This window comes from Lepidochelys kempii, chromosome 4 (assembly GCF_965140285.1).
Source record: "Lepidochelys kempii isolate rLepKem1 chromosome 4, rLepKem1.hap1, whole genome shotgun sequence".
In the NCBI taxonomy this organism is placed as follows: domain Eukaryota; kingdom Metazoa; phylum Chordata; order Testudines; family Cheloniidae; genus Lepidochelys; species Lepidochelys kempii.
In genome coordinates this window covers 128,365,540-128,436,202 of record NC_136383.1, presented here as the reverse complement: position 1 = coordinate 128,436,202, position 70,663 = coordinate 128,365,540, and the positions used below count along the sequence as shown (strand labels likewise).

General features: G+C 41.6%; 1 protein-coding gene across 5 annotated transcripts; it reads left to right on the top strand.

Moving 5' to 3' along the window:
* The first annotated feature begins 15,901 nt into the window (after nucleotides 1-15,901).
* Nucleotides 15,902-58,944, top strand: KRCC1 (lysine rich coiled-coil 1). Of its 5 annotated transcripts, none has more exons than XR_012158772.1 (8): nucleotides 15,902-16,063; nucleotides 42,598-42,704; nucleotides 49,430-49,537; nucleotides 49,627-49,801; nucleotides 50,528-50,806; nucleotides 51,970-52,069; nucleotides 53,198-54,143; nucleotides 58,859-58,944. XR_012158772.1 is itself a non-coding variant. In XM_073342890.1 (7 exons), the coding sequence occupies exons 1-7, from the start codon at nucleotides 15,919-15,921 to the stop codon at nucleotides 54,000-54,002; spliced, it is 1,716 nt and encodes a 571-aa protein (XP_073198991.1). In that variant the 5' UTR covers nucleotides 15,902-15,918; the 3' UTR covers nucleotides 54,003-54,532. The 5 variants fall into 5 exon arrangements, 3 of the variants coding, with proteins under 3 accessions (XP_073198991.1, XP_073198990.1, XP_073198992.1); XR_012158773.1 differs by having other exon boundaries at nucleotides 53,198-54,240; nucleotides 58,859-58,940; XM_073342890.1 differs by lacking the exon at nucleotides 58,859-58,944 and having other exon boundaries at nucleotides 51,973-52,069; nucleotides 53,198-54,532.
* Nucleotides 58,945-70,663: the final 11,719 nt, after the last annotated feature.

Below are 70,663 nucleotides of genomic sequence, written 5' to 3'. Positions count from 1 at the left end.
GACCAGTTAGTTTTGTTTTTGTTTTAAATAATGCCACTAAAAATCCATTTGACTCTTTAATTCAAAGTTGCAAAACTGACAGACCTTTTTGCTAGACACAGGTAATTAGTGTTGTTTGGCTTTGGGATTTGGCATTTAACCCTTAAAAGGTAACTCAATGCTTTACAAAATTTAAAATGTTTTTAAGTTGTGGCTGCAGCAGGGCAGTCAAAATCAGGAGAATATAAAAAAAAATTTTTGGATTCTTTTTGTTTGTTTTTTGTTTGTTTGTTTTTGTAACAAAATAGCAGATGAGAGTTGTAGTAAAAAAAAAAATTAAAAAAAGACAGTGCCTCTCTGAAGCAACAGCAGGGGTGAGGTGCACAAAACAAAAAGAAGCAATGTTAGAAACACTGAGTCTTAAAATGGCTCTGAGTAATCAGACTGTCACTTTGATAAAGGTACATGAAAACTCTGTAAGCAAAAAAAAGAAATAGTGACACCTTATGTAAAAATGGATCTGGATAATGTTATAGAAGTTAAACTATGGAAGGAATGTGCATTTGCCCCAGAACATGTGCAGGGTATATTGTAGAAGGGGCAAAAGAAATGCAAACATACCATGTTACTTAATTAAAATGCTATTAGGGCTCCAAAGGGAGCCACAATAGGTTGGGTTTTCTTTTTCAGATTGCTGTGTGTTTTGGAAGCAGAAGTTAAAAGTAATCAAAACTCTGGTGAAAGTTGATTGTGTCCCTTTTAAGATAGACTCTCTGAGCTGCTGATGGCTTTAAATCCAAAAGCAGGAAGTTTCTGTGAAAATGCAAATTACCTAAATGATAAAGGAAGGAAAGAACTAGCAGCACAAAGGAGCTGCAGATAAAGGACATACCTGGTCAGCAAACAAATTGTCTAAATAAAAGGCATGGGATAACAAGATAATTTTAATAAATTTAATGATAATAAGTATCCCTGTAACAACGTATAGTGTGTATGATTTTTGGAAAAATCCTTTAAGGTCGTATGGTAATGATGCTTCTCAGTTATTACCTGTAAATAAAACTTAAAGCTTAACACAGCAGGAAAAACATTATAAACTTGGTCTGCTGTATAAGAAGGAAAACTCAGGGATTTAATGACTAAACAGTGGGATAATTTCCCCATAACCCTTAGAAGATAAAAGCCTTTGAAACCTGGCCTGCCTATAGAACAAAAACAGGAAAATATGGGGGCAATTTCTCTGTTTTGCCTGCAATCAGCAAGGGTATTTGTAAAAGAAATATTTTAAGCAATAATCTGCCACCCCAAAAGGGGTAGAAACATGTTCTTTTTGTCTTTCAGAAAATCAGGAAAAGCTGCCAGCTGAAAAGCAACCCAATACCACGAATCTACTGTCACAATAGAAATTGTGTTCTGTGTTCTATGTTTTGTCTTGTGTTTTGTGTTGTTGCTAGCACTGTTGTGTGTTTAAAAAAAAAAAATACTGAAGACCTGCAGGAACTTAAAAATAAATTAAGCTTTCTGTCCCAGCTACAGGACAGCCTGATACAAAAACAAGTACATGCCAAAGTAGACTTGGTCCAAATTGGTCTGGGTAACCTAAAAGGCCAATGGAATCTTTAGTAATGGCTTAATACTACCACATGGCTTATCCATAAGAAAAAAAAATATTAGAAATAGGAAACTACACAGGCATAGCTATGGGATGCACTGAAATGCAGATACTTGCACTAGCTACTTTGGAACACAAAATGTTCTGGGTCATATTGGGAAATATTAAGGGTTTGATGCATTTGTTAAAAAAGAAAGAGATAATTGTTTGACACTTATCAATATGAATGGATGCAATATGTTTCCAGTATGGTAAACCAGACTTGTTAATGGGAGAAATTGTTGTCAAAATTGCACACCAACAGTCCCTGGAGGCAAAGGTATTGAAGGTTAACCCACTCCCCATATTACACATGGGATCCTTTTGGCTACCCTGGACCTTGAGCCAGTGGGCTGGGGAGGGAGGGAAGCTATTGGACACTAGAGGTTGTACCGAATGGACTCCTCAAAAGTGGGTGTGCCTCACCTTGCCTGTTGCCCCAGAACCTTGTAGTAAAGATACATCACTAGGATCATGTATGTGGCATGAATTGGAATCACAAACTCAAATTGCCTCACAGTACTTTCTCTTGAATAGGCTACATAGAAAGTGACACTGACGATTATAAATCTTAGTGTCAAAAGGGGGATTATGTTGGATCATATTAAAGAAGTTCTGTATTAAAATCACAAATGAGTTTGATTCCCCAGAGTTTAAATTCCAGGGTATTACTAATTAAGAGGTCTCTTGGTTTTTGGTGCTGTTTCTCTCCCTCTATGTGTGAAACTTGCAAGCTGCTAATTGTGTTAGTACATTCTAAGACAGAGTCTGTTCTCAAAGCAATTCACAGAGAGAGAGACTCAAAGCAATACTCTAACAACAGAAACAGCACCCAGAGACTCCCCACCCTTTTGTTGTATTAACAATTGTGATTAAAATAGAGATAGAGGATGTATGTGGATGGATGCTTGGTGTGGATAATAACTGAATGATCAGGGAGGTGCCAGCCTAAGAATCCAGTGTCCATCGGCTGAAGAAGGCGTCAAGTGGAAATAATCAGAGGATCCCCCCCGGTGGGCAGACTGGAATCCACCCAACAGCCTCAAGGATGGGAGAACCAAAGAACAAGATAACATCTTGGAGCCGTCAGGAATGTGCTATCTGCTGATTGATTCAGCAACAGCATGATGAAGCAATTCCCATAGACTGGCATAGGAAGAAATTCCTATAAAAATAGACTCTAAAAAGTGAGAACTTTGGGGTCTGATTCTGCAAACCAACTTCCAGGAGCATCAGATGAGCATCTGACAAGGCCCTGCTCCCTCCTCATGTCCAGGCCACCTGGCCAGTGGCTTGGCATGAGCAACTCTGAGGCTGGTAACTATGATAACAACCTTGCAGAACCTCTGTGTGTGTGTGTTTGTATGAATGAATGTGTGAATAAATATGAGATTGAATGGAATGTTATAGCTATAACTAACTGCTTACTATGATTCTTTCTGTATTCACAATAAATGTGGTATTTTGCCTTTTTCCCTTTAATAAGATCCTGCTGGTTTTTATTTTATTGGTACAACAAGTGCTGCTGGAGAAGACAGGCCTGGAAAAGACGCTTTTCAAATGCCAGCCAAGTGGCTTGTAGAAGCATGGGGAATATGCTGGAAGGACTGCAGAAACTTGGCATCTCTTTCAGCGCAAGCTTGCCATGTCAGCTATTCCCTCTGGTGTTTAATAGGCTAAGCTCAATGAAGTAACATGTCAGAGGATTAAATTCACCCAAGTTCCTCTCCACTGAATTGGATGGATGAATTGGGGCCACAGAGCACAAGAGAAAGAGAATATTACCTGTGAGTTCAATTAAATTGCAAAAATGGGGACCAGTTTCTGCTCTCCCCTTACAGCAACTGTAGTAACACGGTCATCAAGGGGTTAATTGGGTTACTCAGAGTTTTAGGGGGTGGAGCCATGCTCAACCCCTACCCATCATTGGTTAGTTAGTAGGAGTTTCCCCCAGCTGTGTTAGGGGGCGTGCATTTAATAAAGCAGCAAGTTCCTAGCCTGCAGTCCTGAGAGTAGGCTTGTTTTTGCTGCATTGAGTGGTGCCTTTACAAACCCAGTCAGTGTAAATCCAGAACAACTTCACTGAGGTTGGTTGGGTTGCTCCACATTCACACTGCTGTAGCTGAGGTGAAGAATGTGGCCCTGGACTCTCAATCAACTAAATATTGCTATTTAGCATCTTATAGTTCTTCAATGAGACTTTGCACTTTTAAAGTTCATGGTAACCGCACATGCCCATCACACTGGTATCTGACCCCATTTCATCCCAGGGTCTCAAAGTGCTTTATAAACACTCATGAATTTAGCTTCCCCATTTCCCTCAGAGGCAAGTAAGGATTATACACTTTAACTGATGGGGAAACAAAGGCAACTTCATGAAAAAACTCGTACAGATACAGACAGACATCATCTTCCTTTCCAAATGCAAACAGATGGACATCGTACCAAAAGGACTGAAGGTAAAAAATCCATTACAATCTACATACCACAAGACTATGCTGACAGCTTGTGCCACACGCTCTCAGAGAAACTGTGGAACCACCTGATCAACCTCCTATACAGCAAACAGGGAAAGATTAGGAATGAGCTCTCAAAACTGGATACTCACATAAAAAACCAACCTTCCACACAAACTTCCTCGTGGCTGGACTTTACAAAAACTAGACAAGCCATTTACAACACACACTTTGCTTCTCTACAAAAGAAAAAGGACACTAAACTATCTAAACTACTACATGCCACAAAAGGCCATAGCAATGGTTCCCTTAACCCACCCAGCAATATTGTTAATCTATCCAACTATACTCTTAGCCCAGCAGAAGAATCTGTCCTATCTCGGGGCCTCTCCTTCTGCCCCTCCACCCCCACGAACATGATACTGTGCTGTGGTGACCTAGAATCCTATTTTCGACGTCTCCGACTCAAGGAATATTTCCAACACACCTCTGAACAACATACTAATCCACAGAGACCTTCCTACCAACGCTACAAAAAGAAGAATTCTAGGTGGACTCCTCCTGGAGGTCGAAACAACAGACTGGACTTCTACATAGAGTGCTTCCACTGACATGCACGGGCTGAAATTGTGGAAAAACAGCATCACTTGCCCATAACCTCAGCCGTGCAGAAGACAATGCCATCCACAGCCTCAGAAACAACTCTGACATCATAATCAAAAAGGCTGACAAAGGAGGTGCTGTCGTCATCATGAATAGGTCGGAATATGAACAAGAGGCTGCTAGGCAGCTCTCCAACACCACTTTCTACAAGCCATTACCCTCTGATCCCACTGAGGGTTACCAAAAGAAACTACAGCATTTGCTCAAGAAACTCCCTGAAAAAGCACAAGAACAAATCCGCACAGACACACCCCTGGAACCCCGACCTGGGATATTGTATCTACTACCCAAGATCCATAAACCTGGAAATCCTGGGCGCCCCATCATCTCAGGCATTGGCACCCTGACAGCAGGATTGTCTGGCTATGTAGACTCCCTCCTCAGGCCCTACGCTACCAGCACTCCCAGCTATCTTCGAGACACCACTGACTTCTTGAGGAAACTACAATCCATCGATGATCTTCCTGAAAACACCATCCTGGCCACTATGGATGTAGAAGCCCTCTACACCAACATTCCACACAAAGATGGACTACAAGCCATCAGGAACAATATCCCCGATAATGTAACGTGAAACCTGGTGGCTGAACTTTGTGACTTTGTCCTCACCCATAACTATTTCACATTTGGGGACAATGTATACCTTCAAATCAGTGGCACCTCTATGGGTACCCGCATGGCCCCACAGTATGTCAACATTTTTATGGCTGACTTAGAACAACGCTTCCTCAGCTCTTGTCCCCTAATGCCCCTACTCTACTTGCGCTACACTGATGACATCTTCATCATCTGGACCCGTGGAAAAGAAACCGTTGAGGAATTCCACCATGATTTCAACAATTTCCATCCCAATATCAACCTCAGCCTGGACCAGTCCACACAAGAGATCCACTTCCTGGACACTACAGTGCTAATAAGCGATGGTCACATAAACACCACCCTATACCGGAAACCTACTGACCATTATTCCTACCTACATGCCTCCAGCTTTCACCCAGACCACACCACACGATCCATCGTCTACAACCAAGCTCTACGATACAACCGCATTTGCTCCAACCCCTCAGACAGAGACAAACACCTACAAGATCTCTATCAAGCATTCTTACAACTACAATACCCACCTGCTGAAGTGAAGAAACAGATTGACAGAGCCAGGAGAGTACCCAGAAGTCACCTGCTACAGGACAGGCCCAACGAAGATAACAACAGAACGCCACTAGCCGTCACCTTCAGCCCCCAACTAAAACCTCTCCAACGCATCATCAAGGATCTACAACCTATCCTGAAGGACAACCCATCACTCTCACAAATCTTGGGAGACAGGCCAGTCCTTGCCTACAGAAGCAAATACTCACCAGCAACAACACACCACACAACAGAACCACTAACCCAGGAACCTATCCTTGCAACAAAGCCCATTGCCAACTATGCCCACATATCTATGCAGGGGACACCATCATAGGGCCTAATCACGTCAGCCACACTATCAGAGGCTCGTTTACCTGCACATCTACCAATGTGATATATGCCATCATGTGCCAGCAATGCCCCTCTGCCATGTACATTGGTCAAACTGGACAGTCTCTACGTAAAATAAATGGACACAAATCAGATGTCAAGAATTATAACATTCATAAACCAGTCGGAGAACACTTCAATCTCACTGGTCACTCGATTTCAGATCTAAAGGTTGCAATATTAGAACAAAAAGACTTCAAAAACAGACTCCAACGAGAGACTGCTGAATTGGAATTAATTTGCAGACTGGATACAATTAACTTAGGCTTGAATAGAGACTGGGAGTGGATGTGTCATTACACAAAGTAAAACTATTTCCCCATGTTTATTTCCCCCACCGCTCCTCGGACATTCCTGTTAACTGCTGGAAATGGCCCACCTTGATTATCACTACAAAAGGTTTTCTCTCCCACCTCGTCCCCGCTCTCCTGCTGGTAATAGCTCATCTTAAGTGATCACTCTCCTTACAGTGTGTACAATAACACCCATTTTTTCATGTTCTGTGTGTATATAAATCTCCTCACTGTATTTTCCACTGAATGCATTCGATGAAGTGAGCTGTAGCTCACGAAAGCTTATGCTCAAATAAATTGGTTAGTCTCTAAGGTGCCACTAGTACTCCTTTTCTTTCTGCAAATACAGACTAACACGGCTGCTACTCTGAAGAAAGGCACAGAGAGATGACGTGGTTAATTCCTTTGAGTAGAGTGACCAGATGTCCCGATTTTATAGGGACAGTCCCGATTTTTGGGTCTTTTTCTTATCTAGGCTCCTATTACCCCCACCCCCGTCCCGATTTTTCACATTTGCTGTCTGGTCACCCTACCGCTGAGTGACCCCCAGCCACTTGAGGATGAACTCTGTCTAACTAGGGTTGTATGAGCTAGGGAGAGAGAGCGTATGTACACACCCCTGCCATCTTCTGGACAATCCCAGAACTGCTCAGTTGTGCATCATAGGCTCAGGCCCAAGTCTAGAGACCTGCATGTGCCCAGTGCTCCTATTCCGCATTGACATGTGAGTGTATCCATCTCCAAGTAGTTCTTGGGGAGGTTCCTGTGGTGATCTGGATTTGTGTGAGGGACCTGCCAAAACCACTCAACTTCCCACCACACTCCTAACCTCTGCTTACAGTAGAAATCCTGCCCTTGGGAAGCAATGAATGGAAACAATTCTTTAATAGACAAAAATCACTTTATTTCTCATATTTTTTAATATGGTATCAACACATCAATAAAACTTGGGGTTTTATCAGTAACTATCTACCTGAGGCAGTAGGGCACACAAGAGCGTGGCTGGATTGAAAAATAAATAACTTCCCTTTGGAATGCAGACAGGAGCTGCTACATGAAGGACCCACTTATTAGCTAGGGAGTTATGAAGATCTCTGCTGGACAGTGCGGGGCACTTCTTGTGTCATCCCACCATCTTGTGCACCTATGAAAGGACCGGGCACAATATGACCCTTCTGTTTTGCAATTGCAATGCATAATATGGGGGCCTTTGTCTGCTAGTGCCCCCTTGTAGCAGGATAGAGACCTACTGTGACACTCTATTCCTTGGGGGACTGCTCTGTAACCCCCATATTCCTCATTTATATATAATTGTGATCTTGCATATAAAGCATGCCATGTAAAGTATCAGGAAAGATTAGGATCTGCTGAAAGTCACTGTTCTATCTAAATATGTATATCATTAGTGCATATGAAGTTATGAAATTGTGTTGTATGGTTGGGTGACTGGGCAACAAAATGGCAGATGAAATTCAATGTTGATAAATGCAAAGTAATGCACATTGGAAAACATAATCCCAACTATACATATAAAATGATGGGGTCTAAATTAGCTATTACCACTCAAGAAAGAGATCTTGGAGTCATTGTGGATAGTTCTCTGAAAACATCCACTCAATGTATAGCGGCAATCAAAAAAGCGAACAAAATGTTGGGAATCATTATGAAAGGGATAGACAATAACACAGAAAATATTATATTGCCTCTACATAAATCCATGGTACACCCACATCTTGAATACTGTGTGTAGTTCTGGTCGCCCCATCTCAAAAAAGATATATTGGAATTGGAAAAGATTGAGAAAAGGGCAACAAAAATGGTTAGGGATATGGAACGGCTTCCATATGAGGAGAGATTAATAAGCCTGGGACTTTTCAGCTTGGAAAAGAGACAACTAAGGGGGGATATGATCGAAGTCTATAAAAGCATGACTGGTGTGGAGAAAGTAAATAAGGAAGTGTTATTTACTCCTTCTCAGAACATAAGAACTAAGGATCACCAAATGAAATTAATGGGCAGCAGGTTTAAAACAAACAAAAGGAAGTATTTTTTCACATAACGCACAGTCAACCTGTGGAACTCTTTGCCAGAAGACATTGTGAAGGCTGTGTTGCGGAGGCTGGGGGGGATTTGGGGTCTAAAAGCCAGTCAGGCAGCTCAATCTGGAGCTGGTGAGCCAGGAAGCAGGACATACCTGGGAGCTCTCAGGAGGGACCAGAGTCGAGCCAGTATCGAGATGGTAAGCGAAGGGAGCCACAGCACCCATTGGAGGAGACAAGGACCAAAAGCCTGAAGGCGACATCCTCCAGAGTCTGGAAGCAGCCAGATGGGAGGTGAACTGGAGCACAAAGTGACCCAGGGAAGCTGACAGGAAGCTGCACATCACACGAACACAGGTGAGCAGCTGAGTCAGCCTCACAGGGCCATGGGTTGGAATCCGGTGGAGAAAGGCAGGCCTGGGTTCCCCTGCTCCCACCCAAACGGCAGCCACAAGGCGGGACTGCCACCACCTTGAACTAGTGCCACTAGGCGGGACTGACGCCTCCTTGGACTACCGCTACTAGGTATAACGGCCACTGTAGTGAACTGTGACCACTAGGCAGGAGAACCCTGCAGCACCCCCAATCACACTTCTATTCATGTTCTTATACCATGCCCATCACTGTGGTTTCAGAGGGCCTGGGAGAAACACAAGTTTGTAGTAACTGAGCCACATTTTGCTTTCACTTAAGACACATGCAACCCCTCTGACTCCATTTCAAAAGCATCCTCTACTTGGTCACTGCATGATTTATTATATCAATCAGTAATAAACTACAATATTCATTAACACATGAAAAAGAGTGACTCGGGAACCAAGCAAGGACTTGCCAGGATTTACAGAAAGCATAAGACCTGATCCTGTGTGAAACTGAACATCCTCCATTCCCATTGCAGTTAATGGAGATAAAGACAGAAAACCCCCTCACTTTAGGATTCCTTGAAAGTTTTTCTCTCTCTCTCTAGAAGTGCTGTAAAAGTTCTTTAGAAATTGTACTGGGTCATCTACTTCAGACATACTGATAAAAGCCCAAATGAGGTGGGAAGCCTACTGTGATTACTCAGGTTCACTAATAGCTTGTGTAAGAGCTACTGCCAAGTTACTATTATAACATACAAAAAGATACTGGAGATTTTTTAAGTAACAGTAAACAATTTACTTACCTAGTCAAACCATACAGCTACCTGCCTGGCTCCAAGTGCCTTAGCCACATGCTTCTGCTAATAATGCTCACTACGATTCCGCCCCCAACAACACTGTGGGTAACTTTGGTTCCTACTCCAAAGTTCCTAATATCGTTACATCTTCCTTTATTTTTAAATAAAAACATACAATTTAACTGAACTTCAACTTTTTTACTTAAATATATCAATTTAATTTAGCATCCATAACTCTACTCTGAATCCTTAAAGAGTCTAGAACAATTAGTCTCTTTATCTAGCAGGTTTTCCTACCACTCTGCATTTAGAGATAATAGTATCAGTGTGTTTCCTCCCCCCCTTTTTTTTCTTCTTCCTGAATTTGATCTGACCACTTGAGACTCAGAGATTCAGTAAACTGGTCTGGCATTGCTTGCATTTCTGAGTTGGATGTTGACACAGTTTCTATTTGTTCCATGTTTCTATTCCCTTTCTGCACGTTTCTTTTATTTCTTTTAGTGCTCATCAAATCCTTTCTGTTTTTCCTACAGAGATCTCCTTCCTTTGTCTCAACAAGATAAGATCTTGGAGCAGTGTGTTGGTCTGTCACCTTTGCTGGTTTCCATGCTCCTTTATGCCAAATACAAACAGTCTCTGGATTTTCCACTGGTGATAAAGGCTTTGCACCTTTATCAAAGAAATAGCTTTGCTTGTCTCAATTTTAGGCTAGTTTGTGTGTCTCCTTGAATCCGCTTAGGTTGCAACAACTATGATGAAGTCTGCAATCTGGCTTTTAGACATCTTCTCATGAGGAGTTGGGCAGATGATAGCATATCTCCCATCAGTGTATTCCGATAGTCCAACAGGCTAAAATAGGCATCTGTGTTATCCAAACTAGATTTTTTAAGACTCCTTTTAAAGAGAACCCAGTGTAGCTGTTATTGGGTTAAAGCTTTCGCAGAGCACAGATAATCTAGAGTTTTGTGATCAGTGAACACCTGAACTGGGTGGCTGGCTCCTTCAAGATAATGCCTCCAGGTCTCAAAAACCACTTTGATGGCAAGTAGCTCCTTGTCTGAAATTTCATAATTGTACTTGGCAGGAGTGAGCTTGCGGGAATATGCACAGGGATGAACTTCTTTGTTGAGGCCCTGATTTTGGGACCGCACTACCCTAATGGCGATGGTGGAAGTATTGGTTTCCAGGATAAACAGCTGACTTGGGTCAGGATGCGTGAGGATGGGCATGAAGGCGAACCCTGCCTTTAGATGAGTGAAGGCTTCTTGGGCTTCTTGTGTCCAAGAGACCTGGGCGGGTTTTCCCACAGAGAAGTTATAAGGGCCAGGATTTGGGGGTAGTCTCGTATACAGAGTTTATAGAAATTCGCAAACCCAATGAAGCGCTGAATTTCCCAACTGCTTCATGGTGTTGCCCACTTTCAAACCGCTTCTACCTTCTGCAGATTCATAAAGACTCCCTCGGCAGAGAGAATGTAACCTAAGAATTTCCACAGTGGGCTGACTGTAGATGCATTTCTCCAGCTTAGCACAGAGACTTTGTTGACAGAGCCTTTTTGGACCTCGTGCGCATGCTGGTTGTGCATAGGCTGGTCTTCAGAGTAAATTTGGATGTCACCTAAGCAGGCAACCAGATAGTGGTCTATCATATCTCAAAAGACATCTTTAATTACATGCTGAAAGGTCATGGGTGCATTAGTAAGTCCTAAGGCATCATAAGATATTTTAAGTGTCCCTATTGAGTGCAAAAAGCAGTTTTCTATTCATCCCCTGACCAGATTCTAATTAGGCTGAATGCCCTTCTGAGGTCTAACTTGGTAAATATCCAGGCTGCTCTTACCTGATCCAGGAACTCTGGGATCAGGGTAGAGAGTATGAGTTCCACACGGTGATCTTGTTTAGAACACAATAGTCCACACAGAGTCTTAGGGAGCCATCTTTCTTTTTTACAGGGGATGTAGCCTCATGGATGTAGTCCTTAAGGGTGGCTCATTTGGGTTCTGATATGGAATATATTCCACCAAACAGAATTGTTGCCCAGACTGTAAGTTGATCAGGCAGTCATATTCCCAGTGAGGGGACAGTGTGTCCATGTTTCACCTTTTGAATACATCTGAAAACTCTTGGTATTTTGTTGGGGGTGTGATAGCTGACCCTAGTAGCAAGGAGGCCTGCTGTGTTGCCCAGGCATTTCTCCCTATTTCCAAAGCCTGGGCAAGGCTACTGTAACTATATTTCCAAAAAGAAAAGGAGTACTTGTGGCACCTTAGAGACTAACCAATTTATTAGAGCATAAGCTTTCGTGAGCTACAGCTCACTTCATCAGATGCATATCGTGGAAACTGCAGCAGACTTTATATATACACAGAGAATATGAAACAATACCTCCTCCCACCCCACTGTCCTGCTGGTAATAGCTTATCTAAAGTGATCATCAGGTGGGCCATTTCCAGCACAAATCCAGGTTTTCTCACCCTCCACCCCCCCACACAAATTCACTCTCCTGCTGGTGATAGCCCATCCAAAGTGACAACTCTTTACACAATGTGCATGACAATCAAGTTGGGCTATTTCCTGCACAAATCCAGGTTTTCTCACATCCCCCCCACCCCCATACACACACAAACTTACTCTCCTGCTGGTAATAGCTCATCCAAACTGACCACTCTTCAAGTTTAAATCCAAGTTAAACCAGAACATCTGGGGGGGGGGGTAGGAAAAAACAAGAGGAAACAGGCTACCTTGCATAATGACTTAGCCACTCCCAGTCTCTATTTAAGCCTAAATTAATAGTATCCAATTTGCAAATGAATTCCAATTCAGCAGTTTCTCGCTGGAGTCTGGATTTGAAGTTTTTTTGTTTTAAGATAGCGACCTTCATGTCTCTGATTGCGTGACCAGAGAGATTGAAGTGTTCTCCGACTGGTTTATGAATGTTATAATTCTTGACATCTGATTTGTGTCCATTTATTCTTTTACGTAGAGACTGTCCAGTTTGACCAATGTACATGGCAGAGGGGCATTGCTGGCACATGATGGCATATATCACATTGGTGGATATGCAGGTGAACGAGCCTCTGATAGTGTGGCTGATGTTATTAGGCCCTGTGATGGTGTCCCCTGAATAGATATGTGGGCACAATTGGCAACGGGCTTTGTTGCAAGGATAAGTTCCTGGGTTAGTGGTTCTGTTGTGTGGTATGTGATTGTTGGTGAGTATTTGCTTCAGGTTGCGGGGCTGTCTGTAGGCAAGGACTGGCCTGTCTCCCAAGATTTGTGAGAGTGTTGGGTCATCCTTTAGGATAGGTTGTAGATCCTTAATAATGCGTTGGAGGGGTTTTAGTTGGGGGCTGAAGGTGACGGCTAGTGGCGTTCTGTTATTTTCTTTGTTAGGCCTGTCCTGTAGTAGGTAACTTCTGGGAACTCTTCTGGCTCTATCAATCTGTTTCTTTACTTCTGCAGGTGGGTATTGTAGTTGTAAGAAAGCTTGACAGAGATCTTGTAGGTGTTTGTCTCTGTCTGAGGGGTTGGAGCAAATGCGGTTGTATCGCAGAGCTTGGCTGTAGACGATGGATCGTGTGGTGTGGTCAGGGTGAAAGCTGGAGGCATGCAGGTAGGAATAATGGTCAGTAGGTTTCCGGTATAGGGTGGTGTTTATGTGACCATTGTTTATTAGCACTGTAGTGTCCAGGAAGTGGATCTCTTGTGTGGACTGGACCAGGCTGAGGTTGGTGGTGGGATGGAAATTGTTGAAATCATGGTGGAATTCCTCAAGGGCTTCTTTTCCATGGGTCCAGATGATGAAGATGTCATCAATATAGCGCAAGTAGAGTAGGGGCTTTAGGGGACGAGAGCTGAGGAAGCGTTGTTCTAAATCAGCCATAAAAATGTTGGCATACTGTGGGGCCATGCGGGTACCCATAGCAGTGCCGCTGATCTGAAGGTATACATTGTCCCCAAATGTGAAATAGTTATGGCTAAGGACAAAGTCACAAAGTTCAGCCACCAGGTTAGCCGTGACATTATCGGGGATAGTGTTCTTGACGGCTTGTAGTCCATCTTTGTGTGGAATGTTGGTGTAGAGGGCTTCTACATCCATATATTTCCAAGTTATACGCATAAAGCATATAAAATAGAAGAAAAGGGTAAAAGAGGAAGTGACTTCTAGAGTTGGAATTCCAGTTCTGTGGGAAATTCTAACATTTCGAAAATGATTTTGTTCCACTTCAAACTGATCTCCTCAAAACTGTGGTCTTTTTCCACTCCTGCCTCTGATGCTCGGGACCTCTCACCCTCAACACAGTGCGTACTAGTGTGTTTGTGCCACCACTTGTGGCACCATTTCCTTGGTCACGGAAAGTAAACAGCAGTCTGTTAGCCTTTTTGGGTCCTCAGATAGCAAGCATGAATTCTGAATAGCTTTAGAAAGATCTGCTCTTGAGTTTGTGGGAGCAGCGAGATTTCTCTGCTGCTCATCAGAGGTTGCACAAGTTTACCACTCAGTGAACTTGTAGGCCATGATACTGTAGTACCACAATATATAATTAAAATTCCGATATTAATAATAAGATACCTATGTAAGATTCAGCTTTTCTGAAGCTTCAGATAGCTCTGACCTTATACCTGGGAAATTGTTTCCCATTCCAAAATGAAATGAAAGCAAACATTTCATATTTCCAGTGGAAAACAAATAAAAAAAAAATCATTTCAGGTTGATTGAAACATTTTGCTTTGATAAAATCAAAATGTTTCATTCCAATTTCAACTTTTTCATTTTATATTACATACTATAATTTTTTTTACAAATTGACACAAAAAGTTATTTTGAAATGGAAAATCAGAAAACACTCCATTACAAAAAGGTTGAAATGGAAGATTTGAAATGCTTTATTTCAGTTTTTCTTTCTAAATGAACTTTTGGCAAAATCAACATGTTTCCATTGAAACATTTTGCTTTCAACTAACTGGCATGTTCTGATGGAAAATTTCCTCTCTCTCTCTTGCCCTTATCACAATAAAACAAATAGCACTATCTGCTGTCCATAATTTCATGAACTACATGCTAGTAGCTCACCAACACAACAGCTGAATCCTCAATGTTTAAGTGGCTCATAGAATTTATAATTAACTATGGAATTTGATTCTCTAATTATGAGCGAACAAATGGCAAAGAATAATCTCAGGGGCCTCATTACAACAGCCCTGAAACTCTTTGAATCTCACGGAGGCAACATGTCCTAGAGCAGGGGTTCTCAAAATGATGGTCGTGACTCTTATTCCGTCATCAGCCTCCACCCCCAACCCCCACTTTGCCTCCAGCTTTTATAATAGTGTTAAAAATTTTAAAATGTGTTTTTAATTTATAGGGAGGGTTTGCCCTTAGAGGTTTGCTGTCTGAAAGAGGCCACCAACGCAAAAGTTTGACAACCACTGTCCTAGAGGAAAAGCGGACAGGCTGGGAGCGAGGAATCCAAATCCAGATCCACATTTGAGGCTGATCACCTATCTCTGCCAGGAGCCCAGCCAAAACCCTTGACCTTTGTAGTGTTCAAAATCCAGACCCGAGCACAGGTCTCCATTTCGTAGGTCAGACCCATCTCTCGTACAGCCCTCACCTTAAATATAATTTAATCTGAAGCAATTTTTAATTTCCTTCATCTTCCAGAGTCCTCACTGCCGGACGAGCCGGACGGCCCGCTTCAGTCAGTGGCAGTGCAACCCGGCATGCCGGTGGCACTCATGATATTTGCGCACTTGGGGTTTGCAATACGGCAGCTCTGGCATGCACCCATCTATCAAGAGGCAAGTTGGATGGAGAGCCCTGGGGCCAGCGTGCAGCCGGAGACGGGCTATTACGGCAGGGCACCTGTAACTGCCATGTGCTCCAGGATTTAAGGAGGACTCGCCCTTTGAAGGGGACGGGGCGCTGGTTCAGGCGGCCCGGCCCCCCTTAAGGGGGCGGGGCGCTGGTGCAGGCGGCCCAGGCTCCCCTGGAGGGGCCCAGGCTCCGCTGAGGCGGGCGGATCCGGCTCCCGTTAAGCGGGCCGGGCGCGGGCGGAGGTTCGTTTTTTAAGGTGGCCTGGCGGGGAAGCCGCGCGAGCTCGAGGCCCCGCCCGCCGGCGGGTCTCTGGGCTTGGCGCAGGCGCGCTCGCTGTAAGATGGCCGGGCGGGGCGCCGCCATCCCTGCGCAGCTAGAGGGGAGCGCCCGCCCCACGGGCTCCCCCATGGCGGCGGCCCCCGTGGGGGGGGAGGCGGGGGGTAGGGACGGGGCCCCGCGCCCCGTGCCCAGTGTCCAGAGAGAAGGTGAGTGAGTGAGTGAGGGGCCGGGCGGGCGCCCCTCCCCCGCTCCCCACAGGGCGGGGCCGGAGCCTGGCGGGGAGCAGCCGGGCTAGGCAGAGCGGGGACGGGGAGCCGGGACCGGGGCTGAGGCGTGGTGGGGCCCGGACGTGAGAAAGGGAGAGGGGGCGGGGTGTGGGGTTGACGGGGGGGCTGCGCTGGGAGGGGGAAGAGGAGACGGGGAGGGGGCTCATTGGGGAGGGGGTGAGGAGGAAAGAGGGAGTGGGGGGCTGCAGGGGACCTGGGGGGGGCTGCACTGGGAGGGGGAAGAAGAGACGGGGAGGGGGCTCATTGGGGAGGGGGTGAGGAGGAAAGAGGGAGTGGGGGGCTGCAGGGGACCTGGGGGGGGCTGCACTGGGAGGGGGAAGAGGAGACGGGGAGGGGGCTCATTGGGGAGGGGGTGAGGAGGAAAGAGGGAGTGGGGGGCTGCAGGGGACCTGGGGGGGGCTGCACTGGGAGGGGGAAGAGGAGACGGGGCGGGGGCTCACTGGGAAGAGGGTGAGGAGGAAAGAGGGAGTGGGGGGCTGCAGGGGACCTGGGGGGGGCTGCACTGGGAGGGGGAAGAGGAGACGGGGAGGGGGCTCACTGGGGAGGGGGTGGAGGGGAGCTGGGGGGCTACACTTGGGGCAGTCTATGGGTCTGACGTTCCTGGATCCTGCCTAATACCAGGAATAAGAGGAGTAATAATGAAGTGGTGGGGGTGCTGGGCTAGGGAAGGAGCTGGCAGAGGGCAGGGGAAAGGAGGAGGGATCAACACCCCTGCCCCAGCCTCCCCTTGAACATAAGAACAGCCGGACAGGGTCCCACCAATGGTCTCTCTGGCCGTCTCCTGTCTTCTGACAGCGGCTGGTTCCAGAGGCTTCAGAGGGAGTGAACCGAACCTGGCAGTGTACAGTGATCTGTCGTCCCCTATTGTCCACCCGGAGGCTAGGGACACCCAGCGTATGGGGTTGTGTCCCTCGGACCATCTTAGCTAAAACCCATTCGTGGACCCATCTTCCATCAACTTATCTCAATCTTTTTTTTTTTTTTTTAATCCAGTTATAGTTCTGGCCTTCACAACATGCAGTGGTGATGAGTTCCACAGGTTCGCTGTGTGTTTTCTGAAGAAGTACTTCCTTATATTTGTTTTAAACGGGCTGCCTGTTAACTTGTGTTATGTGAAGGGGTAAATAACACTTCCCTATTCACTTTCTCCACACCGGTCATGATTTTTATAGACCGCTATCATGTCCTCCCTTTAGTAGTCTCTTTTCTAAGCTGAACAGTCCCAGTCTTTTTAGCCTCTCATATGGATGCTGTTCCATACCCCTCATCATTTTTGTTGCCCTCCTCTGTACTTCTTCCAATTCTAATATATCTCTTTTGAGATGGGATGACCAGAACGGCATGCAGTATTCAAGGTGTGGGCATAGCATGCATTTATTTAGTGGCATTATGATACATTGAACAGATGTTTTCAGACAACTATCTACAGTGACTCCAAGATCTCTTTTGTGAGTGGTAATAGCTAATTTACACCCATCATTTTGTAAGGATAGTTGCGGTTATGTTTTCTAATGTGCATTACTTTGCATTCATCAACATTGATTTTCATCTGCCATTTTGTTGTCCAGTCACCCAGTTTAGTGAGATCCTTTTGTAACTCTTCAGTCTGTTTTGGACTCACCATCTTGAATAATTTTGTATCATGTGCAGAGTTTGCCACATCACTGTTTACCCCTTTTGCTGGATCATTTATGGATACATTCAAGAGCACTGGTCCCAATACAGATTCTTGGAGGACCCCACTATTTACTCTCTCCACTGTGAAAACTGACTATTTATTGTTATCCTTTGTTTCCTATCTTTTAACCAGTTACTGATCCATGAGAGGAGCTTCCCTCTTATCCCACAACTATTTATTTTGCTTAAGAATCTTGTGAGCAGCCCTGTCAAAAGTTTTCTTAATGTCCAAGTATACTATATGCACTAGCTAACCCTTGTCCACTTGTTTGTTGACACCCATTATGAGAGGCATAATTTCCCTTTATAAAAGTTGTATTGACTCTTTCCCAACATATTGTGTTCATCTGTGTGTCTGATAATTCTGTTCTTTACTGTAGTTTCAACCAATTTGCCTGGTATTGAAATTAGGCTTACTGGCCTGTAATTGCCAGGATCACCTCTGCAGTCTTTTTTTTTTTTTTAAATCAACATCACATTTGTATCCATTAGTCATCTAATACAGAGGCTGATTTAAGCAATGTTACGTGCTGCAGTTAGTGGTTCTGCAGTTTCATATTTGAGTTCCTTCAGAACTCTTGAGTGAATCCCATCTGATTCTGGTGACTTATTACTGTTTAATTTACCAGTTTGTTCCAACACCTACTCTATTGATCTCTCAATCTGGGACAATTAATCAGATTTGTCACCTAAAATGAATGGCTCAGGTGTGGGAATCTCCCTCACATCCTCTGCAGTGAAGACCCATGCAAAGAACTCATTTGACTTGTCTTGTCCACAACAGCCTTGTCTTCCTGGAGGGCTCCTTCAGCACCTTGATTGTCCAGTGACCCCACTGATTGACAGGCTTCCTGCTTCTGATGTACTTTTTGATGTACCCAAAAAAAAAAAAAAAGTTGCTGTTAGTTTTTGGGGTGGGAGAGGGGCGGGGTGGAAAGGGAGAGGGAAGGTAGGGAGTGTTGTGGGAAGGAAGAGGTGGCTGGGGGTAGGAGGTGTTGGGAGCGGTAGTGGGAGAGGCTGGTGGGCAGTATTAAAGGGAAGGTGTAGGGGTTGGAGGGAGGAAGAGGCTGGTTGGGGATGGGTGTTAGAGGGGACACAGGGGACAGCCATGGGAGTAGTAGCTGGAACTACTAAGCAGAGGCTGAAGGGCTGGGGCTCTCAGACTCTCCTGTGGGGAGACAGTAACTACACCTAACAATGGTATACCAGGCCTCTTGGGCTGCGAGAATTTAAATGAGGGAGATTTCAGAAAATAATGCGTGAGATTTTAAATCTCAGTGAAACATGCACAGCAAAACCCTGTGTCACAGGAGAGAGAAATTTCAAACACCGCCTTGAAATCCATTCCTTTTAACCTGGGTGTCTCCCTCCCTCCCACGTGCGCAAGTCTTGGCAACGGGTGTGCTTTTTGGCTCTGGAGCATAGCGAACCTGTAGTGCAGCTAGTGTGTATGTAAATATATACCCTGTCAGGTCTGCCAAGTCTCATTCATTGGGGTAAGGGTGACTCTCTTCTCTGTGATGCATTTTAAGCCAGAGTTTGAAGTCTCCCTTTTGTGAGGCTGGATTTTGCTGTATGTTTCAGTGAGACATTTAAAATCTCACTCATTCAAATTCTCACAGTTCGAGACTCATATCTATATTTTATATACTTTTTGGTGATGCCTAATCTGTCTTGCAGTGAGATCTACATACTGATCCTGATGCACCCTGTGCATTTGCCTCCCTGTAGACAATTTTCCCATACATGCTATGATATCCATTGCCACACATGGGGGTGAAAAAAAAATCTTACTAAGATTAAGAAAATGGCAGGAATGTGGCAGTGCAGTTCCCCCTGTGAAATAAAATGTTTTCCACCCTGACAGTGTCTAAAAGCAAGTAGCATTAAAAACCTAAGGGAGAAACTAATAACAAACAAGATGTGAACAGGAGGCTGACTTGCATATGTTTTGCTGTAAGTGGAAAGATGCTGTCCTTTCTTGAAGCAGCACTGAAGAACAGGTATGCTATGGAAAGAGATCCAAATTACTTGACCTTGAGTTCTTAAAAATGACAGAAGGGAGACTACCTGCCAGGTGTAGAGAGTTCGTCAAGCAGTGCATGTCACTGTCCTAAATCTTCTGGAATTTTCTTTAAATCTCAACAACAAACATGAACCAAATTTTATACATCAGACCTGTGAAATAGTCCTGAACTTAATCTTGAGGTTGTGGCTCAGGGTGAAAACAGTAAGTGTGTTTAAAAAAAAAAAAAAAAAAATCTTCACCTCCTCTTATCATATGATCGTGGAGAGAGTCTCCTGTAGAGAGCATCATGTGTGGTAAAATGTAGCTAATCACACATAACTTACTACCTCATCTTGCCAGAAGTTCAGTAGCAGAGATAGTAAATAAGCCTGCCATCTTAGAATTCATTTATGTATTTATCTACAAAATACTTGGTAGGACACTGAGTACTACAGATTAAAATGGAATTAAGTTAGTGGTCTATAATTGTTTTATTGTTATTTCTGAAACTTGTATTTGTGATTAAATTAACAATGGATCACCCCATTGCTAGTGCAAATTAGTACAGGTCTGCTGCAATGATGAACAGAAATAATAGTGACAAAATGATTCCTTATGAGTAACAGAACTGCTTAAAGTATGGGTGGTAAACTGACACTAAGCCTTTTTTAACCATCAAATTCTTGAAGATGAAGTAAGTTTGGGAAAAGTGGTACAAAGTCTTGTTTTCTCACATTTTTAGATTTTTTGGTAACCACACAACTTCAGTTGAAACTTGGCATTTTATAAACTCATTAACACCAAAGCTCTCAGGGTGAAACTGTGTATTGAAGGTAGTCCTCATTTGCAATAGCCGCCTGCTCCAGCTACTATAAGAAGTATTTTTAAATTGCTAGTGGTTACTTCTCTGGTGAAAGAGAACTCATTCATATGAACTAGGGAGTAGAGTGTTTAAGGGCCCTCAATTCACTAATGTCCCTTTAAGATGTTAATTTTGCAAACAATACATTCTCACACCATTAAAATATCTCCGTTAGCTGGTAACAATAAGAACTAGATTCATGACATACATAACTATCTGTTCTTGTCAGCATATATAGTAGGGGCTGCTAGTTATGTGTTTGGACATGAACTAGCCTGAAGGGCGAATGTTAATAGTAGAGCTGTGAAGCAATGAAAAAAATCATACAGTTAAACAATAATAGAATACCATTTATTTCAATATTTTTGGATGTTTTCTACATGTTCAAATATATTTTAATTAACACAATACAAAGTGTACAGTGTTCACTTTATATTTTTGATTACAAATATTTGCACTGTAAAAAAACAAAAGAAATAGTGTATTTCAATTCACCTAATGCAAGTACTGTAGTGCAGTCTCTTTACCATGAAAGTTGAACTTACAAATATAGAATTATATACAAAAAACTGCATTCAAAAATAAAACAGTGTAAAATTTTACAGCCTGCAAGTCCACTCTGTCCTACTTCTTCAGCCAATCACTCAGACAAACAAGTTTGTCTACTTTTGCAGGAGATAATGCTGCTTGCTTCTTGTTTACAATGTCCCCTGAAAGTGAGAACAGGTGTTCGCATGGCACCATTGTAGCCGGCATCGCAAGAGATTTACATGCCACATGCACTAAAAGAGTCATATGTCCCTTCATGCTTCAACCACCATTCCAGGGGACATGTGTCCATGCTGATGACGGGATCTGCTCAATAACAATCGAAAGCAATGTGGACCAACGCATGTTCATTTTAATTATCTGAGTCAGATACCACCAGCATAAGGTTAATTTTCTTTTTTGGTGGTTTGGGTTCTGTAGTTTCCACATCAGAGTGTTGCTCTTTTAAGACTTCTGAAAGCATGCTCCACACCTTGTCCCTCTCAGATTTTGGAAGACACTTAGGATTCTTAAACCTTGGATCAAAAGCTGTAGCTATCTTTAGAAATCTCACATTGGTACCTTCTTTGTGTTTTATCAAATCTGCAGTGAAATTGTTCTTAAAATGAACAACATGTGCCAAGACTGCTATAACATAAAATATATGGCAGAATGCAGGTAAAACAGAGCAGAGCACATACAATTCTCCCCCAAGGAGTTCAATCACAAATTTAATAAACACATTATTTTTTTAACAAGCATCATCAACATGGAAGCATGTCCTCTGGAATGGTGGCTGAAGCATGAAGGGGCATACAAATGTTTAGCATATCTGGCACATAAATACCTTGCAATGCCGGCTACAAAAGTGCCATGCAAATGCCTGTTATCACTTTCTAGTGACATTGTAAATAAGAAGAGGGCAGCATTATCGCCTGTAAATGTAAACAAACTTGTTTCTTAGCGATTGGCTGAACAAGAAGTAGGACTGAGTGGACTTGTAGGCTCTGAAGTTTTACACTGTATTGGTTTTTTTGAGTGCAGTTATGTAACAAAAATCTACATTTCTAAATTGCACTTTCACGACAAAGAGATTGCACTACAGTACTTGTGTGAGGTGAATTGAAAAATACTAATTTTTTGTTTTCACAGTGCAAATATTTAGAATAAAAAATAATATACGCTTTGATTTCAATTACAACACAATACATTATATATGAAAATGTAGAAAAATCCAAAATATTTAATAAATTTCAATTGGTATTCTATTGCTTATCAGTGCAATTAAAACTGAGATTAATCGTGATTAATTTTTTTAATCACAATTTTTTTGAGTTAATTGCATGAGTTAACTGTGATTAATCGACAGCCCTAATTAATAGCTATGTCAAAGTAAATGTATACAACTGTATGTATGAGTGTCACTTGTGATGACACAATTTATTTGTATAGGAAAAGGGTTCTTCATGTGTATTTTATTTATTTATTTTTAAATTAACAGCAGTTGTTAGCTTTGGGGACCTATTCTGGCATCTGTCCTTGCACAGCCTAAGCCTGAGGTCTTTCATGGCATTTTAAGGTTCCAGACCATACTTTTAGTTGCTAATTAAACAAAACATAATGAACTCTAAACAGCTTACCTTTTCTGAGATCACAACCATGACCCCTGTACAGAGGAGAATGTGTGACTTACATCAGTATATTAATGTCTTTTCTCGGAACAATTCATCTCCCCTCCTTCCACCAAAACATGTAATGGGCATAAAATGAGAGCTATTACGCAGTGTTTTACAAGCCAGTCTTCAAGGAGCACTGAGTATAATGCTAGTGAATACAATATCAATCATCTTACAGGAATTCTTACATGCCAGAAGAGCAGAAAACTATCTAACAACATGCACATTGACTTTCATCTTTGTTAAATGTTTGATATGAACAGGAGATACTCCATGTTTGTTTTTCTAGTATTGTCATACCTTCTTAGGATATGAGAACCACAAAGCAAAATGGTTCTGCCATCCAAAGAAAATAAAGTGACACTTTCAGCAAGAGAAGTAACATGGTCTATTATCCTGCAATTTTTTAAACACTGATCTGTGCTGTTGATTCTTTAAACCTGTTTTGGGCAGCCTCATGTGCAATGCTAGGATATAACATTTAGAGTTCATTGTTCCTTTAAGAAGTTAATTTTTGCTGGGATGAACCATGCTATATGTCCCATTTACCAGAAACTGCATAACTACTTGCTAGGCAGATGTCCAAGAGACTTTGTATGATTCCTGTGATCCTGAGCAGTGTGTTACAGTGGAAGTGGCTAGAAGCTGACAAGACCTAGAAATTTCATTGCTGTGCCAACTTCAAAAAAAAAAAAAAATCTTGTTCATTTCAATTTGCTTCAGCTGTAATGCACTGATCAAGATGTCATTGGTTTGATAGAATATAATGAGCAGAGCTCACTGTGACTTGGAACAGTGTGCACAAGAGCTAGAGAAATGGAAACAAAAGAACATGGATTGAAATGATGAGACTAAGGAAAATAGAGGAAGAGAAATGGAAACTGCAGCGTCAATCAGAATAACTTTATGGGTAAGAGTAGACTACTTCATTTTGTGGGCTTTCATCTTAATTTTCTTTAAAATCCAATATTGAACTTTTTGTGTCTAAGTTGTACATCACTTACAAACATTTCAAAGGTGGGTATGGAGGAGAAGAGGCTTATTGATGCACACCCTGTCTAGGACAAGTCTTGCCAAAAGCCTGTCCTTTTATATGTTAAGTCAAGTATAATACCTTTTCACTGCTCTGTATATTAAGTGAACAGGTCTTAGGCCCACCTTCAGCCACGAGTTATAACAGGGTTTGTGCAGTCAAGACCAAACCATGTTATCATCTAGCTTGGCTGGCACCAATTCTAACAATCCCCACTGAACTCTTGTTTTATCAGTATATAGCGGATTTTAGGCCCTTAACCTGCAAATGCTTATACTTAACTTGTACATATAGTCCCATTAAAGTCAACGAAACTATGCCTAGGAGTCAAGTTAAGCACGTGCAAAAGTGTTTGCAGGATTGGGCCTAATTTTGTGCAGCATCCTATCTACACAACTACCACAAAAGATTTCTCTGTGGTTCACTTTGAAAATATAGAATGGGGGGGATTTTTCAGAAGCACTCTGCATTGGCCTAATTCTGCTCCTATTGAAGTCAACTGAATCTTTACCATTGACTTCAGTGGAAGCAGACAGGCCAGTGCTGAGGTCTGTTGAAACTCTCAGCCGAATTATCTCATAGCTTCGAAAATGAAGACAACTTACTGAAATTTCAAGTATAGCCATTTCAGTTTTATACTATGCTTTTCCAAGCAACAAAGTACAGTTGTAACATTCCACTTTGTCAAAACCCAAGAGATTATAAAAAACTTCCACTGACTACATTATTTAAGAAAACTGAAATATATTAACAGTTACAGATTTTTCCTCATGGGGGCACATCCTTTCATCAGCCAGCTGCTGAAGCCCACATCTGTCTAGTTCTGATTTGTCTTGTCTGTGAGGTACACAGTTTTCTCTTTGACTCCACACTTGAGCTTGCAGCCATCTTTCAAATTGGTCACCAGAATGAGACCTTAAAAATTGAGGTCCTCTCTGCTCTCCATGGTTTACAAATAAATAAAATAAACCTTTGGCATTTTTCACATGAATAGGGCATTTGTCCTGATGTGCCTTTAAGAGTTCCCTTTTAACCAGCTGTGCTGTGGCTTGTGTGTATGTTTGGCTGCTCCATTGCATCCCAGCGGTGGCGGTATTTCTGTAGTGTTGTATGCCTGTAGTTTGGAATGAAAGGTGTTAAGAAAACATAATTTGATTTTTCTAGCACTTCTAGTGAATGTGTTTTTATGTATGGCTGTGATTGCTTTCCCTTCTGCCTCCCCAAAAACAATTAGCAAGAAAGAGACTGCTTGCCAAAGAGTTTGTTTTCCGGTATTTTCTACAATAGCACCTCTGCCTTTCGTTCTTGCAGTTACTATGAGGCTGCAAACAGAAAATCCTTTAAAAATGCTTGTGAAATAAGAAAATCACTTTTGGGGTCAACATCTGCTCTATATATTTGTTGAAGTCAATGTGTATATATGTTAATGTTGTGTTCCTGACTTTTAATGCTATACCTGTCTCTGTGGTATTTGAGGGAAGAATTTGATGGTATCGTGTTTTATTGGTGCCTTCAAACTGAAACCCCATTGCCCCGTCCTGCCCAAGGGCTGTATTTGGCCCAGGATTTTTCTTTGCACTCTTCTAGATTTCTGTACTCTTGCAAGTTATCCTTGAGAATCGGGGAAGAAGAGTTGTTAGAAATAGTGAGGTTGAGCACACTTCCTTTTCCTTAAAAAGAAAAGGAGTACTTGTGGCACCTTAGAGACTAACCAATTTATTTGAGCATAAGCTTTCGTGAGCTACAGCTCACTTCATCAGATGCATGCAGTAGAAAATAACAGTAGGGGGATTTTATAATACACAGAGAACATGAAACAATGGGTGTTACCATACACACTGTAACGAGAGGGATCAGGTAAGGTGAGCTATTGCCAGCAGGACTGAAAAAAAACCTTTTGTAGTGATAATCAAGGTGGGCCTTTTCCTTGACCCTCTGATCAAAAAGCATCTGCATAAAACTATAGCATGTCTACAATGTCACTTTTCTAATGTTTTAACAACATACTCTCCTACCACCTTTAATCTTACACTTCTTAGAGGTTGAAGACTGAGGGCAGGTCTACACTACCGCGGGGATCAATGCTCAGATCGATCCACTGGCGGTCGATTTAGCGGGTCTAGTAAAGACCTGCCAAATTGACCCCTGTATTCTACCCTTGACGAGAAGAATAAGGTAAGTCGATGGGAGATTTTTCTCCCTTCGACCCCCCCACAGTGTAGACTCTGTGGTAACTTGACCTAAGGTAAGACGACTCCCGCTATGTTATTCACATAGCTGGAGTTGTGTAGCGTAGGTCAGCTTACCGCAGTAGTGTAGACATAGCCTGAAGGGAGTGGAAATAGACTGTGTGCAAAGAGAAATTTTAAAATCATCTTGAAGATGCTTATTAAATGACACAATCAGAACTTTCATGGGGATCACCAAAAGTTTTCTCTAAATTTTAACCTACAGTATCTGTCCCTACACTTTTGTAAGGACAAAGTTAAGAGAAAATGTCTGAGAACTTTTAGCATGTAGCAAAAATAAATTAGTGCAGTAATATTTCATAAAGTGCTTTAATTGCTGTATCAAAGCACTGTGCCAAAGGAGGAACAGACAAATAGTTACAAGGCTAAAACAAATGTAGCAAAGCATGCTCCTACAGTGGGGTAGCTAAGAACAGAGTGTCAGGAATTGAATCCTTGTCTCTTAATTCTGCTGCAGACTTAGTGTGCAGCAATAGACTACTCAACTGGGCCCAAACTTTCAAAACTGTCCATTTGTTTTTTTTGGGGGGAAGTGCCCAATTTAAGCTTCCCTGGTCCTGATTTTAGAAGATGGTGAGGACCTCCAGCTTCCATTGTTTTCTGAAATGTCTAAATTTGGACAATGGAAAATGGAGGCACCTAAAATTACTCTGCTCATGAAAATGTGGGCCTTAACATCTCCTCACCTCTTACCCTCCCTGTATGATAGGGGTGGTGATAAAGCTAAATCAAAAAGCATTGGGAGTTCTGTAGATGAAAAGCAGTATATAAATGCTGAGTCTATGAGTACATTAGTGTGAATTCCTCTTCTTTTGGATGTTGCATTCCCACCCTCATTGAGTGTCTCCATTCTGGTACTAATTGATGTTCTCCATTATGATTCCACGACGTCTCATCACTAGTAGTTGTCAGATTACTTTTTAATCCACTTCATATTAACCTTTAGAGTCTTCTGCGCTGTTTCTAAATGCTCTCAAAGAGCTACAGTCAAGTGGCTTAAGCTGCCTTTAAATTGTTATAATTCACTAGGTTCTACACCAAAGCTGCTTTGTATTGCCAGTTTTGGCTGTTGAGCAGTTAACGTACAGGACTCCTGCACTGCTCATGTTGAATCTACTGGGTGCAGTTTAAGAACGTGAATAAAAATAGAACAAGGAAGTAAATTAAATGGTTATTTCAAGCAGTCATAACAGGATATTTGCTTAGTTGGACAAAGACGTTTATTTTAAAACTTAAGAATGCTATTTTCAGACAGTGGAAAAGTAAAAACAAATTTAAATGATAAAAATGTGTCGATTATGGCCTTATAAAGAGGCACCGGTGATATTTGTACTTGGTATTACAATCAGATAGAAAATTTCTTCTTTTTTTAACTGATCATTTTTCAAAATGAAGACACTTCTTATGGAGTTTCCCCCAAAAAGTGTTGTTTGCTGGCTGACCGTCTGCCATTAACTAGTGTACCTCATTGATCGCTTTGGGCACAGTGCTGCTGGTGTATGTACAAGAGCTACTGCTCCCAAGAATGATTGGTTTATATGAGTATGTATCTGTTCAGGTACAATTGGGTCTCTCTTTTTCATCTGAATTTGTTTCTCACATGATGATTTGTTTGTGATACCACACTTAGCTGTGGTTAATAATTATACTACCGCAAACTAAGGATAATAGATTCAAGTGGTGAATAATAGATCGTTGCTTGCTGTGGAATGGGCTTTCTATAAAGATAAAATAAACATTAGGAAATGAATGGTTATTTAAAGACTTTCATAGTGAATGTCTTTTAATAAAGAACAATGCTTAGAATTTTGGCATATAAATTAATTACATTTATGCTGGGTCTTTAATATGGTAAAGCATAAGGATAAGATAGCAATAAATATAGTAGAGCTTTCATATAGTCATATTTTTTAAATCTAAGCTCATCTGAGATATGGATGTGCAGTCACCTTTAAGGATCAGAGAACAATCACTGATGTAAGCATAGGTAAAGAGTTTAAGAAGCCTGTTTTTGCTGTAAAAGGAATCTTCAAAAAGCTTCCAAAATGCTTTAGTAATTAAGTTAATAAATTTTCAACAGCTCTGTAATGATTATCAAAGCATAAGATTTGGCTCAGAGCAAGTTTAGAATGTGAATACTTTGTGTCCCAGTCCTGGGTTCAGATTATTAGACTTACCTTCTGAGCCTAACTCAGAGAGAGAAGACCATAAATGCAAATAAAGGGAAACAGTAGACTCCAAGGTAATACAGACAGGTTCTGCACCAGAGAGCAGAAGAGCACTGAATTAGGGGGTGGTGTTTTGTTCAATAGATACAAAGAGAATGTATCTTGATATTCTTTCAAGATTACAGTTCTTGGGAAGTGGTATTAAGAAGAAGAGTGTGTGTTTTTATTTTTTTCCACATTGCTCACTTCTTTTCTTTGCAAACTCCAGCCTTGTAAATTTGCTTAATTTTACCTCAACTGCCATTCATTATCAATTATCCCTAACTGTGCATCAAGTAAAAACTATATTGACTTTGTACCTTCTGTCCTGGGAATATCTCTTTGCTAGCGAAAACTCAGATTATTTTAATTGATTCTAAGGGATGTACTAAATAAGCAAATGTCCTTGCTAAGCATATGACAAGTGCTGGACATATTTTCCTGTTTTAGAGATGTGGCCCACTGAGTTTAAAAGTTCCAGCATAGGATACTGATGAGATTCAACAAGGACAAGTGCAGAGTCCTGCACTTAGAACAGAAGAATCCCATGCACTGCTACACACTAGGGATCAAATGGCTGGGCAGCAGTCCTGCAGAAAAGGACCGAGAGGTTATAGTGGACGGGAAGCTGGATATGAGTCAAGAGTGTGCCCTTGTTGCCAACAAGGCTAACGGCATTTTGGGCTGTATAAATAGGGGCATTGCCAGCAGATCGAGAGATGTGTTCATTCCCCCTCTATTCGACATTGGTGAGGGCTCATCTGGACTACTGTGTCCAATTTTGGGCCCCACACTACAAGAAGGATGTGGAAAAATTGGAAAGTGTCCAGCAGAGGGCAACAAAAATGATTGGGGGACTGGAACACATGACTTATGAGGAGAGGATGAGGGAACTGGGATTGTTTAGTCTGCGGAAGAGAAGAGTGAGGGGGGATTTGATAGCTGCTTTCAACTACTTGAAAGAGGGTTCCAAAGAGGATGGATCTAGACTGTTCTCAGTGGTAGCAGATGACAGAACAAGGAGTAATGGTCTCAAGTTGCAGTGGGGGAGGTTTAGGTTGGATATTAGGAAAAACTTTTTCACTAGGAGGGTGGTGAAGCACTGGAATGCGTTACCTAGAGAGGTGGTGGAATCTCCTTCCTTAGAAGTTTTTAAGGTCAGGCTTGACAAAGCCCTGGCTGGCATGGTTTAGTTGGGGATTGGTCCTGCTTTGAGCAGGGGGTTGGACTAGATGACCTCCTGAGATCCCTTCCAGCCCTGATATTCTATGATACTCCTTGTTGATCCAAGTGGCCTTTGCTTGTGTCAAACTAGAGCATTGCATGATGGAACTTGTAGTCGCCACAGCCCATATTAAAGATGAGGATGGCTACAATCTGCTGTATTTCATGCCAATAAATCTGCCAGTGTGGTCATCATTTGTACATGAGACACTTCATTGCCAATAGCACATCCAGCACATTTTTAAAAAATCATCTGTAATTTAAAAAAAAAAGCTGTTTTTTAAAAGTATAAAATATATAAGGGCTTATGTGGATGCTCTCTGATCTTTCTGAAAAGTTTGGTTTTAGTCCATTTCCTAGCAGAGAAGTGTCCATCTTCTCACAACCATCAGGGAAGTCAAATAGGCATCTTTATGTGTAGGTCTCTAAACCAGCTGAGTTTCATCTCATGAGTTCTTAGGCTGGAAGAAATGGAGCTTTCAGTTCTTTCACTTATGTATTGACATTCTTGAGTAGTCAAGCAGTGCTAGTGTGCAACAACTGGTATGTATATTTGAATTTGGAAGAGATTACAGAACACTTCTGATCTTCAAAACACTTACTCATTGGTTTTTAAGACAATGAAGGCATTTAATCAGTGAGAATGTTAAGATTTGGACTGAGAAGAATAATGCAAGGAATTTGAGTTACATTCACTCTGAAAACTAGGTTAATTTTTTTCTCTTAGCATTCATCTGGTTGAAGATCTCAAAGAAATCTTTCAAATTAATATGAATTAGTCTGATCTCACCCTCATGAGGTAGGTAACTATTTTCCACATAGTACAGATGAGGAAACACATTTTTAAGCTTAAAGTGAGGCACCTAAATATAGTATGAATTTAGATAAAATTAGTTGCATTTGAAAAGCTTTGCCCAGATAAAGGTGATTCACCCAAGGTAACAAGTTTCAGAGTAGCAGCTGTGTTAGTCTGTATCCACAAAAAGAAAAGGAGGATTTGTGGCACCTTAGAAACTAACAAATTTATTTGAGCATAAGCTTTTGTGAGCTACAGCTCTCTTCATCGGATGCTCAGATAAATTTGTTAGTCTCTAAGGTGCCACAAGTCCTCCTTTTCTTTTTCCAAGGTAACAAGCGTATTGTGGAGCTTAGACTAGAACCAAGTTGTTCTGATGAAAGTTCTGTGGTTTAACCACAAGACAATTGTTTCTCCTTTTTAAATACAACTGAGTTCTGGTTTAATTTACCCTGTTGTGTCCTCTTTTGCATATGTATTGTATAGTATATCACACTCAGGTATGAAATGTCTTGCTTTTATCCTGTTGTCACTAATGTGCAGAACAGCATTAACACACTAAAATTTCTATTTAAACACTATCCACTAACATATACTGATGTTTATACACACATTCAGTAATCCATTATTAATACAGGTAGTAGTCACTGTAGTAATTTGGATGGTGTGATTGGTAATGAAATCTGGAGCATTTCACCTCCAGATCATAGTTCAAAATATGGTCAGAATGGACAAAAATCTCTTCAGTTGAGGACTGTTCAGAGGCCTGTGTGAAATGAGTTGTTTATGGTCCACAATTACTCTGGTCTCAGTACCAGGAGTTTACATTGTAACAGACACTGTTTGTTAGCATTCTCAGCAGAGAGAAGTCACGCACTAAAGAGACCTAGTAGTGACTCACAGCCCACGTTCCTAATGGTGGACCCTCTAACATAGAATGGCAGGACTGTATAGGGAAATTATAGTGTCTGTGTATCTTCTGCTGATCAATAGAGGACTCTGCTTTCCTGAGCTGCCTCTTTGGTATCTATCACAAGTGCTTAAAAGTTTTCAAAATGTGAACTGCCCATAGAATATATGCTTCAAAGCAGCATACTTTTACAGCTGGCCCCAGTAAGGTCCAGTTAAACTCGCTTCACTGCAAGCTTTGTCTTAGGAAGCACAGCAGGGTTTGGCTCAATGGGTTCTCCTTATTAATGCAGAGTTGCATTTTTCAGAGTAATAAATAACTGTCTTGCATGCCAAAATTCTGAGCCTGGGACTATATATTAATTGAGCCATGGCAGCACTGTGTTTCTCTGGAATCATCACAGCACCACTGTGGCGTGTCAGCCTTTTAAGAGCACTTTCTTGCGCTTAGCATTAAGATGTTCATATCTACCATTATTACACTATCGGTGCAAGTCTTTTCCCATAACTGGTCATAAGAGGGAAAGGTGTTGTTATTGTCTGTGGGTGTTGTGGCCAAATACAATGACCTGAATTGAAACCTGATTCACATGGATGCCTGGTAAACTTCAATAATAAGGGTGTAAAAAGGCAGTAAATATTTCTGGTGAATAGGCAATGTCTATAGTTACATCTACATTAGAAGCACAGCAATGTGTGTGCTCAGGAATGTTGCTGTACATAAATGGCATGCAGGGCATGATGCCAAAGGCAGTGATCAATCAAGTAGTGCTGAGGTTCAGGATGTGATTAAATTGTCCTCATTCAGGAGTTCTAATACTTTTTCATAGCGTGGAGCACAGTCACATCTTAATAGGCTTTAGGAACATGAACGCTCCCATTCCCTGTCACCTAAACCACATCCTCTCACATTTGCAATTGCACATCATCGCTGTGGCAAGTACAGCAATTAATTATATGCATAAGTAGTGTTACAAAAATATTATGTGTAACTTAGTTGCCTTTAATGTGATGTAGCACCTGGAAACTATGGAGGAATGTGCAGTTAGCCAGTTCTCTGGGGCCCATTGCCAAGTGGTCACTGTTGGAGGACAGCTGTTCTGTTCCTTCCCTTCTCCTATGGTTCTGTTTCTCTGCTGGGCCCATTTTTAAAGGGCTTTATTAATGTATCTGTTCTGCGGATTATTCAACAATAACAGGGAAATACAGAGCAGACTTTCAGTAATAATGAATTGTAACAAGCTGGCTCGATCCTGTGCTCCTGGATTGCTTGACTTCGCTGTCCCTACTCTTTGGGGTGGGGGGGTTGCGTGCTTTTCCCCTGCTATTTCCACCTTCTGGAACAGCTTTCTCACTGCTCTGCCTCTTCTGAATCCATCTCTAGATTCAGCTCTTCTCTCTGCTTTAGGGCCCCAACCCTCTGTAATAACTTATTTGGAGGACTTGGGGTTTGAATTTATAACATTTGATTAGTTTCCGCTGTTCTGCTGAAATGCACAAATATCCAACAATTAGTCTTTACATAATTGAACCAATACTTGGATATTTTTTCTTCCTGCATGTGAATTTCAATTCTTTTGACACAGCTATATTCATTTTGATATATAAAATAATACGAGTGAGCACCCATCTAATGCTTTAGATCTCCTTATGATGAATTCAAATGCATAACAGCAAAAGCAGTCACTAGATAGGTTTGGGCAATCTATCTAAATCTATTTGCATAAAGCAAGAGAATCAAAACTCTCAATTATTCCCTCCTTTCTCCCACCAGCCACCGCTTCCAGCAAAACGAGTGGATTCTGTAATTACTGCCCAATTGAAGTATTCTATATCAACAGAACAGGTATGGCATGGCTAAGAGCAGGGAAGGCTTCCTTCCCCCTACTGCTCTGGGCTCTGAAACCCAGCAAAGTGGGTGGTCTCAGAGCCTGGGCTCCAGTACAAGCCCAAATGTCTACAATGCTATTTTTAGCCCTGTAGCACAAGCCCAAGTCCATTGACCCAGACTCTGAATCTCGCTGCCGGTGGGAATGTAGACCCACAGTTACCTTATGCAATCTTGTGTTCTGTAACGGTCACCTTTGTCTTCATGCCCCTTCCATTGTGCTGTACACCGTGAGGTGTGTTTTAAACAGGAGAAAGAACTATTTCTTTTGTTTGTACAGTACCCTGCACAAAGAGGCTGTAATCTTGGTTGCTGTCACTAGGATTGCTGTAATACAAATCACACACTGGATTGTTAACTCTGCCTTCGTGTGGGCACATATATTGAGGCAGTCAAAACTTTTTCTCAGGCATTAGCCAAAGAGGCTCATCTAAACGTCTTTTCTGAAGCCCCTAAATACTGTCATTCTAACCTGACACTCCAGATCCTGTGACTTCTAGTGGCAATGGTGACTGATCTTACCAGCTGTAACTGCAGTGTCAGGAAATATTTGTTCAGCTACATATTCAGGAGTTACAGTGAAGTTATACAGATATACTTCTGATTCATTTGTGAAGGGACATTATTGGAGATAGGCTGAGTTCTGTAGTGACCAAATATAGTAAGCCCTGAAATCACAGGCAAGAATTATTGCTTTGTCTCCTAAGACTACTGCACAATATCACTAAGATCAGAACAAAATCAATGGTCTGTATTTCCCAAGGGTACTGAGGATAAATTGGTTAATGACCATGAGAATCTCCAAATCTACTCATTAAATATCACATATAAACACATGGAGTGAAATTCTAGCTCCATTGAAGTCAATGGCAAAACTCCCACTGATTTCAGCAGGGTCAGGATATCACCCTGGGATAGGAAGATGATGATTGGGAGAAACTTACCCTTCTTTATTTTGTTCCTTACTCCCAATATTTCTGATCATTAATATTTCCACTTCTATAGCACTTCCTTTGTGAGCATCTAAGTGGACTTTACAAAACACTGAGTCTCACAGCCCCTGTTTGAGGGATAGATGAGTAAACATTACAATCTCCATTTTACAGATGGTGAAACCGAGGCAGAAACTTAAATGACCTATCCAAGGTCACATGACAAGTCAGTAACAGAGCAGATAGGAAGTGCTGTGCCAGATCAGGCCAACTGTCCTGCTTCTAACAATGGCGAGTGCTTCAGAGAAATGTGTAAGAAACTTTATAATGGACCATTATAGAATAACCTATCCAGAGGGAAGTTTCTTTGTAACCCCAGTCACCTACTGATTGACTTGTGCCCGAAAGCAGGAGGATTTATATCACTCCTACACTTTTTTTTCATCCTATCTAATGTAAATCTGGATGTTCTCATTATCAATATAAATGTGCAATAAATGAGGACCAATCGCTTTGTAGGAAAAAATCATTTGTCTATTTTGTGGGGGTGAATCTTCTTTAAATGACAAAATGTTAGTTCAGAGCGATCTGAGCCCATGCCCTGGAATGCTTCACAAAGTTTTTGTAGTTATGGACAAAATACTGAGTTCAAAATGGCAATCATGCAAGGCTGCCACTTTGAATTCAGTATCTCTGTAATGTTTCTCCTTAACGGTGCTGTTGGATTCAAAGGTGGGCAGTTTGGGTTTTTTAAAGTATATTTAGTTGTCATAAAAGGTGCTGTCTTTGAGACAGAAGTCCTCTGTGTACTCTCAGGTTCATCATAGGCAGTGGCAAGGCATGGTTCCCCATTCTGCTGCCACAGTGCGTCAGTAGCCTTCTTGAGGGATTGCTGAAAGGAGATGAGGGTAAATTCATTCTCTAGTTCTTGCCATTTCTGCTGGGAATGCCAAAACGAATGACAGTGCATTGGCTTTGTGATGTGCACACTTGCCCACAAAGAACTGGACTCAGATTGCATAGGCCACCCTGAAGAGCCTTCGTGATGTACTGGCTGGATTAGATTTCAATAGGAGCTGCATCCATGCCTGAATTTTGGTCTGTATGTTTCTATTGCGTGATCATGTTACACACTGGATAATGGGGTGTATTACTGGGTAAATATTTTGCTTTAAAATCTGTGTTGACACAAAGGTAAGATATATTTCACATGCCTAAAGCCAAAACATTCAGATTTAAGTTCCTAAAGTCAAGCGCCAGGAAACGGCTCAGTGTTTTTCCAGACGTGATGAGCATCTACAGCTCTGACTGGCTTCAGTAGAAGCTGCAGGTGCTCAGTACCTTTGAAAATCAGGCCACTTAAGGCCTTGCCTAGGTTAGGAAAAGTGGGTACGGTTATGTTGGGCTTAGCTATCACATTTCCTAATGCAGACACATGTTAATGCCTTCAACTCAATTTCAGCAGGTCAGGTTACTAAGCTAAAAGTGTTTCTGTGTATCTACAGTGTGTATAAAGGGGGGGGGGCAGTTGAGTTTGTCAGACTTAGCAAGCTCATACCAGCTAAGTTGGACCTAAACTTAACCTTTCCTCTCCAGACAAAGCTTATTTAGGAGCCAAACTTTAGGCAACTAGGTTAAAAAAAAAAAAAGTTGTTGGCCTAATTCTACTAAACAATCAAACTATTCAGCTCTCTGGCAACATGAGCATGACAATTTGCCAGCCTGATTTGCAAACCTACTCACCCAGATTTACCATATAGATAATATTAAAAAAAATCCCATTAAAAATATTACTTGCAACTTTGCATGCTATATATCCCCCTTTCCTCTTGTTTTGTTTTTAAATTCCTGCCTTTTTGCCATGCTTCACATATCAGAAGCTTGTAGAGGGATGATGATGACTAGTGCTATTCAGTTTCTTTTTGTAACAGAATGCAAAATGCTGATCATGGGAATTTGATAAATGCAAGGTCATGCGCATGGGAAAGCATCATTTGAACTACCTATGTACATGGCTGGTTTCTAAATTAACTATGACTAGTCAAAAACAAGACCTCTTTGTCACTGTGGGCAACTCAGTATAAATCTCTGCTCACTGTGCAGCAGCAGTCAAAAGAGTAAAGAGTAACAAATGTTGCCAGTTCTTATGATTGTCACTCATCATACTAAGTGTCTCTCCAAAAGCCTTGGTTCCTTGTCACGTTATTAGTTGAAAATCTCAACTTCCGGGGGGGGGGGGAGTTTCTAGCCGTCATGGTGTGAAGAATGTGAACCCTAAAGGCTCCAAAAAACAACAATCCTGAATTAATTATTTTTTTTAAAAAAAATAATATTTATATCAGTCTCTTTGAGCTCAACTCTTTTTTGGACTCGGGGTTGGCAATACTACAAATGTTAATATGTGCAAATAACAGAATAGAAAATAATGCAGAGAACATTATACCACTTCCTCAATGTATTCTCACCTGGATTCTGATTACCCTATTAGAGAAAAGATAGAGTTAAAATAGGAGAGGGAGGAGATGTCTGGAGAGCAAAGACAAAATAGATCAAAAGTATGGAAGCTTCTACGGAGAGATTGGAAAGATAGGAACTACTAAGAAAGGAGGGATCTAAGATGTAACATGATAGAGGTATAGAAAATAAAAAATGGTATTGTCTAGGTGAATCATGTCCTACTATTTATCCTTTTGTATAATAAAAGAACAGGGGAACACTCATTGAAAATGAAAGGCAACATTTAAAACTAGTAAGATTTTTTCTTTTTTAATTCAAGGCAGTTAACCAGAGGAAGTCATTACCACGAGATGTCATTGAGGACAAGAGCATAGCAGGATTCAGAAAAGGATTATAAATGGTCTAAGAGAAAACAGGAATTACAATGCCAGATCAGACCAGTGGTTTCTCTAATCCAGTATTTATTTCTGACAATGGCTGGTACTAGCTGCATTAGAGGAAGATGCAAGAAACTCTGCAATGAGCAGTTGTGGTATAACCTACCCGTATAGAAAGCTTCCTGATCTTCATTAGTTTATGGGATTTTTTTTGTCCTGAAACACACAAACCCTCGGGCTTCAGGGATAAACAAGTGACTAGAGCTAGAAAAAATCTTCTATGGTAGGTTATTTCGTAATTGGCCATTACAATGTTTCTTGCACCTTCCTCTGAGGTATCTGGTTTGGCCACTGTCAGAAACAGGGTACCAGACTAGATCGACCACTATTCTGATCTAGTATAGCAATTCCTATGTCCTAGTCATTTTTTTCTTGAAACAATATCCGAGTTTAATGAAGAGGGGAAGCTGACTAGTCTAGTCTGTGTCCTTTTGGAAGTTTGACACGGTTTGACACTGCTACAGAGAAAAACTGAGTAGGTTTAGTCAGTTTCTCTTTGCAGCATTTTAATAGCAAAGTGAAATTAACAACACATCATAATAGCACATCATTGCTTGTTGTGTGCATACAGCTGAGTGGTGGGGTGACTAGCAAGAAGCATCAGTAAATTGTGTAGACCCCTCCCAAGCCGCTCTTAAAGGGGAATGAACTAGGTCAATTAATAGCCCTCCTCCACCTTTAATTTTTGTTGTTATCTGTGAGATAAGGGCTGCAAATGGACCTGTCTAAATGCTGACTTTGATTTGCAGCACTCCATTCCTTCTCTGATAAATAAAAAGTACATGTGTTTAAGAATGCCATTTATAGTGCAACAGTTCTTGGCAATCACCAGAGGGAAATGTTCATCTGCTGTTCCTCAGAGTGCTTATAATGTAAAATTAAAGTTGCTTGACCCAGAGTAGCCAGCCAGCAGGTGTTAGCTGTTTGCCAGCACAAGAAGTGGGAAGCATACAGTGTACCTGATATGCAGTTACTTTTCTCAGGTGACCCTTAGGTTATGTCTACGCTACAGCAACACAGCTATCGTCTTTCCATCGCTGTAGATAATCCACCCTTGTGAGAGAAAGTAGCTAAGCTGATGGAAGAATTTTTCTGTCAGCCTAGCTGTGTCTACACCATGGCTTAGGCTGACTTAACTATATTACACGGGTATGAATTTTTCATACCCCTGAATGACGTAGCTAGGTCAACCTAAAGTTTAGGTGTAAACCTGTCTTCCGTGTGATTATTTTTAGGACTGAGAAGCTTAAAAATCATACACTCGTTTCTGTGTTTAGCTGGAAAGGACAATCTAGGAATAAGCAGAGCCATAGAAATTATAAATGGAAAAATACCAATAGTTCAAACTCTAGTTTCTTGAAACATGACTCCGATAGTCTTTTGCACATAAAAAAATCATACCTCACTGATCTCCAATCTTTATGATAAGGGTGGCTGTCATCTTATGCTCCCAGAGGAATGGAGAGAAAAAATCCATGTTAGTGTCATGTAATAATGTCCATTAATTTTGTGCAGCACTTAGATACCATGACTGTAGGCATACCATAAAAATCTAACAGATACATTGAGTTTGATATACTGATAAAGACTTTTACAAGATCGTTGAATTGCTCATAAACTCTGGATTGAAGTTAGGAACTCAAGCAGAAGTCCTTTTGACTTTTTTATCCCACTGAAGTCAATTGAAGCTGCTGGGCACTCAGCGCTCTTGGAAAAACAGGCCATTTATTCTCGAATGTGGATATGGGAACTTCAGCATCCATTTTTTGAAAATTTTGGCTAGTCTTTTTAGGTGTTCTTACTATACTAATGATGGCTCACAGTCAGACCTTGTTATGTAGTCGGTATGCTTTGAAATGATAGGAAAAAATGAGACTCTAGAATAAGAAAAGCTATGGTAACAAAATTCTACTTTTACACAGACCCCACCCCGAATTGCATTGACAAGAAATAAAAAATGCCCACTGTACACCAGCATCTGTTCGGTTCAGGTGATGCATAGTTTAAGTACTATGGTTAAGATTTTCAAAGCAGCCTGGGGGATTTAGACAAATTTTCCACTAAAAGTTGTGGAAGATTTGTGTCCCAATCCCTTGCACTGACTGAGAATTTAAACACATATCTTTAAGAAGTGACTGCCTATTAATAGTGCAACTTCTTGTTGGACTGGAAGTTCAGGAGACCTGCTATTCCTTATAAAACCAAATATCAAATCGGTGTCTGTTTTTTGTAGGCATACAATGATAAAACATAACTTTATGGCATCCAGTTAGTTGTTTCAGCTCAGTTCCTTGAAACCACCAGATCCATATTCCCTGCTGCTAACGCTATAACTTCTTTTTGCTTTCACATTCCATGTCAGGATTCTTAGGTGTGCTATAGAAATGTCTGACCGCACATACTTTTTCCTCTGCTAAGAAAGCTGTGCAATGTGGATCTACGGTCAGGAGACCATATTTACAATTAATGTTCTTGAGTGGTACAGGAAAGATTGTCCGAGTTTCCCTGTTCAAAACAAAGAAATATTACAAACATTTTCCCATGGTAATATTATCACATGTATTCACTTACATTCCAATTCATTTTTTTTAAAAAAGAGATCTCCTTCATGTATATTTCCCTAGTGTAGACATCCCCTTGCTGTTCAGTGCTCTTGCTAATTATGCAGGATAAGGGGCCTTCCTTTAAGCAAACTGATCCAGTTTTGTAGAAAGTTCGTAACTTTTGGAAACTTAGGTAGGCTTGTACTAAAGCACAGAGCTGAGAATCATGAAATCTTGGCTCTCTTCCCAGCTCTGAGATGGACTTCTTGTGTGGCTCAGAGCAAGTCATTTTACTCTCTCCATTTGACAGGGATGAGACTAAATACATCATGAATCTCCGATTGTTTTACAGTTATTGGATGGATAGTGCTAGAGAAATGAAAAACATGATTAGAATTAAGCATCTGGCCAATGTAACTCATGAAAAGTGTTTGAAAATAAAGTTTGCATTTGGATATAATATTTTTGAGCCAGTGACTGGCGGTGGACATCTTGCTGAAAAACAACATTTGTCACACAATCAATGTGGGAACCCAACACAGAAGACTGTAAGGACCACATTTTTAAATGTCTCTGCTTATGAATTGCAGTTATAGATCAACCAGTAGTTATGTGCAAGTCAGGACTGTACATATGCATAGATACAATAATAAAGATTTGTGCGTCTGCAAATCCCCACTTTGTGCAAGTGCATCAAGACTTTGTGGTAGACGCTTTTCTTTGGATTGTTAAACTGATATGAAAGCAACATGCAAAGTGTTTTTATAGTCCCATGCTTCAGGCTTCCATTCTGTAGGAGCCACAAATGGTGTCCCTTTTCAGTGAGATGATTGCAACTGTGTCAGTTCATTCCTAGGTTGTACTGCTTGTATTAAATGCATGCTTGATTAGCAGAAGTGTTTGAGTATGTCTAAAAACACTCCTTTATAACAGGGGTATTTTGATGTCACTGATAAGCTGATGACTGTGTTCTCCCTAGTGTTAGCAGAGGAAATATCATTCAGAGCAGGGGTGGGCAAACTTTTTGGCCCGAGGGCCACATCGTGGTTGCGAAACTGTATGGAGGGCTGGGTAGGGAAGGCTGTGCCTCCCCAAACAGCCTGGCCCCCTCCCACTTCCCGCCCCCTGACTGCCCCCCTCAGAACTCCTGACCCATCCAACCCCTCCTGCTCCTTGTCCCCTGACTGCCCCCTCCTGACCCCGTCCCTAACTGCACCCCCCCCGGACCCCACCCCCTATCCAACCCACCCTGCTCCCTGTCTGCCCCCCAGGACCTCCTTCCCCTTATCTAACCCCCACCCCCTCCCCTTACCTTGCCACTCAGAACGGCAGGACAGGCTTATTGGAAAGCCTGGGAGGTGAGCGGGTGTAAGCTGCACTGCCCGTGCAGCAGCGTGGCTGCGGTGGAAGGGGGACAGCGGGAGAGGGGCTGGGGGCAAGCCTCCCCTGCCGGGAGCTCAGGGGCTGAGCAGGATGGTCCCACGGGATGGATGTGGCCCATTGGCCGTAATTTGCCCACCTCTGATTCAGAGCAATAAAACATTGGTAGCCAGGGGGTCCCAAACTTTTTCATAGTGTGGACCACCACTTAACGGAGAGCATCTCATAGACCTGACACCTCCCCTATAATTTGTGGTCATACAGGCCATCTGGCTACCCACATGGTCCTTTTCATCCCCTGTGCTCCTGGACATATTACCTGGCGCATTCCTTTCTCATGCTCCTCTGGATGTTCCTTTCCTGTTCTGAATGGGAGCTGCAGTTCCACTGGTGAATCCAATCGCCAAGGGCTGTTTCCTCCTCCAACCTTTATAAGAGCCCCCCTTAGTGGAGACATTAAAACTTGCTCTTCTTCTTTGCTTCAGTCTCCTCACCGGGATCTTCAAGGCCCTGCCAGTTCAGTGCCTGGCTGTTTTTCCTCTCGTTTCCTCCTCTCCTCTTCCCAAACATCTCTCCTAACTACACTTCCACTTCCATGTTGCCCTTCAAGGGCTTGTTGACACAAGAAAGTTGCCTGGGTTTAAATTGAGGTGTGAATTTAAGCCCATTTAGTTAAACCAATGCACACCCCTATGTGGACGCTCTTCCTTTATTTTAAGAGTGGCTTTTTTGGGGTTAGTTTAAGAATTTATCTACACTTGAAAATTAATTCGGATTAAGCGAAAGTGTGAATTTAAAGCACAGTCAACCTTGGATTAAGCTAAGTGAGAATAAAATGCTCTTATTCTGGGACAAGAGTGTCCACACATGGACCAGCTACTGTGCTTTAAATTCATACCATACCTTGATCCAAGTTTACTTTCAAGTGTAGGCCATCCTAAATCAACCAGGAGCAGAGTTAAACTAAACCAGAGCAAACCACTCTTAAACTGAAAAAAGCCTTCATGTAGGGGTTTGCCCCAGTTTAAGTAAATCCATTTAAAAACCAGTTTAAGGTAAACGAGTGCAACTTTTTTTGACGAGACCTCAGTGCCTTCCTCTTAGTTGTATCTAGCAACTTTCTCATCTTCCTTCAAATCTGTCCTTTAAAACGCACTTCTTTTGCCAAGCCTTCCCACGCTCATGGTGAAATTCACTCCTGTGCAGAGGGCTAGCACAGGACCTGTGTACTACTTCAGTCCTATTTAAGGGCCTGTTCCTATCCCATTCCTTTCAAACAGTTTCCAATCCATCTGAACTGGACTCTAAGTCCTTGGGGCAGAATCTTTGCTGTCTCTTTATTTTTATAAGGACCAGGTACACTTATGGTTTTCTATAACTAATACCTTGATGATTCACTAGAGCAGCAGTTTTGTGGGTGAGATGGTTTAGGTAGCTTTGCAATAGTCCTTTGAAAACATAACCAGGCTCTATGTGATTTCTTGCTTTAATACATCACAATTCAGTGAATGGACCTTTGTTTCATCCTATTGCATTGGATGTAAATATGTGAACATCAACAGCAGCTGGTATGTCTCTTAAGTAAAGAAATGAAAATCTTTCTTGTCCTAGCTACTGACTGTTCCTCTCTTTAACCTTTGATTTTAGGTGGTACGTTGGACGAGGCGACCAGAAAAGATCTTTTCACAGACACCTTCTGTAAAGTGTGCGGGGCTGTGCTGCAGTTTGAGTCGCAAAGAATTTCACATTACGAGGTAAGCCATAAGGGTATGTCAGTATCCTCCTACATAATGCTACCTGTTTTTTTTCCAATGACAATTGCATTGCATATGGGTCACTTATGGCTTTTTGTAGTGACTTATCCAAGACTCCTCATGATGGTTGGATGGTGACCAGAGTTGCATACTATGACTACCAGGATCAGTTACAGTTACCGCAGCTGAAGGGTTGTACACATGTTCTAAGTCAGTGGTTCTCAAACTTTTGTACTGGTGACCCCTTTCACATAGCAAGCCTCTGAGTGTGACCCCCCCCCTTATAAATTTAAAAACACTTTTTAATATATTTAACACCATTATAAATGCTGGAGGCAAAGCGGGGTTTGGGGTGGAGGCTGACAGCTCACACCCCCTCCCCCCCACGACCCCCGAAGGGTCCCAACCCCCAGTTTGAGAATCCCTGTTCTAAGTAGATTACATAGGACACAGTGAACTATAAATCATGCTGAAGGCTTTTAGTCTTGGAACTAATAAATATCTTGGGTGAATACTTTTTTGTTATAAAGTGTACTTTGCCTTTACATGGGATCCTTTGTCTGTACAGAGGTTCCCAGGCACTAGTATTTCTTCCAGTTTCAGCCAAAGCAATATAATCTCTTCACTCTCAATCTTCACAAGTTAAAGAAGTTCAGAATGTCTGCTACCTTGGGAGTTCATTATTGTTATCTACAGTAGAAACTGAGGACTTGCTCCAGCAAGGTGCTGAGTGCCCTTTACTCTTGTTCACTTCAGTTGGAGTCAAAGACACTCAGTATCTCATAGGGATCAGGCTTCAGCATGAGTTTCTCTCTTTTGGGATATGTCTTCACTGGAAAAAAAAAAAAGGTGCGTTCTTAACTCAGGTTAGCTAACTTGGGTTAAAATAGCAATGAAGACATGGCAAGTCAGCTTTTCACTTGAGTTAGCAACTCAACTTAAAGCCTTTAGGGGAGCTTGAGGTTGAACTTGAGCTACTAACCTGAGTTAAAAACAGAGTTGCTGTGTCTTCACTGTTGTTTTAACCCAGATAGTTAACCTGAGCTAAGAACACACCATTTTGTTTTTTGCGGTGCAGACATACCCTTTGTTGAATCTGACCTCAACTGAGGATGCAGATAATATCCTAATGACTTCACCATTACAGGGGGAAAGGCTATTTTCCATACTGGTAGTGTTTTCTGAGTCAATGTTTTAGCCAGCATCAAACTCGTGTGTAGCAGGATCTCGTTCTCTTTGGTGGCTTTGTATGGGCAGCCTGAGATTGCTCCTCTGAAGCCATGGCATCTGTTTGGATAGTATCCGCTCAGAGCAGGCAAATGACATGTTGGCCAACAGGTGACTACCATATCCTGGAACATATGTGCAGCTGTGTTTTACCAGGATAGGGTGTGGTATGAGATGGCACCTCCAGAATTAAAAAGGAACTGAAAAATGTAGGATCCTTCCTACTGGGAGGCAGAATGGCCTTGTGGTTAAGGCACAAGAGTGGGAAGCAGGAGAGCTGGGTTCTCGTCTTCATTCTGCAATAGACTTTCTCTGAGATCTTGTGTATGTTTCTTAGCCTGTCCAGGCTTCAGTGTCTCCATCTGTTAGAGAGAGATGGAAGGGATGGTTGTTTCACTAAGGTGAGGATTAACTCGTGACTATAAAGACTGCTTTTAGATCCTTGAACAGAAACCCCTATAAAAGCACTACATATTAGCATTATTGATTAACTTAACTTCTGTACCCAGAAAGATAATGGAGCAAATAATTAAGCAATCAATTTGCAAGCATCTAGAAGAAAGTAAGGTGATAAGTAACAGTCGACATGGATTTGTCAAGAATAAATAGTGTCAAACCACCCTGATAGCTCTCTTTGACAGGGTAACAAGCCTTGTGGATGGGGGAGAGCGGTAGATGTGGTATATCTTGAGTTTAGATACTGTCTCACATGACTTTCTCGTAAACAAACTAGGGAAATGCAACCCTGATGGAGCTACTATAAGGTGGGTGCAAAACTGGTTGGAAAACTGCTCCCAGAGAGTAGTTATCAGTGGTTCACAGTCAAGCTGCAAGTGCATAACAAGTGGGGTCCCGCAGGGATCAGTTGTGGGTCTGGTTCTGTTCAATATCTTTATCAATTATTTAGATAATGGCATAGAGAGTACACTTATAAAGTTTGCGGATGATACCAAGCTGGGAGGGGTTGCAAGTAATTTGAAGGATAGGATTAAAATTCAAAATGATCTGGACAAACTGGAGACATGGTCTGAAATAAATAGGATGAAATTCAATAAGGACAAATGCAAAGTACTCCATTTAAGAAGAAACAATCCGTTGCACACACAGAAGATGGGAAATGACTGCCTAGGAAGAAATACTGCTGAAAGGGATCTGGAGATCATAGTGGACCATAAGCCAAATATGAGTCAACAGTGTTACACTGTGGCAAAAAAAGAAAACATCATTCTGGGATGTATTAGCAGGAGTGTTGTAAGCAAAACACGAGAAGTAATTCTTACACTCTACTCTGTGCTGATTAGGCCTCTGCTGGAGTATTGTGTCCAGTTCTGGGCACCACATTTCAGGAAAGATGTGGACAAATTGGAGAAAGTCCAGAGAAGATCAACAGAAATTATTAAAGGTCTAGAAAACATGACCTATGAGGGAGGATTGAAAAAATTGGGTTTGTTTAGTCTGGAAAAGAGAAGACTGAGAGGGGACTTGATAACAGTTTTCAAGTACCTAAAAGGTTGTTACAAGGAGGAGGAGGAAAAAATGTTCTTCTTAACCTCTGAGGATAGGACAAGAAGCAATGGGCTTTAAATTGCAGCAAGGGTGGTTTAGGTTGGACATTAGGAAAAACTTCCTGACTGTCAGGGTGGTTAAGCACTGGGATAAATTGCCTAGGGAGGTTGTGGAATTTCCATCATTGAAGATTTTTAAGAGCAGGTGTCATAAATATAAAGAGAAGGGTAAACACCTTTAAAATCCCTCCTGGCCAGAGGAAAAACCCTTTCACCTGTAAAGGGTTAAGAAGCTAGGATAACCTCGCTGGCACCTGACCAAAATGACCAATGAGGAGACAAGATACTTTCAAAAGCTGGGGGGGAGGGAGAAACAAAGCCTCCCTCTCTCTCTCTGTCTGTGTGATGCTTTTGCCAGAGACAGAACAGGAATGGAGTTTTAGAACTTAGTAAGTAATCTAGCTAGATATGCATTAGATTCTGATTCCTTTAAATGGCTGAGAAAATAAGCTGTGCTGAATGGAATGTAGATTCCTGTTTTTGTGTCTTTTTGTAATTTAAGGTTTTGCCTAAAGGGATTCTCTGTGTTTTGAATCTGATTACCCTGTAAGGTATTTACCATCCTGATTTTACAGAGGTGATTCTTTTTACTTCTGTTAAAATTCTTCTTTTAAGAATCTGAATGCTTTTTCATTGTTCTTAAGATCCAAGGGTTTGGGTCTGTGTTCACCTATGCAAATTGGTGAGGATTTTTATCAAGCCTTCCCCAGGAAAGGGGGTGTAAAGGTAAGGGAGGATTTTGAGGGGAAAGACGTTTCCAAATGGGCTCTTTCCCAGTAATATACCGGTTAGACGTTTGGTGGTAGCAGCGATAAAGTCCAAGGGCAAAAGGTAAAATAGTTTGTACCTTGGGGAAGTTTTAAGCTAAGCTGGTAAAAGTAAGCTTAGGAGGTTTTCGTGCAGGTCCCCACATCTGTACCCTAGAGTTCAGAGTGGGGAAGGAACCTTGACAGCAGGTTAGGCAAACACCTGTCAGGGATGGTCTAGATCAGTAGTTCTCAAAGCCAGTCCGCCGCTTATTCAGGGAGAGCCCCTGGCAGGCCGGGCCGGTTTGTTTACCGGCCACGTCAGCAGGTTCGGCCGATCGTGGCTCCCACTGGCTGTGGTTCGCCACTCTAGGCCAATGGGGGCTGTGGGAAGTGACGCGGGCCGAGGGATGTGCTGGCTGCCCTTCCCGCAGCCCCCGTTGGCCTGGAGTGGCGAACCGCTGCCAGTGGGAGCTGCAGTCGGCCAAACCTGCTGATGTGGCAGGTAAACAAACCGGCCCGGCCCGCCAGGGGCTTTCCCTGAACAAGCGGCGGACCGGCTTTGAGAACCTCTGGTCTAGATAATACTTGTTCCCTGCACTCATGGCAGGACTAGGACTACATGACCTCTTGAGGTCCCTTCCAGTCCTATGATTCTATGATTAATAAATATTATTATACAGTCTTTATACAGTTGTGGCTCTCTTGCTATATCAATACAATCTGTAAGTATGAAAGCAGCTTTTCATAGTTTCATAGAGTTTAAGGCCAGAAAGGACCATTAGATCATCTAGTCTGACTCCTATATTGAGCCCAATAACTTGGTTTAGACCAAAGCATTTCAGTCCTCAGGAGACTAAACAGTTATGTGCCCTAAGCAGAGAACAGGAGCGACTGAGGTGACATGACCAATGCAATAACGGAATTGATTAGTTGTGATATGCCCAGAAGATCCTACCAGGAGAACCAGGCCCCATGATGCAGAAGAAGGTAAAAACCCACAAAGGTCCCTGCCAGTCTACCTGGGGAAAAAATCCTTCCCAACCACAGACAGATTCATAGATTACAAAGTCTGGAGGGACCACTGTGACCATCTAGTCTGACTTCCTGTATAACACACCCCATAAACTTCCTTAAAATAATTCCTAGAGCAGATCTTTTAGAAAAACATCCAATCTTGATTTAAAAACTGCCAGTGGTGGATAATCCACCACAACTCTTGATAAATTGTTCCAATGGTTAATTACCCTCACTGTTAAAAATTTATTTTCAGTCTTAATTTGTCTAGCTTCAACTTCCAGCCAATGGATCATGTTATACTTTTCTCTGCTAGATTGAAGAGCAAATTGTCAAATATTTGTTCCCCATGTAGATACTTCTAGACAGTGATCAAGTCACCCCTTAAACTTCTCTCTGTTAGACACAAGGAGCTTATGATATTTAGCTTATCACTGTAAGGCATGTCATCTAATCCTTTAATCATTCTCATGGCTCTTCTCTGAACTCTACAATTTATCAATATTCTTCTTGAATTGTGAACCCAGCAGCAGATAAAGTATTTCAGCTGTGATTGCACCCGTGCCAGTACAGAGGTAAAACAACATCTCTGCTCCTACTTTAGGGTCCCCTGTTTATGCATCCAAGGATCATGTCAGCCTTTTTGGCCACAGCATCACACTGGGACTCACATTCATCTGATTATCCACCATGATCCCCAAGTCTTTTTCAGAGTCACTGCTTCCCAGGATAGTCCCCCATCCTATAAGTATGGCCTGCATTCTTTGTTCTTAAATGTATACATTTACATTTGTCAGATTAAAATGCATATTGTTTTCTTGCATCCACTTTACCAAGCAATCCAGATTGCTCTATTTCAGTGACCTATTCTCTTCTTCATTCACCGCTCACCAAATCGTTGTCATCTGCAAATTTTATCAGCAGTTATTTTATGTTCTCTTCCGGATCATTGATAAAAATATTAAATAGCATGAATCAGCGAACCAATGCCTGTATGTTGATGCCTCACTTACAATTACATGTTGAGACCTATCAGTTAGCTAGCTTTTAACCTGTTTAATAAGTGCCATGTTAATTTTATATTCTAGTTTTTTAATCAAAATGTTGTAGAAGTCTATAAACATTATTATCTTTATCAGCCAAATTTGTAATCTCATCTAAAAAAGTTAGTTAGTTTTACAGTATGTACTTTCCATAACACTATGTTGGTTGGCATTAATTATTTACCCTCCGGTAATTCTTTATTAATAGAGTCCCATATGAATAGCTCCATTATCTTGCCAGGGATCAGTGTCAGATTGACCGGCCTGTAATTACCTAGGTTATCGCATTTTCTCTTTTTAAATATTGACCCAGTATTTGCTTTCTTCTGGAACTTCTTCCTCAGTGTTCCAAGAATTATTAAAAATCAACACTAACAGTTCAGTGAGCTCCTCAGCGAGCTCTTCTAAAACTCTTAGATGCAAGGTATCTGAGCCTGCTGATTTAAAAATGTCTGGCTTTAGAAGCTGCTGTTCGACATCCTCCTGAGATACTAGTGGAATGGAACAAGTGTTATTGTATGATATGACTACATCATCTGTTTTTTCCCAAATATGGAACCGATATTTATGGGATGTTTCAGTCTTTTCTGCATCATTATTGATAATTCTACCATTTCCATCTAGTAATGGACCAGTACGTTTATTACGATTATCTGACAGATCTGGCAACCAGTTTGATCCTGAGCGTGTGAACAAGACCTACCCGCCAAACATCTAAGGGGATTATCTGAACCACCTCAGAGTATTGGTGTCTTGTCTCCAGCTGTGGCCCATCCCTCATGCTTCAGAGGAACACAAAACAAACAAAAAAAAGCCCCCAACCCAGAATACGTCTGGCCAATTGTGATACAGGGATGAAGGGGAGGAGGATTCCTTCCTGACCCCTTCAGATAACCAGCTGAAGCCTAGAAGCATGAGATTTAGATTATAGTCATTGTCTTAATGCAGAGCTACAAGTGTTATGAGTGTGCTGAGGGCAGTGCAGAGCTTCCTGTTCTCTCTGTGTACCATGAAGGAAGGGAATGAACAGGGGGATTCTCAGATTTTGACAAAGCAAATCTTAATTTCTGGGTAAATCAACACATGGGTCCTTGTTAATGGAGTAGGAATAATTTTTCTCTTTCCAGGGCAAAAAGCATGCTCAGAAAGTTCGCCTTTATTTCCAAATGCGCAGTGAACAAGATGACGGACAAGAGCCTGGCAAACAGAAGAGACCAGATCATGTGAACTTTCAGGTAACATTTCCTCTTCAGATCTCTGGCTAAGATGTTAAATGAGCTCTTTGTTGTTGAACCCTTGTAACTGAGCTTGTCTTTGGTTTCAGGTGGATGGGAGTGGAGTAGTGGACAAAAACAAATATTGTAATCTTTGCAACATGATTTTTACTTCTCCAGTTGTTGCTCAGTCTCATTACCTGGGAAAAATACATGCCAAAAAGCTGAAGCAATTATCAGGAGACCAACCTCAAGTGCCTGCACAGAACACTCAACCACAAACAGGTGAGAACTAAATGGGCTTTGTGTCCTACGTGGTGCATGTATTTTATTGTCACTTCTCTGAAACAGATAAAGTGAAGCATTGACCATCTTCCCAGCACTACTACTTCACTGTGCTTTTATTGAAGTGTGGCAGAAGGTATGACAACTCAAGATGCAACCATCAAGTGAAAGAATGAAGACACTGTTGCTTAATCAGAGTCAGCAAGTCCATAGCAAAGGACTGGGAGTCAGGGACCCTTGCGTTATAATCCCTCCTCTACCACTGACTGTGGCTGTAAGCAAATGTCTCCATTTTTCCATCTGAAATGCAACTAACACCACTTCTACTCTTGGGGTATTGTGAGGGTTGATTGCAGCCCTTAGCAGGCATGATACTAATTGCTAAATTAGTATTACTGATTATTAAGAAAATCTCACAACTGAGACTAGCATCTTGTGCAAGTCCTAGGGTTGAAACCTAAAGTATCTTTCGTGTTCTCGTGCCACGCACTCAGTATACCTGCAGGAGCTGGAAGAAGGTGACTTGGTGGTGACAGAAGCTCACGTGCCTGGTGAGCCCATTCTCCTCTGTGAGATGAGAGAGACTGAGGATTATTTTCTCTCTTGAACAGTGTTGTCTGGAGGCCCCAGGGTTGCCATTCTGCTGCTCTCCCTTTTCAACTCCAGTAGTTCAATACTTGGTTCTAAAGAACTGTTCCAGACTTTCCTTTGTTGTGCTGTTAACAGGTTCCCCCGCTGGGCCTTCTACATCTCTGGCACTCCAGCAGCCCTCAGCTGAGAAGCTCCCCCAGGAGCTGAATGTTGAAGAGTCCACGTCATCCTCTAGCATTGCTTTGGATTTAAATGATCCAGACAAGTACTGCAAGCTCTGCTCAGCTCCCTTCAATAATCCATTGATGGCCCATCAACATTATGTTGGCAAGAAGCACAAAAGGAACGAAGCACGGAAGAAGATGATGGAGGAGATGGGAGAGGAAGCTGTTCCTGCGGAATCCAGTGCAAATGGTAAGTGAGCTATGGGGAATTATTCCAGGGTCTTCACTGATTATAGCTGGGTGTTGGATGGTGCCTGATTTGTGCAAGGAAGTGAGGGCTCATTCTTCTGTTTTGGACTCAGTTTGTTTTCACCTTTCCCTTTGCGCTGTCACTGTTAGATTTTATGGTCTCTGAACACCTTTGCTTTGGAAAATATTTCCAGATGGCCCTGAGATCCAAATCCAGTTCTCATTGAACTTTGGCAGCAAAACTCTCATTGACTTTAATGGGAACCAGATCTGGCCCTCAGTGAACTGCCAACCCTTCCTATACTAGAACTCAAGATCTGGATCTGACTCCGTATTCAAATGTTGCTGTTTATATATTTCAGATCTCATTAGATGAATCAGGCTGTTGATCATAAATAAACTCGAGGAATACACTTTGATGCCAAACAATAGCCTGTTGGGATTGGGTGTATTTGCTGAATTTGTCTGATAGATAAGGTTGTTGGCTTTTGAGGTGGGGCATTTATTTACTGATTTTGCTGTGTTTGGAAATATTGATGCTTCAGCTTCTAAAGGGCGGTGCGGGGTGGGAATGACGTGACTTAGTAAAGCACAAGCCTTTCCTTCTCACATCTTACCATGTATTCACTTGAGGCTACATGTGTTACATCCGTTATGTACCATGTTGAAATTTCTCTAGGCATCATCCAGCATTCTCTACTCAGGAGATGCCCTTGTCTAAGCTAATACTACTGTATTTAGACTGGATGGTCCGGTTTATATTGTGAATGCTTTATACTTTATCCACACTGTGTATTTACAGTAATACTTCAATTTCCAGCACAGTTATCCTTCTTGTCAGCACTTGGGTATCAAGGTAATAGACCCTCTAGAAATATCATAGACGGAGAGCTCATTATCAATGTCCATAAATAATAATCTCATTATTTAGATCATGCCCATAATATACTATATGCTTTAAGGTTTACTATCACAGACCCAAATTCTCATGTGACTGGAACAAAACAAAATCTGTTTACTGCAGAAACTTTGCATCTGTCTGTAGAAGATTTTAGGAGGACGCTGTCTCTATAAAATGGCAGTTGCTTAAGGGAGTAGACAAAATGTGCTTTGTGTTTTGTTGTTTGTTTGCAATCTCTTTAACCTGCAACTCTGTTCTTTCAGCAGTTGGAGTTGGTAACTACATATGTCCTATATGTAACATCACTCTTACGTCTATAGAAATGTACCAGTCCCATATGCAAGGAAATAAACATCAGATTAAGTAAGTCTTTTGTCACTGGGGCAACTTGCATTGGCCACTGTCAGAAGACAGGAGACTGGGCTAGCTGGACCTTTGGTCTGACCCAGTATGGCCGTTTTTATGTTTTTACTGTACATCTCTGGCTGCACCACTGCACTGCTGGTTCAAGTTTCTGTTAAAGAGTAGAAGGATTGGAGGGGGTGCCCATCTTGTGCCGCAGCCTCTGGTGGCTGCTCTGTTAATTGGCTTTGACGTTGCACGTTTATTCTGCTGACTTAAATAGACACCAACAATTTAAAAATCACACTCAGATCAAAAATGTGTCTACCACTGGATGATAACATCATCTCCCTCCCTTCCCCACTCCCCAGATCAGCTCACGGAGCTTTCTCTCTCACACACACACTCAATTCTGGATGTTCCTTGCCTGCGGAAAAGGCCTGCACAGTTTTTCCTTACTAATTTTGCCAGATGGAGGCAGCACCACATACTTCGGTATGGAGCCTTCTGTGCTCAATCACCGTTGGAGGGAATGGCCTGTAATGTAAGGTTACCATTGCCGTGACGATTTAGGACCTGATCCCAAACAGTGTGGAGAGCCTGCAACTCTCATTGGCCTCCATGAAAGTTGCTGCACACCCAACACCTGTTGGAAACAGACCCTGTTAATATTAAACAACCTATATAAATAATATAGTAAACTAGTTTATTTACAATCTAGATAGAGGAAAGTCTTTAAATCTCTGTGTCCAGCTAGTTTAACAGTTTGTGGCTTTAATCTCTCTCTACATTCACAAATGGTATAATACTTTACTATCTGGATTCTGTACCACAGAAAGCTGGGAAGACAGGATGTTTTTTTCCCCCCTTCTCTCCCGCCCCCCCCCCAACCTTTTTTTCCTTTCCTTTCCCCTAGTCGCATCTTTTTAAAAAACAAGACAAAACTGCTGGTCATAATAATACTTAGCACTTGTGTGTGCTTTTCAAGGCATCTTCTCCGCTTAGGTGTAAATGTACTATGTAACATGCCACATCTAAACCAGGAAGACATAAAAGTCTTTACCTGACATTCTACCATAGTTCAAGAAGGAAACAGGCCAAAAAGTAGATTCGTTTTAGTAACTAAGATTTTATATCTGATTCTTGCAGAGAAACCATGGTTGTCAACCTCATAAAGAATTCAAAGAAAACATATGACTCCTTTCAAGATGAATTAGAAGATTACATTAAAGTGCAAAAAGCTAGAGGACTGGAACCAAAAACATATTTCAGAAAAGCAGAGGAGGAAGAGTTTGTAAACTATGAGTTAGAAGCTGTAAATGATTCTGATAATATTGTATCTTCCAATGTTACATTTGAACAAGGACAGCATTCCATCCTCTTCTCAGAAACATACATGTCATCACATGCTGTTGAAAACAGATCTCTGTGCTGGTTACCAGCTCATGAGAATAGGCTAAGACTAGAAAACATGGCTAAATGTCATGACAGCAAGGAATATTATTCAGAAATGCAAACATCTCAGGTGACCTCTTTCAAAGATGACAGCTATGGCGTATCATCTGCAGAATCCAGTGACTGCTACAAACACATCTCTTCTGATAATAGCACCCACTCCTATAGGAAAGGCCGAAAGCTTCGAAGGAAGCATGAAGACGGGGAAAGACATACTGGGGAAGGAGAAGAGAAACACAACAAAGAAGCCACAAAGCAGAAGAGAAAGGAAAACAGTGAAGACACAGATTCTGGAAAGGACAGAGAAATGCAAAAGCGAAGAAAGATTGATCTAGATTCAACTCACGAGAAAAAATCAAAGCACAGTAAAGACAAAAGAATTAAAGAAATACCCACTGAGAAAGAGAGTAGAAAGCACAAAAAGGATAAAAGGAAACTACAGCCTGATGGCAAAACAGAAGAAGAGATACTTTGGGATGAATCTATCCTGGGATTCTAATAGAGGTTTTGATTAACTTTATGAAGTCGGTATTTTTTGTAGTCTCTCTTAACCATGGTGTACTATGTTATGACTCAATAATTTTTGTCCCACTCTGTGGAAGCAAGAAAAAGCCTGACTTCTGAAAGTATTGGGTAGTAGGTATGAATCAGCTTTTAATAATCTCATACACACAACAGTCCTACAACAACATGAATTGAAAGCCTATAATCTGTTCTGGAATGTACTTCAAATATGGGTCAGTAGCTATACCATTCCTTTTGGAGTTTTATCACAGTGAATTGTCTCTTCCAAATCATATTACTGGCATTAATGTGGAGAATTTGATTATTCTTCCATTAGTATACAGAATCTTGTAAAATAAATAAGTACACAGTATTCCCAACCCTCCCTGTTCCAGTTTCACTAAAGGCTTTTAAGGGGAATGTGAAAAATATTTAGGTTTTTTGGTTCCAATTATTTACAACTGTTATTTTTCCCTCAGTTCTGAGTGAAAAGAGAGTCTATTAAACATGTAACTGATTGTCAGACATATGTTGTCCAGTATATTTTTCTCATAGCTGTGATCCAAATTTTTAGTTTAGAAAATACTGATAAAGTACCATATGCAAAATCAATTTCAGTTGGTAATTGCCACTCTGATTCAAGATAATTTACTTAAAATCTGCAACTATCAGTGGTGGAATAGAGCTTGATTTGAAAAACAAACAAACAATGCTTGAAAAATAAAAGAACAACTTTGTTGGGGGGAGGGTTAGAAATAAAATTTTACTAGCTCTTCATTCACAATATGAAACTAGATCCTTTTGATAGAGAACTAATGTAATATTTGGTGTCCTATAGTACATGAAATGAGTTGGTGTTCTCAGGCTGCCTTTGTGCTACTCTCAGGTCCTGGGCTTAATGGGCCATTGAGACTGGAACTACCTTTGCACCCTTACAGATGGTCCTTCTATGGCAGGGTTACCTTTGCACCCTTACAGATGGTCCTTCTATGGCAGGGTTGAGTCACATTAGCAAAGGAGTTGGGGGGATAATGCACAGTGCCTGCAAATGGCAGTGGTTTTCAATCTGTGGTCCACGGACCCCTGGGGGTCTGCAGGCTATGTCTAAGATTTCCAAAGGGGTCCGCACCTTCAATTGACATTTTTAGGGATCCATACAACAACAAAGAAAGGTTGAAAATCACTGGCCTGTGATGTCTAAGGTCTTTGGCTAAAGGAGGATAGGAGTTTCCCTTGCTGTCATTCTTTCACCTTAGGAGTGTTAAATTGACTCTAAAATGCTGTTCTACTCACCAAAAGAGAGATTGGTCTGTCATGTAAATGCTGCACATGCTACTTATCAAACGTTCTCATCCAGCATATGTGATATGGACCTCTATTTTATATTGAGAGGTTATAATTTTCTAGCCATTCATATTATATAAATAATGTGGTTCATATTTTTTCCAAATATTTATTTGCCTGTATTTGCAAATTTGTGTCAATAGGTATTTATACGACAGTCCATTTTTAAAACACTTACCAAGCCCATTTAAAAAAAATACTTACCATGTATTGCGAGTACATGTTTACTATATATACTGTTTTTAACTGTCAACTATCATACACTTTTTTCCTCCCTAGTTGCCAAAGCATCTAGATACTGTTGATAACTAAAGGAAAGTGTGCCAATTTTAGGTTATTAATCTAATTGAAACCACAGAAGCATGGGAATTTTGAGTTGAGGCACAGATGAAGGCCCCGATTCTACAATCAGATCTGCATGGAGACCTATTCAAGTCTGTGGTGCTCCATGCAGGCTCAAGGCTCTATCTGCACAGATGCGACTGCAGAATCGGGGACTTAATCTGTAACACGTTCTTTTCTAAATTTGTATATTGTGAGGGTCTTTAAACAGACAACTGCTGTGTATCAGCACAATAAGAATGAGCTATGGGCAGATTTTCAGTCTTAACTGTGAACTTCATTGTTGCACTAAGACTGCTTGAATCTAGGCTCAGTGTGAGACAGGATAATCTAACGGTTAGAATGAGGGACTGGGAATCAGGACTCCTGGACTCCATTCCCAGTTCTTCCACTGGCTTGCCACATGACCTTGCCGAAGTCACTTCACCTTGTGCTTCAGTTTCTCCATCCATAAATTAGGTATAATAATAATTACCTGTAAGAGAGGGATTGTAAGCTATACTGTTTGTAAAGAGTGTAGTGATCTTCAGCTAAAATGTGCTGTGTGAGTGCAACGAGTGTGTATCTTAAGGGAGGATTTTAGAATTTCCTGTGCCCACCTGTCTTTTTCTCCCTGGTATGTGGTACATTAAAATATCCGTTGTGATATCCATTACAGATATGTTTGAAAAAGGTTATGACTAAATAGGACCTTTCTCCTGCACTTTCAAAAGCAGGAGAAAAGTCTGGTTGACTGTGAAATAGAATATGTAGCCGAATGATGTCGTCTGAAAGCTGTACAGGGTACAGTTTTTAAAGATAAATGTGAACTTCTGAATATACCCTGTATGCCCCCAGCTCAGCAAGGTACATTGTGACTATTCACATCTTAAACGTAGTCATGCACTTAACCTACCTTGCTGAGTCTGGATTTAGGCCTTTAAAATCTCTCCTAGCAGCATCTCTATAAAGTGAAGATTAAGAGGTATTCTATTTTAAATGTAGTATATGGTCTGAATACAATGCCCTTCAACTAGCTCCTGTAACTGTAGTTCAAATTTATTATAAAAGTACAATATATTATTTTTATTTCTGGGTTAGTGTAATTGCATAGGGATATTACCATAGATATGAAAATATATCAGGTGAACAAATGTTCAGAGTGTTTTAAATATTGGAATAAGACATTAATTTGATAATTAAGCATTCCTAAAATTCTTGTAAGTAGCATTTGTGCTATTACTCATGTTACTGTGGTAAAATGCTTAGCAGTATTTTTAAAAATGGGACCAAATTGCAGTGAAGTAGCTAAATGATCGTTGTCAATTAGTTTAGGGTTTTCTCTATATCTCATTTATTTTATGCCCTGTTGCTTTTCGTAATACCTCTTTAGAATGGGGAGCGTATCATTCTAAATGTCCTGAACCTCCGAGTCATTAAATGGAGCCCACCATCTGTATTCGGATCCTCTAAAAGTTAGTGACTGTTGGTTTAAAAAATGTGTTTATCCATCAGATACTGAGGTGAAAGCATCCGGCTGTGATTCAAGAGATCTCTGTTATCTTCCCAGCTGTTCCACAGACTTCCTGTATGACCTTGGGCAACTCTCTTAATTTCTCTGTGCCTTAGTTTCCCCATTTGTAAAAATGGGCTGATAATAGTTTCATGGTGTTGTGAGGATTAATCCATTAATTTTTGTGAGGCGTGCAGATACTATAGTGTTAGGCTTATAAAAATGCCTATAAATAAAGATATAAATGTACAGTGATGACCAAAAATGAGCATAAATGCCACAATTTTTTTCACTTTCTACAGAAAGTCTTAAAAACAAACAGAACTATTCCTTCTAAAGAGGGTTCAACCTTCAAAAGAAAAATGAACTCATTTTAGCAATCACTCTTGTCAGATCAAAAGTTGGGCCTAAACACCATATGATATATTTTCAATAAATGCAGAGTGTCTTAATTTCAGAAGGCTACAGGAAAAGCACATAAGGCTGCTGTTTCATGCATGATGAGCTGCATGTGAGAAATTGGAGCAGCAATTTAGGCCTAAATTCTCGACTTGTGATTTTGGGGTGTCAAGCTTAGAGATCTCTTAAAGGGCCCCCTGATTTTCAGAAAATGCTGAGGACTTGCTCTCTCAAAATTAAGCTCTGTTAAGGTGTCTCAAGTTGGCCACCCAGAATCACTACTCGCTTTTGGAAAACGTAGGGCTTCGTGCGCCAACTCTTTCACCTCTGGAGATGTGGGCTCCCCTACTTGTGTCCCAAGTCAAAGTGAACTTGCTGATCTGATCTTAGAATGTGAAATTCTCTGCTGCACACACATGCCGCCTTCTCTAAAGAGGGAAAAGAGGGAGTATTGCGTGTCCGGACTGAAGTAATTGCCAGACCCATGACATGAAACTTGTACCATGCCTTTCTGCGAATGCATAGTGCTTTCCTGTGCTTGCTTAGCCCGCTTTCAACTTCAACACTATTTTTAACCAGTATGCTTAACAAGTCACCTGATACACGATCCCCTCCACATACGGCCAAACTGGTTGTGGCTTCATTCACATTATCTCATTAAGGCCCCACTCCCACAAGGTGCTGAGTGACTACAATTCTGCCTGAAGTCTTCACCCGAGTACAGGACTATTCCAACGAGAGGTAAGGTTGCTCAGCACCTTGAAAGATTAGGCCCTTATACCCAACCCTGCTCCCTTTGAAGTCAATAGAAGTTTTGCTGAGTTCACCTGGATCAGGATCAGGCCCTAAATATTTAAGGGATAGGGATGCATAATCTTCGCATGTCTCTCTCTTGGTGTAATATGCCATACAAGGCCAAATCAGGAATAAAGATCCATGCATTAGTCTGTGAAATCCATATCCATTATTCACTGTCATGCAGTTTTATGAACTAGAGCGTTCAGTACAGTTCTGAATTATTAGATGAAAACTCTTGGGCATGATTCTCATTTACGCTAAGGCCCCTTTATGCACTCTGGCATGGTATGTAGGTAATATGCCTTAAAGCGGGCATAGTTTACATGTATATCATTTTAAGGTGCTTTGACTCCCAGAGTGATGTAAAAGTGCTCTATTGTAAATGAGATTCAGGCTCTCAAATCTGAGGGAGAATGTCACCCTAGATCTTTAACTGGCTGCTCTATGTTTTTTGTCTCTGCCTCTCTCTTTTTTAGATTAGCAGATGAAAGAAAGCAATCTCTCATCCTAAGGAAAGAGGAGAGCTCTGGGCAGACCACACACATCAACCACACTCCTCTCTCTCTGCTGTCTCAGCCGTTCATGTGGCGAAAGTGTTATGTAGGCTAACACGTGCAAAGCCATGCACACAGTGTGCAGCTTGGCTGTAAGCAGTGGGTGCTGGCACAGCATCAGGTACGTACAGTATTGGGTGCAGAAGTAGTCACGATGCCATAACCCCTCCTGCTCTTCCCTTTCACATTGTCCTGCTTCTCTTCATATGTGACAAAACAGGAAAGCTAATGTCAGTGGGGAATAAGAAATCCAGATATACTTTTGTGCTGATGTCCAGTCTCTATCTTCTTTATGATGACTGTTTGGTCTGCTGTAGCTTTTATCCTAAGCTATTATTTTACTCTAATATCTGTGATGATTTAGTAGCAGGGACTGCTTCTAGCCTTGCCCGTATCCCACTGGCAACTGGATTGAAACCACTAGTTCTGTTTTATGGAAGGGCACAAAAGACGGCAGGATGGAGGCATATATATTTAACAATATAATATGTTCTACCAGTGGTAGCATAACTGTAACAAACATCTTTTTATAAAGCTGTATACAGTAACCCTGTTGCGTACAAAGAGCAACTGTTACACAGGTAAATGACTTACATGTCTTTGCTCACATTGTGGGGCTCTGGTGTTACCGCAGTTCCCACAAGTGCAGAGCTAGGGTAGTTCAATGTGATCACAACAGCAAGATGTATGCATCTCAAGTATGATCCAGAATGTGCCTGTGTTACATTTGATGGATCACAGGAGAAATATAACCTGAGCCCCAAATGTTCTAACCCTTGTGTTTAAATAATAATAATAAGTAAAAATTTAAGCGCCTAAATCAGTGTCTTGGTTTTCAGAAGTGCTGATCATGTGCAGCTCCAGTTGACTTCACTGGAAATTGTGGATGCTCAGCACTTCTGAAAATCAAAGGCCACCTATTTAGGTGCCTAAAAATGAATTTGAAAAAATTTGAACATTCTGATCTTAATAAGATCAAGGATAGTTGTGAAATGCTGCAAACATGACTTCTTAAACTCACTCATTCTTTCCTATGTGTGTTTATTTGTCTAGTGGGCCCACGAAAATGAGCTTCCCACCACTTGCTGTGCTATGCTAGCTGGCTTGTCTTGTCACATTCACCATTGAATAATGCTGGTGCCTGCCTACAGAGGTAAGGTAAGTCTGTTGATTTTCCCCCTCTCCTCCCACCCCATATTGTGTGGTGGTTGCAGGTCTCTGATAATGTTTGTTTCAATCTGATACACACAGAGAAGTGTATTTGTATTGGGTTTTGGTGACTAGCTGTATAAAGTACATTACTCTTCCTGTTGTTCTGATACACAGTACAAATGATGGCTCATACAGTCATATATAATCAGACTGATTCTATTGCCATTCTAATCTGTATGTGTGTCCTTTGAATGCATTTACAAGGGGCTAATGCTCTGCACGAGCATTTAAAAAATAAACGCAAAAGAAACCTGTTAAATTAACATTATAGTTCTGAGTGAATATAGCCAAAGTCAAGGATATTCAGAATGAAGGCTTCCTCCCTATCTCTCCACATCCTGCTGATATCAGCCACAACCTTCATCGTGGTTGCAGAAGCAGTGCTGGAGAGGCCTTCGTCCATGCTTTAATCTTAGAATGCCTGGTATATTTACAGTAGATAGATGACTCCATCCTCGATTCACACTCCTGTAAATATTGGTGACCACAGATTGGCCCCGATCCTGCAGTCTGATTCACATGGACTGATGTCCGTAGGATACTGCACAAGTGTGAGATCTGCCAGCATGGATCAGATTGGCGGATCAGGGCCACTCTATGTAAGATTAGTGCCTGATCTCAAATCTCTGTGTAGGCTGGACTCAAGAGAGTAAGGTGCAAACATCACTTACCTCCCCCCAGCCCTGTTGATTTATGTTTAATCCTGTCATTATTGCAAGGAATGCTGCAAATATAAGGTAATTTAAAAAAATATTTTAAAATCTCTGTATTACCAGCCTGGTAAACTCAGTTTTCATATTGAAATCTAATTACCTTGCTACCAATTGTACTCTCTTTATGCTTCATTCAGCTTGGACAGGGAGAGTGGCTTTGTTGTTTTCACTTTCTGCTTCTAGTTCATTGTGGCTTTTGCGCACCAGTAAGTTCCTGTTGGAGTTGAGTGCCCATCACTGTAGGGGGAATACCTAATATTTTTATTCAGTTTTTTAACTGAAAATAATTTTGTTCGTGTTAGGCTCTGCAAGACCCTTGACTATGGGTCTAAACAACTTGGCAGTGTCCTTTTAAACACATTTTAAGGTGGTTCTAATTTTTATTTTTTCAGGGTTTAGAATAGGAAATATATGAACCCATAAGAGGTCACTGGGTCCCCATCTTAAAATATAATTCCAGTCATTCAGCTCCCCAGTAAAAACAGATGCAATGTGTTTCAATACTTTACAGAGGGAAGGGTTCTCGTTTTCTCAGTATCAACCCTGAACCCATCTACCCTTCCTCATTCTGCTCTATGGAGTAGCTCATATGTCAACCTTCATGTTGATTCAAAAAGATTTCAGACACTTCGATGGATTTCAAAAGCCTCTCTTGTGTTTTACAGGTATACAGAGCAGAGAAACAACACAGGCGAGAGGCTATCTCAGCATCCCAGATGAGTTGCCCAACTTTCTGCCTAATTCTTCTGAGAACGTTAATCCAGATGATCTCTTTGGTCCACCAAGCAACAACCCTTTTTGCAGCCCCTAGCTGAGACTCACTTCTTCAGTTGTGCCCTCAAGAAATGAGCAAACAATTATATCTACATTACTCCTGGGGGAATTCTGTGCCAAAAAATCAAAAATTCTGCAACAAAAAATTAAAAATTCTGTGCACAATATTTTAAAATTCTTCAAAATTCTGCATATTTTATTTGTCAAACTAGCACAATATAATCACACCAGTTTCAATTATTTTTGGTCATTTATTTCAAAATACCAGTCAGCAAGTATGTCTGTAACGATACAGACAACAAAAAAGATTCAGGAAATGTTTTTTGACAAATTGATTCCTAACTAGGCATATTAATACAGAACTCTGAGTAATAATTCATTTAAACTACAATACAGAACTGTATTTCCCGTACCTCCCAGAAGCAGTGCAAAGGCTTTGGGGTGTCAGGGGTAACAGCGGAGCTGAGGGAGAGTGAAGTAAATTGCTGGGAAGGAGCCTGGGTGTGAACGTGGAGGGTATGGTTGGATATGGGTGGGAAACGTATGGAACCATTTTTTTGGTGGCGCATGAAGGGATTTTTAGGGAGCTTCCCCCCTGCAGACCCTGGCTGATCCCTCGCCTCTGCCATTCAGTCAGGCACTTCTGCCCCGTCCCCATGTGTTCCTGCACCCCAATGTGTCCTTGCACCTCTCCCCGCTGTCCATGTGTGTCCCTCCACCCCCACTCAGATGCCCACTCCTCCATCCCCATGTGGCCCTGCACCCCTCCCCCATTCCTTTGTGGCTCTGTACCTCAACCCCATGTGTCTCTGTGCCCCCACCCGGCCACTCCCCTGTCCCTGTGTCCCTGTACACCCTCCCCTGTCCCCATGTGTCTGTGTCCCCACTCAGCCACCCTCTGTGCCTATGTAGCTCAGCAGCCCCTCCCCCATCACCATGTGGCCTTGCACCTCTCTCCCCCCTGTGGCCCTGTGCCTCCACTCCCATTCAGCCCCTGCCCCAGTCTGTCTTCCCCCACTAACCTTATGAGCTCCTGTCTGACACTCCGCAGCACTGGACTCTGTCTGTCTCCCCATAGCCCATGTATCTTGATATGGCTCGACAGGCGCTGCGAAGAAGGCAGGCTCTTTCTCTTCCCTATCTGGCTGGGAACTGCTGCTGTTCTTGTGCCACATCGCCCTCCGGTGGACAAAAGGTGGAACTGCAGCAACTTTTAGGCAGAAGCTTTTATCATCATGATTATTTATTTTATAGAATGCCTTAAATGTGCACTGCTTTACAAAATGTGTAAGGACAAAAGGTTCCTGGCTCAAGTTATAATCTAACCCAGACAAATATAAAATGCTGGGCAGTTCAGGCCTAGAAAGGCAAAGAGACCTTGTCCTTGTGGGGGTGGAAGCATAGGAAGGTCCTCACCAAAGCAATGACTTTTGGGCAGTGGAAGATTTGAAGGAGGAGATTAAGTTGTTTTGGCATGTGGGATGCAGAAGGCTGGTTCAGGCATAGGGGCCTGTTTAAAAAAAGGCATAAAGTTAAGAATGGGAGAAGTAGATAAAAGGATCCATGAGGAGAGAGGAAAGAGAAGAGCCTAAGGATCTAGAGAGGATGAAAAATGTGAGAGCTCTTGCAAAGCCTTGAAGTTTGAGGATGAGAAATTCAAACAGGAAGTGAAATCAGTCTAAAGGTTTCAAGGTGAACTGGAAGGCTGAGCTCAAAGTGATGGCAGAGAAGAAACCAAGCAACCACATCAGCAAAAGAATCCCCTATTCAAATGTTTTCTTGATACTAAAAATTATCTTCAACGATGTAGAAAATTCATTGAAATTACTTGTTTAAAATCAGTGGTGGTAGTGTTTCTGTTACTCACTTGCTGACTGACCTTGACCCAGGTTAGTTTATCCTAGTGGAGGTTAAGACTAGAGATGGCTGGAGGGTGATAATTGCATTTTGTGGCAACTTTTAAGCATTTAGAATTTATCTTTGTTCCCCATTAGAACAAAACCAAAACTTTTCAGAATGATTTCGTGAAAACAATTGTGTCCAAATGTCCATTTTCAATTAAAACCCTGAGCTTTTTGATCCTAGAAGGTGTGTGACACATTCTATAGCGTGGTGGGAAGGACCTGGGATGAGGAAGACTACCATTCAAGTCTCTGCTCTGATTGACAGAAGAGATTTTCATCCCAGATCTCTCTGAGTCAGGCAGGGAAGAGACTTGAACCCGGACCTCCTACATCCCAGTGACCTCACCACCGGGCTATAGAGGTGCGATAGATAGATAGAAAGATAGATAGGAGATAGATAGAAAGAAAGAATGAATCTCTCAAAATGTCATTTAAATTTCATTTAGTCCAAAATGTTCCAGTCAGCTCTAGTTAAGTGACTTGATCATGGTGTACAGGTACATATGTGGGGAAGAGATTTGTGACTGTAAACACCTCTTTAATCTAGCAGAAGGTGGCATGACAAGATCTAGTAGTTGGAAGCTGAAGTAGACAAATTTAGACTAAAAATAAGACGCAGTTTTTTAAGAGTGAGAGTAGGTCACTATTGGAACAACTTATTTAGAGGTGTGATGGATCCTCCATCACCTGAAGTCTTTAAATCAAGCCTGGTTTTCTTTCGAAAAGGTATGCTATAGCTCAGACATGCTATGGGCTTGATGCACAAACTACTGGGTGAGTTTGCTGGCCTGTTATGCGGGCGGTCAGACTAGATGATCATAACTGGTCATTTCTGTCCCCTTGAATTTTTCCAATCTGTAAAACTGAGATATGGATACGTACCTGCCTTTCTAATGCACTTTTGAGATCTACAGATGACAAGTGCTGTATAAGAGCCAAATATAACTACTAACATTCATTGTACATTAAAGTGTTAAAAAGTTGCTTAGAAACATTTGTCTGGTATTCTGAATATTTTTATTATAATGTAATGCACACTGTAAAAATCAATCCCAATTATACATACAAAATGATAGATTCTAAATTAGTTGTTACCACTCAAGAAAGATCTTGGCGATGTCATGGATAATTCTCTGAAAACATCTGCTCAGTGTGCAGCAGCCATCAAAAAAACTAACAGAATATTAGGAACCATTAGGAAAGGGATAGGTAATCAGACAGAAAATATCATAATGCCACCATATAAATACATGGTAGACTCAAATCTTTAGTACTGCGTGCAGTTCTGGTCACCCCATCTCAAAAAAGATATATTAGACTTGGCAAAGGTACAGAGAAGGGCAACAAAAATGAGTAAGGGTATGGAACAGCTTCCCTATGAGGAGAGATTAAAAATACTGGCACCGTTGATCTTAGAAAAGAGATGACCAAGGGGTGGGATATGAAGGAGGTCTATTAAATCATGCCTGATGTGGAGAAAGTGAATGGGGAAGTGTTATCTACCCCTTCACATAACAAAAGAACCAGAGGTCACCCATTGAAATTAATAGGCACCAGGTTTAAAACAAACATAAGGAAGTATTTCTTCACACAATGCAGTCAACCTGTGGAACTCGTTGCCAGGGGATGTTGTGAAGGCCAAAAGTATAACTGGATGCAGAAAAGAATTAGATAAGTTCCTGGAGGGTAGGTCCATCAATCGCTATTAGCCAAGATGGTCAGGAATGCAACCCAATGCTCTGGCTATACCTAAACCTCCGACTGCCAGAAGCTGGGGCTGGTGGACAGGGGATGGATCACTCGATTAAATTGCCCTGTTCTGTTCATTCCCTCTGAAGCACCTGGCACTGGTCACTGTCAGAAGACAGGATACTGGGGTAGATGGACCATTGCTCTGACCCAGTATGGCTTATGTTCTTATGATTGTATCTCCTTTGAGTCTCTGTCTCTTAATTAACAATGAGTTAATTGGGCCCAGTCTTTCAAACACTTGAGAAAATTTAGTTGTGTGCAGAAGTGTTTGCAGGATTGGGCACCCTTTTTTCCTTGGCTAGACCACCATTGTAAATGAGAACTTGTTCTCCAGTGGATTTTCCTGGGTTCAGTAAAGTTTTTATTCCTGTTTTTAAACAATAATTGTAATGCTGTGGTTTTCAATATGATTGATTTTTGCCTTGTTTATTAAATTAAATCAGATTTCATGAACTTTAATAAATATTATGATTATATTTATAGATGTTTTTAATCTACAAATAAACATTTTATTTTCTTTGGACTGTTTGGGTGCTAAGTGACTGTTTTACTGTTCCTGAAATTGGTATACAAGTCCATGTTGCATTCTGTGAAGGGGTGTACCAGGCCCTTTGAGGCCCCTCCTGGAGACCTTGCAGTCCTACCATACCCTGCCCCAGGAGAGGAGCAATAAAGGTGGGTCCTCCAGCACCGCCTAGAAAGGCTGCAAGGAAGCAGCCAATCAGAGCATAACAGACTCAGATAAAAGGAGCTACAGGGTCTGGGCAGGTCTGTTCCTGGCTGGAACCAGAAGGGTGATGTAGGGCTGGAAGACTGAAACTCTCCTGGCAAGGAATACTGGGCGAGACCATGCTCAAGCAGGGATAGGACAGAGAAACTCTCCAGGCGTGGAAGCTTGGGAGAGACTCTGCTCAAACGAAACAGAAAGCGAGAACCCAAGGACTGTAACCCTAAGGTAATGGGTGAAGGTGATGGGACCCCTGAAAGGGGGTTCCAAAGAGGATGGATCTAGACTATACTCAGTGGTAACAGATGACAGAACGAGGAGTAATGGTCTCAAGTTGCAGTGGTGGAGGTTTAGGTTGGATATTAGGAAAAACTTTTTCACTAGGAGGGTGGTGAAGCACTGGAATGCGTTACCTAGGGAGGTGGTAGAATCTCCTTCCTTTGAAGTTTTTAAGGTCAGGCTTGACAAAGCCCTGGCTGGGATGATTTAGTTGGGGACTGGTCCTGCTTTGAGCAGGGGCTTGGACTAGATGGCCTCCTGAGGTCCCTTCCAACCCTGATATTCTATGACCAAGAGGGAAGCAGCCCTGGGAATGCAGCAACAAATATTAAGGGAAGTAGTCCAGGGCTGCTGTTTACAAGGTCCCTAGAGTAGTGGGACCTGGAGTAGTGGAGTGGGCCGGGGTCTGCTCCGACCTGGCCAGTGAGGAGATGCCCTAAATCCCAAAGAGGTGACAAGACTCTTTACTAAAAACCCAAGAAAAGGGGCTAGATTTAAAGGAGCCCAAGAGGGGCTGAAGAGAGAAGGCACCTTCAGGCAGGAGGGGCTGAGTCCAGTTTGAGCCAGGGAATTGGAAGGTCTTTGTGTTTTGTTTTGAACTTGAGTACCCCCAGAAGGGGTTCATTCGTGTCTACTGTCTGTGTGTGACTTGGACGGAGGGCTGAGCCACTGAAGACCCGCCGAGTCAGGTCGGCAGTCTATAGGTGGTGCCAGGAGAAAAAGAAGATCGCAGCACCACACCCAGCTGACAGGAGGGGCTCATGAGATGAGTGCTCTGTCACACATTCATACACTGGCAAACACCTGTGGTATTTATCATTTGTGGTGATGATGTTCATCAATAATTCAGGGCCCTTAGATACTCTAGGACCTGGACTTGAATATCCGAAGTGGAGATCTCCCCATTAAGAAGCCGGCCTAGGTTTTCATACCCTTTAAGAGTTAGCCAGTGCCAAATACCATTAATTATTTATACAGTGCTATTAATGGTGCCTGGCATTAGACCAAGTGTGAATGTGCTGGATAAAGAAGAGGCCCTACCCCTTATAGCGTATAGTCTGGCCCCATAAGCGGGCGTGATACAGAGCAATATGCAACTCTCTGAGTGCAGAAGGGCTTCTATAGCCTGAGTGCCTCATAGAACAAGTGGGTCTTTAGGAATCCCTTGGGAGCAGGGAGAGAAGGGGAAGCAAAGCTAGATCTATTCAATATAGCTGCTAGTTGCTCACCCGAACATTGGCAAGGAGTCATTTCCATGAAGCTTAGAACAGTATGTTAGTATCAGGTTTCTGGTGATCTAGGAGGTAGCAGAACACAGAAGATACCTCGCAGGTCCCATCCAGCTGTATGAAGAATATGCAGGAACAGCCAATAAACTGCTAAGTAGTAGAGGTCTTTTTGTCTCTTTTTATGGTGATAAGGTCTTCTACACTAACTATATAAGTGAATAGCTGAATGCTGTTGTAACTAGCCAAACTAGGATCTCTTCTCCACATGGGCTGTGCATTAAGCTCCTATTAAGTCTGATTTACGCAGGTACACTTTATATAGCATAGGCTCCCTAAGCAAAATTACTGATTTTGTAACCATTAAAAAATAAGTTTTCTGTCCCTGGCTATTTAATTCATTCAGCAGGCTATAGGAACATGGCACATGGTCCCTCTCCAAAGAGGTGCCATGGAAGCCTATTCATACATTATTCTGCCCCATTCAAACCAATGGCTCTTCACTGAAGCAGCTTAACTCCTGAATGCAAGCTACAGTTAGAGGACTTGTCTACATGCATCCAGAAAATTAATCTGAATTAACTAAAGGTGTGAATTTGAAGCGGATTAGTGAAACCACATTAAATCTTGGTGTGAACATCCTCATTCAGAATTAAAATGGCCTTAGTTTGGTTTATCTTAATTAACTTCCAAAGTGAATTATACTAAACTGAATTATGTCCTCTTTAATTGTGAATAACAGCATCCTCACAGAGATTTAGTGCAGGTTAAATAATCCACTTCAAATTCACTCCTTTAGTTAATTTGGATTAATTTTCCTGGATTTCCCAGTGTAGACAAGACCTTTAGAATTCAAAGGGTTAATACAGAACTTTGTTTCTAAACTAATTTCTTCAATTCTTTTCCACCTACTGTAGTTTTTAGTAACTGTGGCCAGAACTAGAACAATGCATACTGCTGGGCTATGAATATTAGTGCCAAAGGGAACTAAACTTGGCCAGTTGGACCTAACTGCTTAACTACCCTGAGTATTTTCTGTGACTATTTTCCTGACTATTTTTATTTGAGCGAGCATTGTCATGATGATCACATTGTAGGGAGAGTGGTCACTTTGGATGAGCTATTACCAGCAGGATAGTGAGTTTGTATGTGTGTTTTTTGGAGGGGGGTGAGGGGGTGAGAGAACCTGGATTTGTGCAGGAAATGGCCCACCTTGATTATCATGCACATTGTGTAGAGAGTTGTCACTTTGGATGGGCTATTACCAGCAGGAGAGTGAATTTGTGGGGGGGGGTGGAGGGTGAGAAAACCTGGATTTGTGCTGGAAATGGCCCAACTTGATGATCACTTTAGATAAGCTATTACCAGCAGGACAGAGGGGTGGGAGGAGGTATTGTTTTATGATCTCTGTATGTGTATAAAGTCTGCTGCAGTTTCCACAGTATGCATCCGATGAAGTGAGCTGTAGCTCACGAAAGCTCATGCTCAAATAAATTGGTTAGTCTCTAAGGTGCCACAAGTACTCCTTTTCTTATTGCTTCTATGGGATTTCCAAATCTATGTGCACTACTGGTTTTGACCTATAGATGGCAGCAGCCATTTGCAGTTGCAGAGCGGTGCTTTCATTGTATGCTATCTGCTAGTTAGTTTCAATAGGTTTAGCTACACCAGGAAATTATACTGATACTGATATCTGAAGAAGTGAGCTGTAGCTCACGAAAGCTTATGCTCTAATAAATTGGTTAGTCTCTAAGGTGCCACAAGTCCTCCTTTTCTTTTTGCGTATACTGATACTGTAAGTGTGATCCAAACCTTGGGATTTAGGAACTCGAGATCGCCTTCCTCTGTCTCTGCTTAGCCTAATACAAGCATAACTTTGTCACTGACTACCTGCAAGAGCTTGAGGCTGCCCATCTGTAAAATGGGAATAATAGGATGTTCTGAGGCTTAGTTTAAAGATGTAAATGCACTGCATAAAGGGATAAATATTCATAGGGTAAAAAGTTTGTAATTATATTTATGCAACAGGTTTCAGCACCGTTCAGTTTGTTTTATTATTTTCTCAAGTGAACTATAAATCAATCTACTTCAAATTACATTAAAAAACCCATCAATTAGGCCTTTTTTTCCCTGTGCATTTTATTTTCTACAGATACTATGCAATTTTTTATTATTATTTCCTTGGTTAATTTTATGTGTAATTTTTATTGCCTTAATTATTACTTCTCATGAAGTGTCATATTTCTGCTCCTTAAAGAGTAATGTATTTACTAAAAACACTATATTAAAGATTTCCATTTTTTAAAGCCTTCTGCTTGTGTACATCCTGTAAAGGTTGCACTTTATTTGTACTTCCTAGACACACGTTAGTAAAACAAGTTATTTGAGATCATTTGAAGAAAAATAAATTTTAAAATGGAGCAAGCCTGGTAGGGGCGAACCCTTGCTTTTCAGTCACTACGGTTTATTACTCCTGTGCATTCCATCCCCCTGTCTTCTGGAGCTGTCCGGTTCAGTTGCGGTGAGGGTGTTTATACCAAAGCCAACCCCCAGCAACAATCTGGTCAGCTGTCCATCCGTGTAGCTCAAATGCCCAAGAGTTTCTTTGTCACCAAGGTGAAAATGACCAATGAAACCTTGCAAAAGAGTCATTCTGGTATCCTGTGCGTTGGTGGCAACAGTGATGGCTCGTGATGGTACCAGTGATGGATATAAAGTGAATATGCAAGCAAACGACTTTACGCACCTTGCCAGAGATTGATCCACTTGGAATTTTCTAGGATGATGCCATCGCTGTCTCCTACCCAGATGAGTAACGTATTTAGAGCAGGGACCTCTTTTTCTCCGCAAGGTCCATAAAGCAGCGCATGAATTGCAGGTACTTTCCCAGGAGTAACCAGCATCATCATTATGCTTTATTTACTACTCAGATACTGCTCTAGATGTGCATGGCAGCACAAATACAGACTGATTCCCTGCCTGCGGAGTTGACGCTCTAAGGCCCCGGTCGTGCAGCTGGCTGTGCGGACAGACCCTGGTACCCACATGCACAGAAGTCATTGGGGCTTTGACCGGATGTAGGGGACTAACATAGTCTCAGCTGGGTGAACTGACGTAGCTCTGCTAAAGTTGGTGGAAAT

Excerpts from the sequence above, each read along its gene's own strand:
- KRCC1 (XM_073342889.1), top strand. The coding sequence starts at position 15,919 with ATGGCCGGGCGGGGCGCCGCCATCCCTGCGCAGCTAGAGGGGAGCGCC. Across the intron at positions 16,064-42,597 it reads GCCCAGTGTCCAGAGAGAAG|GTGGTACGTTGGACGAGGCG; the intron begins GTGAGTGAGTGA and ends CTTTGATTTTAG. Across the intron at positions 50,807-51,969 it reads TGCGGAATCCAGTGCAAATG|CAGTTGGAGTTGGTAACTAC; the intron begins GTAAGTGAGCTA and ends CTGTTCTTTCAG.